At 34.1% G+C, this 72,089-nt stretch overlaps 5 protein-coding genes across 5 annotated transcripts; 1 reads left to right on the forward strand and 4 right to left on the reverse strand.

The window, feature by feature from the left end:
- Positions 1-2,604: 2,604 nt before the first annotated feature.
- LOC114315930 (GDSL esterase/lipase At1g09390) lies at positions 2,605-21,303 on the reverse strand. The gene is made up of 5 exons (XM_028262570.2): positions 20,857-21,303; positions 12,523-12,708; positions 4,525-4,685; positions 3,567-3,837; positions 2,605-3,096 (listed from the first exon to the last, which is right to left on the reverse strand). Exons 1-5 carry the CDS (start codon positions 21,269-21,271, stop codon positions 2,864-2,866), a joined length of 1,266 nt encoding a protein of 421 aa, XP_028118371.2. The 5' UTR covers positions 21,272-21,303; the 3' UTR covers positions 2,605-2,863.
- Positions 21,304-32,316: 11,013 nt separating this feature from the next.
- On the reverse strand, positions 32,317-40,000 carry ABCI20 (non-intrinsic ABC protein 9). The gene is made up of 7 exons (XM_028262571.2): positions 39,516-40,000; positions 39,258-39,391; positions 38,194-38,313; positions 38,005-38,100; positions 37,741-37,893; positions 37,557-37,634; positions 32,317-32,775 (listed from the first exon to the last, which is right to left on the reverse strand). The coding sequence occupies exons 1-7, from the start codon at positions 39,682-39,684 to the stop codon at positions 32,536-32,538; spliced, it is 990 nt and encodes a 329-aa protein (XP_028118372.2). The 5' UTR covers positions 39,685-40,000; the 3' UTR covers positions 32,317-32,535.
- Positions 40,001-58,959: 18,959 nt separating this feature from the next.
- Positions 58,960-62,090, forward strand: LOC114291266 (uncharacterized). Its single transcript, XM_082906188.1, has 3 exons — positions 58,960-59,325; positions 59,446-59,614; positions 61,585-62,090. The coding sequence occupies exons 1-3, from the start codon at positions 59,266-59,268 to the stop codon at positions 61,779-61,781; spliced, it is 426 nt and encodes a 141-aa protein (XP_082762314.1). The 5' UTR covers positions 58,960-59,265; the 3' UTR covers positions 61,782-62,090.
- Positions 62,091-64,664: 2,574 nt separating this feature from the next.
- On the reverse strand, positions 64,665-65,210 carry LOC114315936 (uncharacterized). The gene has a single exon (XM_028262573.2). The coding sequence runs from the start codon at positions 65,208-65,210 to the stop codon at positions 64,665-64,667; it is 546 nt and encodes a 181-aa protein (XP_028118374.2).
- A 1,254-nt stretch (positions 65,211-66,464) lies between these two features.
- Positions 66,465-68,538, reverse strand: LOC114315934 (galactinol synthase 2). Its single transcript, XM_028262572.2, has 4 exons — positions 68,003-68,538; positions 67,557-67,877; positions 67,062-67,196; positions 66,465-66,935 (listed from the first exon to the last, which is right to left on the reverse strand). The coding sequence occupies exons 1-4, from the start codon at positions 68,330-68,332 to the stop codon at positions 66,717-66,719; spliced, it is 1,005 nt and encodes a 334-aa protein (XP_028118373.2). The 5' UTR covers positions 68,333-68,538; the 3' UTR covers positions 66,465-66,716.
- Between the last annotated feature and the right edge of the window lie 3,551 nt (positions 68,539-72,089).

A 72,089-nucleotide genomic window follows, 5' to 3' on the forward strand; every position in this document is an offset into this window, starting at 1 on the left:
AGTATAAAATTAGCCCGCGCCCCGTGGCTGCCCGAAACTAGCACACGTCCCGTGGGCGGCCCGGGGCGGGCCCGATCCGGCCTGTTGACAATGTGAATATTCACATTGACATATTAACATTCACATTGATAAGAGTGTAAAATTGACTGGACCCGTGGTGACCCCGGTCCGACCCGTTGACAATGTGAATATTTACATTGACATATTAACATTCACATTGATAAGAGTGTAAAATTGGCCCGTGGCCCGTGGGCAGCCCGAAGCCCGCACGTTGCCCAAGGCAGGCCTGGTCCGGCTCGTTGACAATGTGAATATTCACATTGACATATTAACATTAACATTGATAAGAGTGTAAAATTAGCCCGTGACCTGTGGGCAGCCCGAAGCCCGGCCCCGGGCCGACGCGGGCCCGGCCCGTTGACAACGTGAATATTCACATTGACATGTTAACATTCATATTGATAAGAGTGTAACATTAGCCCGTGCCCCGTGGCTGCCCGAAACACGCCCACGGCCCGTGGCCGGTCCGAGGAGGGCCCGGCCCGGCCTGTTGACAATGTGAATATTCACATTAACATGTTAACATTCACATTGATAAGAGTGTAAAATTGACTCACGTCCCATTGGCGGCCCGGGGTGGCCCGGGTTTGGGTCCGGGCCTACCCCGGGCCGCGGGCGAGCTTCGGGCAGCGGACAAGTTTTACACTCCTATCAATGTTAATGTTAACATGTCAATGTGAATATTCACATTGTCACGGGTCGGGCCAAGCCCGCCTCGGGCTGCGATTAGGCTTCGGGCCGCCCACGGGCTGCAGGCCAATTTTACACTCCTATCAATGTGAATGTTAACATGTCAATGTGAATATTCACATTGCCAACGGGCCGGGCCCGCCCTAGCCCGAGGTCGGGCTTCGGGCTGCCCACGGGTCACGGGCCAATTGTACACTCTTATCAATGTGAATGTTAACATGTCAATGTGAATATTCACATTGTCAACAGGCCGGCCCGGGCCCGCCCCGGGCCGCTCACGGGCCGTGGACAGGTTTCGGGCAGCCACGGGGCGTGGGCTAATTTTACACTCCTATCAATGTGCATGTTAACATGTCAATGTGAATATTCACATTGTCACGGGTCGGGCCAAGCCCGCCTTGGGCTGCGGTCGAGCTTCGAGCCGCCCACGGGCTGCGGGCCAATTTTACACTCTTATCAATGTGAATGTTAACATGTCAATGTGAATATTCACATTGTCAACGGGCCGAGCCGGGCCCGCCCCGGGCAGCGGGCGGACTTTTGGCCGTCTATGGGCCGCGGGCCAATTTTATACTCTTATCAATGTGAATGTTAACATGTCAATGTGAATATTCACATTGCCAACGGGCCGGACCAGGCCCGTCCCGGCCCGTCTATTGGTCGCGGGCGGGTTTCGCGTCGCCACGGGACAGGGGCCAATTTTACACTCCTATTAATGTGAATGTTAACATGTCAATGTGAATATTCACATTGTCAACGGGCCGGGCCGGGCCGGGTCGGGCCCGCCCTGGGCTGCTGTCTAGTTTTATACTCTTATCAATGTGAATGTTAACATGTCAATGTGAACATTCACATTGTCAACAGGCCGGGCCGGGCCCGCCCACGGGCCGTTGTCGGGTTTCGGGCAGCTACGAGACGCGGGCTAATTTTACACTCCTATCAATGTGAATGTTAACATGTCAATGTGAATATTCACATTGTCAACGGGTCGGGTCGGGTCAGGCCCGCCCCGGGCTGCGGGCGGGCTTTTGGCCGCCCATGGGCCGCGGCCAATTTTATACTCTTATCAATGTGAATTTTAACATGTCAATGTGAATATTCACATTGTCAACGGGCCAGGCCCGCCCTGGCTCGCGGGCGGATTTCAGGCCGCCCACAAGCCAATTTACATTCCTACAAATGTGAATTTTAAAATATGAATGTTCGCATCATTAAATTGTTAATCGTTGAAAAAATATTTATAAGGGTATCAAAATTAAATATAAGGGCATAAATGTCCAAGAAAATAGTGTAAATCAAGAAAATAGATTTTATGGAATAAAACTATACATACATGGGACTAAATGGGTTAAAAAATTTCTTCATGAACTTCTGGGTTAAAACACTTCTAAATTGGACTTATCAATAAAAATCCCTTTTAATTATTAATATTGATAAAATTTACCATTAATATGTAATTAATTTTGTAAAAATATATTGGTCAGTTATTTCCAAAAAAAAAACACACACACAATTCTCAGTGTCCTAAAATAAATCCAACCTTTAAAAAGAACATAAATCTCACACAATCATAGCTCTCCCTCTCCCCTAAAATAATTCTAATTAAAAGGAAACCTCTCTCATCTAACATAAAAACTATGCTATAAAGAGTTATATGGTTTAAAAAAAAAACCTCCAATTTTAATTGATATAATAAGAGTAATTAAGCCAATTCAAAATCCACAACCTAAAATTATGTAACATAAAATGGAAAATCAACCTTGTGTCCAACTGAAGACAAGAAAAAATCCCAAAAAATATAAATATAAATTTCAGCCCCAACAATTTACCAAAAAATAAAAAAAGAAACTTAGATAAGCCAAAATTTTCTAATAATAATTTACTACCACCAAAAAATGGGAAACTGTCCAAAGAACAAGTTCAAACATCACACATTCACACTACTCTTGACAGCCTTTTAACAGACTAAACCTTCTTGGTCTGTTAATAGTACTGAACAGAAGCTCAACATGATCTCAACTAAATGTTTATAATAAGCATGAGACACTACTGGGTTATTAGAGATCTCCTCATAGAAATAAACTTACATGCATATTTTCTCAAGGAGGATCAATCATCCATGGCAAAAGAAATCAAATGGAGTGCGTGGAGTTGAATAAGCCATGGACTGTATTTTCGAGGCTATAATGGTGTTTGCTGCTTCCGTGTGATGAATACCGTCCCAATATATATATTGAGATCCATCACTGCAGACCTGGTAACCGGGCTGACCACATGGCACCTTGATATTATAATTGTATGGAGGTCCTCCAAAGCCACAACAAGCCATCAATGGTTTTGAGAAACCTGAATAATTGCAACAATTATTGATCAAAAAAATGTACTCGTGGAATGCACTCTAGCTATCAATACTGTCAACCTTTTTTCTTTTTTCTTTTTTTTTTCACTGTGTTTTTGAAAACATTCCTCAACAAATTTGGAACTTTAAGTACTCCAAATAAGTTGGATGTTTTCGTAGACGGAGTTTTGCGAACTTGCATTAGAGAAGAGATATTTCAATAAATAAGAAGAAATTCTTTTTTAGGGAAAATAAACTATGAATCCCACATCACTGGCACTATAGGCAGAACAAAAAAATTTCTATAATTAAGACGGTCCACAACAATTAAGTTTTTGCACGTGGAAGGGTATAAAATCTTCAGATCCACATTTTTGCCTGAGACTCAGATTGCAAGGTGTTCAGGTTTACTGCCTATACTCGTGCTCATCATCATGGTACCAGCATAAAAAAGGGGTAAGAATCTTGATAAGCTTACCATGTTTGGTATAGTTGGCAATGAGGTCATACTTGATGGAATATATATCTACATACACAATAGTAGCATCCACCATTTCAGATCTCATTTCCTCGCATAAATGGCGCAATCCTTCATTGAATATTCTTGCAGCAGCATTGTAACTAGAAAGGCATCCGTAGGGATCAACATCGTTGGGACGTCTTTGAACCATCGAAAGTTTTTGGGGAAGACAACCCAAGGGTCCAGTGTTGTGAATCCAAAATTTTCTGCCACCTTGACCATATATAGCCTGTATTTAATATTATAAACAAAAAATGAAAATTAATCAAGAATTCTTAACAGCTTAACTAACGTATTAATAGCAACTCCCTTGTAAAGCGATATTGTTGGAGAGTTTGAACTGCATTGTTGGGGCTCTTTCCTAACAACTTAAGCTTTTGAAATTAGTAGTAATCTAACATAGTATCAGAGCTTAAGTTTTGAGAGGTATTTGGTTCAAGTCTCTTTGTTCGCACATGTTTAGACGTTTACATCTCTATGTGCAAGAAAAGAGGTTGTTGGAGATGATTGATAGGTATTATTGGGACCCTTTCCTACCAACTTAAGCTTTTGGAACTAGTAGTAATCTACAAATATATCATTCATTGAGAAAGCAAATGATACCACAATTAGGGTGTAGAAAACTTTTTCGTTTGAACAAATCCACATTACAAACTAGAAACCTCCTTTTCTAAATTTGACCTAGAGATTCTCTTTTAATTTTAAAACATATTTCAATGAATTTTCACAAATATTGAATTTTAAAAAGAGAAAAAAAAAAAAAATGAGCCCTCAAAATTTTGAACAGAAAGTATTAGTTGGATAGTTTTTATTTGCAGTAGGCCCTTTTAATAAATTATGATGCATATCTTTATATGCTTCCAAATAAACAAATGATATAGCTCTTTAAGAAACTGATCAGTATTTGTATACTCACCTTCACAGCATTCTTGATCTCTATAATTATGGATGGGATCCTTTTGATAACTTGCACATATGAGAGATTCCGAGTGAATGAATCAGCAATGTCATTCTGTCCAATATCAATCATATACAGTGCACTGTTGAACCCTTCATCATTGATCAAATTTTTGAAACCTAAATGCAAGTTTAAATGTCCAATCAATTCATTATTCCAAATTAAAATTAAAAGCACAAAATAATAGTTATAGTTTTCGCAAGGCTAAACATAACACATTATTTAAGGACTAAAAATTTAAATCAACACTAAATTTGCTAAAGTTGACTTGAGTAGTTTAACAATCACTTCAAATGGTTGAAGATGGTGTTTACAACTTTATTCAGGCTATCTGTATAAATTTTATAGTTGGTATCATATGAAATGTGTGAGGTCTCTAATTAATGGAAATCGTTAGAGCAACAACTATAATATATGGTAGACAATGGAACAATAGCTAATATCTAGCAAGATATCCCTTTGGAAGTTGATTTTTTTTCACTTTTTTCGTCTTTATTAACCAAGCCAAGCCTTAAGTCCTATCAAATGGGATTGGCTAAATGAATCATTATTTTCCACTCGACCATATCCAAGGCCATTTCGTTAGTCAAATTAGGGAGGTTCATATCTCTATTTACTACACTAGCCCACGTTAATCTAGGTCTGTCCCTTCACTTAACACTCTCATCTGCCGTCACTGTATCGTATCTCTCCGCTACTACCTCTGTTGGTCTTCGTTGTATATGACCAAATCATCTCAATCTATTCTCTCTCAACTTATCTTCTATCGGTACTACTCCTACCCATTCTCGAATATACTCATTCCTAACTCTATCTTTTCTAGTCTTGCCACACATCCACCTTAGCATCCTCATTTTAGCAACACTTATCTTATCTACATGTTGTTTCTTAGTTGTCCAACATTCCGATCCATACAACATCGCTTGTCTAATAACCGTTTTATAAAACTTTCCTTTTAGTCTACTGGGTATTCATTTATCGCACAGTACCCCAGATGCACTTCATCACTTAAGTAACCCCACCTTAATTCTATGGATTACATTCGCTCCAATCTCCTCAGCCATTGTGATAATTGATAATAAATAACGAAAATGTCCACTCTTAGATAGTTCTTGGCTTTCAATCTTCACTTCTCCTCTGTTTCATAGTTACTGTTACTAAAATTACACTCCATGTACTCTGTCTTATTTCTGCTTATCCTAAATCCTTTAGATTCAAGTGTTTCTCTCCAAGTCTCCAACTTAGTATTAACTCTTTCCCTAGTCTCATCCACTAACACGATATCATCTACAAAAAACATACACCATGGCACATCATCTTGAATATTTCTCGTCAACTCATTCATAACTAAAGCAAAAAAAATGAGGACTTAAGATTGATCATTTGTGTAACCCTACAGTAATTGAAAATTCATTTGTCTCTCCAGCAGGCGATCTAATAGTGATCACCATACTTTCATACATATCCCTAATCACATCAATATAACATTTCATCACCCCTTTCTCCTCTAACACCCACCAAATTATATCCCGAGACACTTTATCATATACTTTTTCAAGATCAATAAAAATCATATAAATGTTTCTTTTCTTTTCTCTATACTTTTGTATTACTCTCCTCAAAAGATAAATCGCTTCCATTGTTGACCTACCAAGCATAAACCCAAATTGATTCTCTGACACCTCTGTTATATCTCGCAATTGATGTCCCATCACTCTCTCCCACACTTTCATTATATGACACATTAATTTGATTCCTCTATAATTGTTACAATGTTGGACATCTCCTTTATTCTTATAGATCGGCATTAAAATACTCTTCTCCACTCCTATGACATTTTCCTAGTCAACAAAATCTTGCTAAATAACCTAGTCAACCAAGCAACCCCCTTCATACCCAAACATTTCCAAACTTCAATAGAGATATAATCGGGTCCTAAAGCCTTATTCGATTTCATCTTCTTAAGTGCAATCTCCACTCTAAAATTCCTAATCCTAGGATAGAACCTGTAGTTCTGGCTTTCGTTATTACTGCCTACTTTCTCCTCTTTTGACCTACCTCCATGTTCTTCATTTAATAACTTTTCAATTCCAGCTCTCCTTAATCTCTTTATCCTTCACCAACATCTTAGAGTCCTCACTCTTGATGTACTTAACCTGATTAAAATCTCTTGTTCTCCTCTCCCTTTTCTTAGCAAATTTGTATATCATCTCTCCCTCTTTACTATCTAGTCAAGTGTATAAGTCATCATAAGTTTTCAACTTAGTCTCCCTCACTATTTTTTTACCTCCTTATTAACCAATCTATAGCTCTAAAGGTTTTCCTCAGTTCCATCATTCTGCCACTTTTTAAAGCACTTTTTGTCCAGAATGATAGAACTAGTAAAGACAACTAGTTTAACCAACATAATTCTTTCCAATAACGTTACTATATTCTTTCCAATAACGTATGCACTAATAACGTTCACTATATTCTTTCCAATAACTAGTTTAACCAACATAATCCTATCACCTTTCCTAATAACCGCCACTACATTTTCTACAAGACCCTTGGAAACTATTATTCTTGCCCCATTCGTATGTCTATCTTTGCCACTATAATACAGTTTAAAACCAGTATCCTCTATTTCCTTGGCTTTCTCAACCATCCACTTAGTTTCTTGTACGCAAGTTATACTGACTCTCTTCCTAATCATGACACCTATCAATTCCATGTGGCCATCCTAAACCTATAATCTTGGACTAGCTTCTTTATCTGAGCTCATCCAGAAAAATGCGAAAAACTTTGCTCATTTTCTGTAAGATTCCTGAAAGTTTTTCTGTATATTCAATTGTGTGTTAATACAAAAATTACAACCAATATATATAGAAATCATAACCCTAATCTGAAATAGGAAATACAATCAATCTAATATTCACAATCAATCTAAAATACACAATTCCATAATTAACATAATATTCTCACACCCCCGCTCAAACTCAAGGTATTTTAACAGAAAACACTGAGAGTTTGTCAAGAAAAAACTGAAAGCAAGCAGTGATGTGAGTCTTCGTAAAGAAATCAGCAAGTTGCAAAGCAAAAGAAACAAAAAGAAGCGAGATGGAGCCAGACTGCAGATGCTGACATATAAAATGACAATCAATCTCAATGTGCTTCGTGTGCTCATGAAAGACAGTGTTATGTGCAATCTGAATAGCACTGCGATTGTCACAGCAAAGGGAGGTCGCAGATGACTGAGAGACACCCAACTCAGTCAAGAGACAACGAAGCCAAACAATCTCAACAGTGGCATGAGCCATAGCACAGTACTCAGCCTCGGTCGTAGAATGTGCAACAACAGTCTGTTTCTTTGCCTTCCAAGAGATCAAGGTATCACTAAGAAATATGCAGAAGCGAGAAGTGAACTTGCGATCAGTGACATCACCATTCTAATCAGAATCAGCATAAGCCACCAAGTCCAAAGAAGAAGTAGAAGACAACAATAAATCCTGAAATATAGTACCCCGGAGATAGCAAAGAATCCGAACCAAAGCAGCCCAATGGGGAGAGGGGGGAGCAGAGACAAACTGGCTAACCACATGAACAACATAAGCAAGATCAAGACGAGTAATCATCAGATAGACTAAGCAACCCACGAGCTCGCGATATAAAGTAGGATCATCTAAAAGAACACCATCAGTAATGATGAGCTTTACATTAAGCTCAATGGAGGTATCAGAAATCTTAGTGTCAGTAAGACCGGCACGATGAATAACCTCATCGGCATGCTTGGCATGAGATAGAAAGTAGCCCTTGGAAGAAGAAGCTACCTTAATACCAAGAAAATACCGCAATTGGCCCAGATCCTTCATTTCAAAGGTGCGGAAAAGATGTTGTTTGACCTCAGATATAGCAGAAGAGTCAGAACCAGTGATGATCATATCATCCACATATAGTAATAATGCAACAAATCCAGCAGAGGTATGAAGAATAAATAAAGCAGAGTCCTGGGCACAAGGATGAAACCCAAGCTTAGTAACAGGAGTCTGAAAGCGATCATACCAACCACGAGGAGACTGCTTCAGACCATACAGAGCACGCCAAAGGCGACAAACCTGTCTAGAGAAATGGTGAAGGCTAGGGAGAGGACGCATGTAAACCTCCTCGGTGAGATGACCATTAAGAAAAGCATTCTTAACATTCATCTGATAAAGAGGCCAAGAACGAACAGCAGCAACGGAGATCAAAGTACGGACAATAGTCATCTTGGCAACAGGAGCAAAGGTCTCCTCATAATCAATACCATACTCTTGTGAGAAACCTTTGGCAACCAGACAAGCTCTGTGGCGCTCAAGAACCATCAAAATGAGTCTTGACTTTGTAGACCCATTTGCAATCAACCAGATTCTTACCAGCAGGCAAAGGAACCAACTCCCAAGAACTAGTTTTCTGTAAAGTAGACAACTCATCCTCTATAGCCTGAACCAAACGAGGATCCTGACAAGCCTCCTTGTAAGACTGAGGTTCCAAAAAAGAGTGAACAGCACACAAAAAAATATGATAGAAAACGAAAAAACATGTATTAGACCAACCCAACCTGTTTGGAGAATGACGCGCTTGAGTAGGATATCGGTGTACAGCAGGATCAAAGTCGTTAGAAGCAGGAGGATCAACAACAGGGGTAGAGACAACCGGTGGAGGAGGAGCCTTGCGACGAGAATAAACTAACGGAAGAGAAGAAGAAATCGAAGGAGAAGCAACCAGAGGATAAGCAGGAGGAGAAGATGAAACAAGCTCAGGAGGAACTGTAGAGATGTACTCATGAGACTGGACCTCAGAAGGAAACAGATCAATATGAACCAAATCCTCTTTGGAAATTGGGGTGGTAAGAGGAAGAAGCTGAAAGCAAGGTAGACGTTCAAGAAAGATAACATGGCGGGAGACATAAAGACGACGGAAAACAAGGTCATAATAGCGATAACCTTTCTGAGTACGACTATAACCCAAAAAGACACATAAGATAGACCGGGCACTAAGTTTGGTCCTATCTTTACAGGGTAAAAGGACAAAACAAGCAGACCTAAACACACGAATGAGAGAGTAATTGGAAAGTTGAGAAAACAGAGCCTCATAAGGAGACCGACCAGAAAGAAATGGGGTAGGCATACGGTTAAGAAGAAAAGCAGCAGTAAGAACTGCCTCATCCCAAAATGGAACCGAAACGAAGGCAGAGAGAATGAGAGACCTAGCTGTCTTAAGGAGATGATGGTGTTTACGCTCAGCTCGACCATTTTGGGCAGGTGTATCAGTACACGAAGTTTAGTGAATGGTACCCAATTTGGCCAAATATTTACAAAATTCAGTTTTAAAGTATTCCACGACCAAGTCAGACCGCAATAATTTAATAGTAGACCCAAATTGTGTAGTGACCATAGACTGGAAAGTACGGTATATCTAGTAGAAGTCAGACTTATGAGTCATAAGATAAACCCATGTGTAACGAGTGCAGTCATCAACAAATGACACATAATAGGCAGAACCACCTTTGGTGAGAACAGGAGAAGGGCTCCAAACATTAGTATGAACTAAAAAAAATGGTGTATCAGATATAGAAGTACTTTTACGAAAAGGTAAGGCTATCATTTTGTTAAGTTTACACTCCTGACATTCAGTAAGTTCACTAGGAGAAACTTTACCCAATATACTTAACTGAGCTAAAGACCGTAAGCGGTCAGCAGACAAATGCCCTAATCTAGAATGCCACGAGTAGAAAGGACTGAACAAAGAATCTAACTGAAAAGAGGAAAAAACAGTGAGAGAGGTCGTCATAAGCAGATACAAGCTTTCTACCACATAGAGGTCTCCAACTCTACGGCCAGTCCCAATTTGTTGCTTGGACATCCGATCCTGTACAGAACAGCTAGAAGAAGAAAAGATAACATCAAAATCGGAGACATCAAGCTAACTGATAGATAATAAACTGACAGATAACTGAAGAGCATAAAGGACAGATGGAATAGAGACAACAGACATAGCAGACTGTAAGATAGACCCAACAGATATAACAGACATACCAGACCCATTAGCAGCATTAACAGTAATAGGAGAGGAAAGGGAGTACAATTTTGAAGTAAGAAGGGATAAGGAGTCATATGATGAGAGGCACCAGAATCAAAAATCTAGACAGACGAAGAGATACCTGAAGAAGTCCCAAAGCAAACTTAAATGAAGAAATGAAAAAATAGAGGCAGACGGGATGGTTGTGAGGTAGACAATGTATGTTGAAACTGACTAATCTAAGCACTCAAGGAAGCCAAGTCAGGATCAGGAGCTGGAACAGATACAGTAGAATCGGTGAGAGCCTGAAAATTACTCGGAGAAGAAGGGCAAAACTGGGTCCGAGACTGCTAAGAAGACGAGCCAGACAGACATCCCTTCTTGGGACAGTGATACTTCCAATGACCCATCTGATAGCAGAAGGCACACTCATCTGATGCCAATGGCTCTTTCTTGGGCTTTGCTTGGGCTTTGCAAAAGGCTGAAACTGATGGATATCCAACATCGTAATGATCCAAAGCTAGAACATTTATGGGTTAATAATATAAAAAGCTAGAAAACTGATTGTAATATCCAGGAACAATACCAGATAGGTCAATAATATAATAAGCTAAGAGACCAAATACACAGATAATCCAAACCCAATTTATAGAGAGAGAACCAGCGTATCAGAACCAGCAAAGGAGATTTGCCAAGCAAAACCGAACCAGAAAACGAGAAAACTTCACGATATGAAGCTGAGCCAGCGAATGGTTGTGCGAAATTTACTCCAGCGAGAGAGAAGAAGACCTTGTGAACCAAATCGAGAGAGAGAAAAACCCTTCACACGACTGAACAAGCCAAATGAAGCCCTGGTATGAACTGCTGAAGCAGAGGAAAATGTCCTCGGTCTTCTCGAGTCAAAAGGGTCACGATTCGAACTTAGACGGATCGCAATGAACCAGATGGGTCAACAACCAGAAGACTAGAAAGAGAGACGAACTGGGTCTTTTCGAATATGATGTTTCGCGATCGAAATATCACAACTCGAACTCAAATGGGTCTCATAACCCTAACAAAGCAAAGGATGGACTTGATGATGACCAGATAACTCCGAACAGATTCGAAACTAGAAATCAGACCAGAGAGGATTTCGGGATAGCTGTTAAGATTTCCGACAAAGCTCTGATACCATGTAAGATTCCTGAAAGCTTTTCTGTATATTCAATTGTGTGTTAATACAAAGATTACAACTAATATATATAGCAATCCTACCCCTAATCTGAAATAAGAAATACAATCAATCTAAAATACACAATTCCATAATTAACATAATATTCTTACAATCACACGCAGGCATCGATGCGGCGCCCCTTGTTCACTTTTCAAAACACTCGGAGGTAAGCGCAACACATCACTTAAGGGGAGCGACCTAACATTTATTTGTTTCAATGTAAGATTCATTTTCATAAGGGATCTGAGCGGCTTTTTACGTGTTGGCTGTCAACTTTTTCATCTTTATTATGCTTTTTAGTTCTGAGTCAATTTTTTTTTACTTTTTATGTCCGTCTAGACTAGATGATTCTAAAAATAAAAAAAGTCCACAAAACACAAAAGGTCAATTTTGTTGATAAAGCCTATAATGGACTTTCTCAACCAAAAAAAAAATTCCATTTTTAAAAATTGTTAGGGTCATCTAGTCTAGATGGCCTAAAAAGTAAAACAATTTGACTCAATTGAAAAAGGTTCACCAAAGACCACCGCCCCCCCCCCCAAAAAAAAAAAAAAAAAAAAATTAAATAAGGCAGCTTAAAAAGTTTTATGGATCCCTTTGCACTTCATGAGCTCTTGCCAACCTCTCTCAGACACGTCTTCAGCAAATTTCATGGCATTTCTAAAAAGTAAAAAGTTCACAATATATTTTGGTGATGAATAATTTACCTGCAGTAACAAGTTGATTGGAGCGAGCTTTGAAATGAAGGAACTGCATGACTTGAATATTCAATGCAAAAGGTGGGTATTTAGGGAGAGTAGAGGACCCCACCACCGCAAAATTGGCACCATTTGTGAACGTGGTTCCCAGCGAGTCTAGGTATGGCCTCAAAAAGCTCGTGTTCACGCTTTGGCCTGCACAATTAAATATTATTTATCTATAACAAAACACAATAACAGTACGACTTATAATACAACTTAAATATATATATTTAAACCTCAGGTGATATCTCTTTAGACAAGAGAGAACACCAAATGTCATGGCCCAACACTTCAGATTCCTCCTCTTTAATTCCCTACTCTTTAATTTTCTAGGGAAAAAATCGGGTAATCGACACATAAGAGTCAAAGCAGACCCAACACAACAGAGCCATGGCAACTCTGGAAGAGAAGCAAACAACGATATTGATGATCACAAGTTGTTTCTTTTCACTGAAAAATAGTAAGGTCTAATTTCTTTTCACCGCGCATTTGTATCTCTGCATTTTTTGCTAAATTTGTAATATTTAATAAATCAAAAACAACTACCAACTTACAACAAATAAAACTATAATTGCAATCTATATATTATATAAGGAAAAGGAGTTTTAGTGAGAAGTCTTGTGAGACTTTCAATATCTCATATTAATTTTCTTAATTTTAAATAATTAAGAAAATCTACATTAGCTAACTTTTATTTGATAATCTCACATTGGAAAAAGATGGAAAAAAATGAGTTATTTTACTCATATAAAGAAAATCTTATACTTCCATCCCATTTAGTGAAGAGCCTTGAGTTTCAATATCTCATACTAATTTTCTTGATTTTGAACAATTAAGAAAATCTACGTTAGCTAGCTTTTATTTGATAATCTCACATCGGAAAAATAAGAAAAAAAAATGAGTTGTTTTACTCATATAAAGTGAATATTATACTCTCATCACATTTAATATTGTAATGTTGTTTATATTTCAATTCAATATAATTTAAATTTTAAAAGTTTTAATTAATTAATTATGACGTAGCCGATTAGGCTAAATCATTTTTTATTTGATTGATTCGTTGATTTAATTGCGATTTTAGCGATTTTGTCAAAATATATTGATTAAATTCAAAATAAACAAATTTATATAAGCAAAAGGAAATTTTTAGTGAGAAACCCTATGATCAATATCTCAAACTCATTTTTTAATTTTTTTAATTTTAAACAATAAAGAAAATTTCCATTGGCTAGCTTTCATTTAACTTTTATTTTATAATCTCACATAGACGTTTTGATTTTAAAAATAATTTTGTATGAGACTTTGAAACTCTCATAATGTTTAACTTAAAAATAATTACAATCCCACATCGAGAAAAGAAAGAAAAAGTGAGTTGTTTCACTTATATAAAGTGAATCTTATAAAGGGGTTTTGAGGGAGAAACTTTCTAGAAGCTCCAAACCTTCATTTTAAAATTATTAAATTTTCTTAATTTTAAACAATTAAGAAAATTTTCATTAGCTAACTTCCATTTACCTTTTATTTTACAATCCCACATCGGGAAAAAAAAGGAAGCAATGAATCGTTTCATTTACATAAAGTGAATCTTATGATCCAATTTATGTAAATTATTGAATTTTCTTAATTTTAAACAATTAAGAAAATCCTCATTAGCGAGCTTTCATTTAAATTTTATTTTATAATCCCACATCGGGAAAAGAAAGAAAAAATGAATTGTTTCACTTATATAAAGTGAATCTTATACTCTCATTTATATAAGCAAAATGAGATTTTTAGTGAGAAACCCTACAATCAATACCATTTTTTTTTTTTGATTTTCTTAATTTTAAATAATTAAGAAAATTTACATTACTTAGCTTCTAATTAACTTTTATTTTACAATCCGACATAGAGGTTTTGATTTTAAAAATAATTTTGTATGAGATTTTGAAACTCTCATAATATTTAACTTAAAAATAATTACAATCCCACATCGAGGGAGGGAAAAAAGCGAGTTGTTTCACTTATATAAAGTGAATCTTATACTGTCATTTAATATTATAATATGATGCACGTTTCAGTTCAAGATGGTTCAAATTTTAAAATAAAATTTAAAAGTTCTAATTAATTAATTTTGTTATGAATTGGTAAACTAAAATTGACCATATTAAAAATTGAACGACTAAGATTATTTAATTCGAAATGAACTTCCCGTCTAAACAACTGTTAACTTTTATTTTACAATCTTACAAACCTCATGCTCCCATTTAATATTGTAGTGTTATGTATGTTTTAGTTCAAGATAGTTTAAATTTTAAAATTAAAATAAAATTTATAAGTTTTAATGAATAATTTTTGTATAAATTGGTTGGTCCTTTGACCTAATTGATAGGGTGAATCGTTTTTGGTTTGACTATAATTGCAATTTTAGCGATTTTATCAAAATATATTGGTTAAATTGTTGATTCGAAATAAATTAAAGATTTACCTAATTAAAGATAAAACGGCTAAGATTGCTTGATTCGAAATAAACTTCTCGCCCAAACAATTGTTAACTTTTAAACAACTAAGAAAATCTTATTAGCTAGCTTTCATTTAACTTTTATTTTATAATCCCACATCGAAAAAAGAAGGAAAAAAAATGAATTGTTTTATTTACATAAAGTCAATCATATTCTCTCATTTATCTAAGCAAAAGGAGATCTTTAGTGAGAAGCTTTATGATCAAATATCTCATACTATTTTTTTTTATTTTCTTAATTTTAAACAATTAAGAAAATCTCCATTGACTAACTTCCATTTAACTTTTATTTTACAATTCCACATAGAGGTTTTGATTTTAAAAATTATTTTGTGTGGGATTTTGAAACTCCCATTAGATCTCTCCCTAAAAGCATTCTTTTATAAAATATATAGATATATCAATAATCTCAATGTCACTCTTACTGTTCCTTAATACAAAAATTATGAGATAATTATGATAATTTTAAATATGTATTTAAAATTTATAAATTATGAGATGGATTATTATAATTTTAAATTCATATAGTGTTGATTTTAAATTTAAATTAATAGATTGTTTTCCATATTTAGTGACAGTTTAAATTTTATTAAAATAAATTTTAAAAATTTTAATTAATTAATTTTTGTGCAAGCTGGTTGATCTTTTGACCTAACTGATTAAGCTAAACCGTTTTTTGTTTGAATAATTTGCTGGTTTAACCGTGATTTTAATGGTTTTACATGTTATGATATTTCTTTCTTGCTCGTTAAGTTTTTAAAATTTATTTAATTATTTTCCTTTCAAAAACCAATATGATAATTTTTTAAAATTTATATATTTTTATTCTAAAATAGTGAAATATTAGAACTATTGTCATGTTTTATAACAAAGCATAATTTTAATTATTAATTGTCAATACAACAATTGTAATCTATCTATACTATATATTATAGTAAATGAACATTTGAACCAAAACCCTTAAATTTATATATAAAATTTTATTTAAGAGAGGCAAAATATAAAAAAATTAAATATAATTATCGTATTTTTAATAAATAATATATTATTTTATCTCATGCATAGAACGGGTGATATGCTAGTATTTACTAAATCAAAAACATCAAACAACAATTAAAACATATAAATCAAGCACCAACAACAAATAACATGAAAATTGCGTAACTTTGTTGCAAAAACTAGTGATCGTTTTATCATTTTTTTCGAACATGGGAGGCTGTAGCTTAGGAGAGGAGTCGAACATTTGAGCTCTTAGTGAGGTGCAAAAATCCCAACCAACTGAATTAGTTCTAGTTAGTCTTTCTTTTTCTTTTTTCTTTTTAAATCTTATTTTTACATCCAGAAGTTCATAGACTTGAAAGATTTTTGCATTCAAAAGTCCGAAGCTTTGTAAACCAGCAACTCCAGTTCATGCCCTGCTATCATTGAATTCCATGTAATTACATCTTAAACTCTGTTTGATCAAACAAATGATGGTGCTGCTGAATAAAAATCCCTGATTTCATATAGCCATTAATCATGACATTTCAAGGTACTAAATTCCTATCAAATACCTTTCTTGCTTCACAACCTCATTACTTTTCAAGAACCCATCAATCAACAGAGTCCATGAAAAATGTCCCTTTCAAGCATTTTCAATGCAAGTTCAATTTCCCCACATCTTGCATGTCCATCCATCAAAGATTTTCAAGAAACTAAATTTCTCTCCTCCATTCCATCAAACACCTTCTGAGTCAAATTAATTTCTTCACATTTACATTACATGCTAACCAAACTACTCTGCAAGTATAAGTCCAATACAAACATAATTTTCAACACCAATCCAACTCATACCATGTGGGGCACAGTTAACACCCCTAGTCAGTAGTTAAGTCATAATTAACAAGAAGTCTACATTACTAAGGGATAAAATTTTATCCTCTTACCATATAAGCGTATGATATTCTAGGCCAATCTAGACACGAAACAGAGATCTAGGCGATTGAAGGCACTAATACTATAAATATACATCAACCTAGGAGACTTAGGTATACAATGATATGATACGCAATTCAATACTCGCAAAGAGTTACATTATTTCTTTCAATGATTATGCTGACTTAAGCATTGGCGCATTTTCCTCCTGACAACCGAGTGACACTCATGGTGTATTATTTTATAAGGACACAAGGATGTGCATTGTGCTTTGGTCATCTCTTTATTGTGATTTCTTCATCTTTTAAGTAAGAAGCAATTTTTTCCTCCTCCATTGAGGTTATTGATTTTGTGATTTTGGGGTAAGAGTTGAGAAGAAATGAAAGGGTGATGGAAGGTGTTGGTTACCTCCTGTAGGGTGGAGAGTTTTTTTTTTTTAACAAGGTGTGGTCCAAGGCATTGTTGTCAAATTGCAAATTTATATGGTTGTCAAACAATGCTAGTACGATATCAACGATCACAAGTTGTTTCCCTCCAGTTTTATGGTTTCCTCACTATGGCCCTTAAAGGTGTGGGTTTTTTTCTTCTTTTTTTTTTTTGGTGCACTTTGACCGTTTAAGTAGCTTTTTCTTCTTCTTTTTTGTGCTTGAAAGTATTTTTCTCTACTTTTGGCCCCTAACATTTGTTATTTTAATCAACTATCAAAACAATTTTTGTCCAATTTTGGATTTTAAAAAAAGCCACATTGGTGGCATTTTTTGTCTAATGTGGCGTAAAAATACATTACATCAAAATTTTATGACCCAAAATTCAAAATTTTAGGTGTAGTGTTACAGTGGTATAGGAGTTTGGGTGTTTCTGAAGGTAGTCATAGTGGAGTGGGACAGTGAAGGGAGGGGGGAAAAGGGGGACAATGGAGGTGGAGGGAGGTGGTAGAGGTTGGGAGCAGTGAAAGGGTAGATGAAGTGGGATGAATTTGAAGAAAAGAGAGATTGAAGGTTGGAATTTGGGTTTACATTTTGAATTTTTATTTTTAGATTTTGGGTTTTGAAGTTTGAGTTTTTGATTTGGAGTAATAAAATTAGACGAAAGTAGTTTTGGAAGTAAATTGAAAAAATTACAAACATTAGGCAGTCAAAGAGAAAAAAAAAATACTTTGAAAAAATTGTGAAACTTTAAAGGTGTGTAATTCACCCATTTATGTCATATGATTGTCAATGTGACATTTTTATTTAAAATTGGATGAAAGTCGATATTGAGAGTAAATTTAAAAAATAAATAAATAATAAAAAAAAAAACTTTAAAAGCTAAAGTGAAAAAAATTATAAAATTTAAAAGGAGAAACCTCTAATTTACCCTAAGATAGTGTTTGGTTCACTAGAATGAAATGGAATGGAATGATTATTCCTTCAAAATGTTTATTCTCATGTTTGGTTAAACAAAAAAAAAAATAATGAAAAATGCATTACAAATGAAATCATCTTTCACCATTTTATAAGAATGGTCATTGCATAAGACCTAAGCAATCACCATTTCATACTATTTCATCTTATTCTAATCAACCAAACAAAATAGGATAAATTACACTTTGCCCATTTTATGTTTGGCTACTTTCTCACTTTGGCCTTTCAAATTATTTTTTTTCTTACTTTGGCCCTTCATGTTTCAAGTTTTTTCCACTTTACTCCTAAAACTAATTTCTATTAAATTATACAAAAAATGACACATTAACAGTTACGTGACGTAAAAATATTTTACGTATTATATATGACTCACATCTTTAATATAAACTTAAACTCTAATATAATAATATATTTTTTATGTTATGTGATAGTTATTATGGTATTTTCTGTCTAATTTTAAACCGAAGTTAACTTTAAAGGTAAAGTGGAAAAAACTTGAAATATGAAGCACAAAGTAGGAAAAAAACAAACTTAGAAAGTCAAAGTGAAAAAATGGCCAAACATAAAAATGGCCAAATGTAATTTATCCAATAAAATATTAACAAGAAAGTTAGATTCCTTTTATGTTTGGGACCCAGTAGAGATGATTATGTGGTCCCTAAAGAAGTTATTTGGTGGTCCGGAGAATAGCCACGTGACGTCTAGATGTAATGTAATTGGTGGAGGAGATAAGCCGAATGCTATCTCTACTAAATTTTGGCTCATCCAAATTGTCTGAATTTGAGCATGCTATGCCAGTCATCCAAGAGGATGCTAGTCATCCGAGCACATGCCGGTTGATACATCAGATGACAAAGGTGCAATCGCGGTTGACAAGGGTGACAACCGTGATTGACAAGAGTTGCGCCGGTCGTCCGACCACGTCATTCGAGAGGAGTCAGGCTATCTCTATTTCGGTGGATCAAGCATTTTTCTAATGAAAAAAGAACCGAACATAGTAATTGGTGAAAGACATTATTAGAACATCTCTAATGTTGATCAAATTTTTCATCAAATTTAAGTAAAAGTTTGATGAAAAGTTTGATCTGATATGATGCACTCCAACGTTAAATTCAAAATTTTTATCAAATGCCTTGTTGTCCTAGTGAACGTCTAGACATGGGAAAAAATTGGGTTCAAGTAAAGAAAGTCTGGTTATCTGAGAGGATGTCCGGCCCAACGGTCACCTATAAATTTGATGAACGACAAACGCTCCTTTCATTTGATGAAATATTTGGTTCTCTTTGATGACAAGAACTGACTTTTCTTCTATTTTTTTATCAAATTTAAATTTAATTAAACATATGAAATAACATTGTAAGGGTAATTATTCAATAATCTCGGAGTATAGACACGTGCTATTCCATAACATTATGATTGGCAGAAAGGATGGACAGGTGGGGTATTGTGTTTCGTGATTGAAAAATATGAGAAGACATATTAAATAATAATTGATTCAGTAGTACAGAAACGTAATACTCCAGAAACATTGAATAATTTCTTTAACATTGGAGACGGTCTAGGTGACGTCTGGATCACCAAATAATTTTTGCCATACCTAACCAAATAATGATATGTGACAGAATAATTACTCGTGACCAGGTCGGCCTCTCTACCGTACACGTGGAAACAATCGTACGACGTGGAATAGATATAACCAAAAGGCCACCGACGTCCTTTCGACAATACCGGGCCCACCCCCGTGCCAATTCTAATCCAGATTTCAGAAAACGACGTCGGTCAGTTCTTTTTCATGACTGAACTGGCCAAACCTTCACTACGACGTCGTTTTCAATGTTTTTCGATGAAAGAGCATTTCAAAGGTAAAAATGGAGTGATGCGAATGAACAAGTGAACTACTAACATATATGCATCATCATCACCATCAACATTGTAGTTTTTCAGGCGCTATGTTTGGTTCATATACTTAAAAAAAATTTGAAAAGACTAAGAAAAGAAAGGTGGATCAAATATGAATTTAATATAGATTAATGAACAGGACTCTGACTGATAAAAGTTTCTAATCAGAGTCTCATTCGGACGAATTGACGCTAAACAAATTTGATCGAGTTAGCGGTACTATTTAATACAACAATGCTACGTATCATTAAAAGTGGTGTTCTAAAATATCACTAACTAATGAGTTGACACAAACTAAAAAAAAATAAAATAAATAATAATAATAATAATAACACAATGGGTGAGACTCACGACCGCATTATTAATGTGAGCCATTTTTGTTAATATAACTACATATTTCACGCACTTTATCCACTTTTCATTCTAAATCATTTCTCAAATTCATGAACCAACTATAATCTGAATGATTATATAAGTTTGTACAGCATTTTGAATATAGTAGTACTACTATCATTGTTGTTTGGTAAATCAATGAAATGAGGTTGATGAATAGTAGTAGTTGTAAATTAAAGAAGTGGAACTTACAGAGGAGATCGAGGACAAGGCGTCCATCGGAGAGGCGACCGGTCGATGTGCCGAAGAAAGTGCGGCCGTTGGGCGGATTGACTGGGAATCCGAGTCCAGCGACGAGGCCCCCGGTGTCGGAGTTGGAATCGCCGAAGTTGAAGATGACTGGGGGGTTCTTGCATTGAGAAAGAACTGGTTGCGATTGTAGAGAGAGAGAGATTATGCATATCAAAACATAATGGGTAGTAGAGAAGCCAAGAGAAGGAGAGAGTGAGAGTTGGGAGGAGGAGCCCATTGTTTGCTTTGCTTTGCTCTGTTTTTTTTTTTTTTTTTTGGTTTTTTTGCTTCGGCTTTTGCATTTTGCTTTTGTACCATTTGTGTCGGACTCTTTGTGGCTGTCATGCACTAGGTGGGGTCCATTCATCAACCTCATCAGAAAAAATTCATTATTTGGATCCTAAATACAAAAGATTATCTTCGTTTTAAAACTTTTACATTTGATTAGTTCATTAAAGTTTGTTTAGGTGGACATGAGATTGGGATTGGACTAATAGTCTAATAAAATTGTTAATTCGATATTTAGTTAAATAATTAAAGTACGGATTAATTATTTTAAACTTGACTATTAATTAAGATAGGATACATAATCCAACAAATTCGTAGTCCTAAGACTATTAATCATATAAATACTAATCCAGTCCACCCAAACAAACATGACCTAATATTACAAAATAGAAAGTTCTAGTATACACAGTATTAGTTATAATTCAAAAAATATTAAATTATATTATTTTTTATTAATTATAAACTATATATGATATACACATTTTGAGGAGTGTCTATTATAATATTTTCTTATAAAATTTTAATTTTTTTATTTAACTTGATAAATTTATATACATATATATATTATAAAATTACATAAAAAATTTTAATTTATAAATTTTCAATTTTAAGTTTTAATAACACACCACTTCACTTATTTATAATTTATTTTTGTGAGGAGATGGTTTCTCTCCAATTTACTGTGGATTGAAGTATATTGTTAAATCTGTAAGGTTTATCACGGATTCCGTTTCGATAATTCAAATTATTCAATGTGTATAGCTGGTCGAATACTTTATGTCTACAAAAAATTACGTTAATCAAATATCGGTGACTCCTTAATTAGAACACATTTTTGTTAATAATTTATTTTGAAAATTATATTTACCTTTTACAAAAATGTGTTCCAATCAAAGGAATATTGATATTTGATTAACGTAATTTTTGCAAGCATAAAGTACTCAACAAGTTTACACATTGAACGGTTCGAATTATCAAAACGAAACTTGTGGTGAACCTCACGAGTCCAACAGCTCGCTCTATACTACTATATAAACTAGAGAGAAGCCTCCCTTTTACAATAAGGCCAAGTTTGGCAACTTTAAAAAAAGTCAAAAATTTAAAAAGTTACTATCCTATTTAAGTCACATCATCTTATTTAAGTTACATTATTTCTCTACCACATCACTTCAAACCCAACCCATATTTTATAAAAAGTCAAAAAATATACTTATTTAGAACATTCCAAACAACTCCTAAGCTTCACAATGAATCAATATAAATTTTTGGATGAGTAATCGGTTCAATTTTTGGACAAGTTATTAGCAATGGCCCTGTTTGGTAGAGCTGTGGGAAAGTACTTATAGCTTATGCCTAAACAGCTTATAGCTTATAACTTTCAGTTTAAGCTGATTTCCAGCTTATTCTTAAAGCATCTCCTGCCCCACTCAAAGAATAAGCTGTTTTCTGACTTCCACAAAGTTATAAGTTATAAGCTATAAGCTAAACTAAACACATCAAAATAGCTTAAATTAAGCTGAAAGCTGAAATAAGCTGAAATTAAGCTGTACCAAACAGGGCCAATATATGAAATCCAATAAAAAAGAGAGGGAAGAAACGCAATTAGTGCAATGCTTGGGACTAGGAAGGATATTTATGGGTATTTGAGATGATTTAAATAAATATATTTTTTAAATTTTTTATAAAAAATATATATATAAATTGAGTTTAAAGTGAAATGATAAAAAATAATGTGAATCAAATAAAATTATTATGATCGAAATAAAATAATATGCCAAACACTCCTAACTAAAGTCGCCAATTTGTATCCGACATCTTTCGAAATTCAAATCTTGAACAAACGAAATATTTTGCTAGAAAATGAAGTGTTCGGTAAAAAAAAGGAAGAAGAAAAAAAAAACTCTAAACTCAAATAATATTTGGTAATTATTTTATTTTCAGTTTTTTAGTTTATATTTTCAAAAAATTTAAAAAGCTATTCTAAAAATTTGTTTGATAATTTTTTTTAGTTTATAAATTGTTGTCTTAATTTATAAATTTGATGAAAAATGAGTTTACGTTGGTTTTAAACAGAAATTTAAAATTTTGACTAACAATTTTTTTTTTTCAAATAATTTTTTTAATTATTTTTTTTCAACTATTTGTTTTCAAATATTTTTTTTCAAATAATTTTTTTTTTCAATTACTTTTTTCTCAATTAATTTGTTTTTCAATTAATTTTTTTAATTAATTTTTTTTCAATTACAATGTGTATGATCCCATTGTCATAAATATAAAAAATAAATATAAATATTTTAGGCCTAAATAAACATATTTTTTAATTTATGTTTTTAAAAAATTTTAAATATTTTGTTCAAACTAAACACGTTTATAATTTATGTTTTTCTAAAAATAAACAAAAATTAGTTTGTAAATTTTTTACAAACATAAATAAAAAACGTAAATGTTATCCAACGCTACCTAAATACCTGTTGGAATTTTTTAATGGTCCAACAAACAAGTTCTGTCAAAATTTCAAGAATTAAAAAAAACTCGAATCAATTTTAATTGAAAAAATAAAGGAAAAATTCATATAAATTGATATTCCAATTGGGTTGATTTTTGGTGTTGCCCCTCCCTTGGCCTTCGGCCTTTGGCCTTTGGAAGCCTAGTAAAATTTAAGTTTAGGATTGGTTTGGGAAGTGGATTCGCTTTTTAATTTTTAGGTTTTTTTTAGCTATTTTAGTTTGGATTAAAAAGCTTAGTTTGTGAAGGATTTTTTAACTTTTTGGCTTTTTTGACTTTTTTTGTGAGAGAAGAGTGTAATGATTATGTGTTGAATGTGATGTTTTGTTTTTTGTGGCTAAAATAACTTATTTTGTCTTTTGTGGCTAAAATAGTCAAAAAAGCCCCTAACCCAACTTGCCAAACGGAGTCTAATAAAGTGGGTCGGCTTTTTAAATTTTTGATTATTTTAGTTTTGCGTTAAAAAATCTTGTTTGAAAAGAATTTTTTAAATTTTTTAAATTTTTATGAGAGAAAGAATATAATGATTATGGGTTGAATGTGATATTTTGTCTTATTTGAATAAAAAACTTATTTTTTCTTTTTAGGACTAAAATAGTCTCAAACCCAACCCAATTTTTCTTCACAAAGGAAGCCTAGATTGGGTTCGTTTGAGAAGTGAGTTGGCTTTTTAGCTTTTTGACTTTTTAACTTTTTGACTATTTTGTTTGGGATGATCTTAATAAGTGTACTTTTTGACTTTTTACGAAAAAACGTAAAATATGGGTTGGGTTTAAAGTGATGTGGTAGAAAGATGATATGATTTAAATGAGATGATGTGACTTAAATAAGATAATGACTTTTTGACTTTTTTGTATTATGCGAAACTAGGTCTGGGGCTAAAAAGTCTCGTTTCGTTTGGAAATGACTTTTTGGCTTTTTTAACTTTTTATAAGAGAAAGAAGTAATGATTATGGATTGGATATGATGTTTTGTCTTATTAAATTAAAAACTTATTTTATCTTAGGGCAAATTACACTAATAGTCCTTATAGTTTAAGACTCGTATCACTTTGGTCCATAACTTTTCAACTGTAATACATTTGACCATGAATTTTGAATATTGTTCCAAATAAAGACAATTGAAGATATCATTGTTTAATTCCAAGGTAAAATCGTCAATTTAATAAAATATAAATTAAATTGACAAAAATAAATGTCAAAAAATATTTTTAATTTTTTAAAAATTTATTTTTATCTACCAATGATAAAATTATGTAAAATTGATAAAAAAAATTAATAAAAATTACATGATTAATTTCTAAAAATTAATTTTACATGATCATTATCCAAACACATAATAAAAATTAATTTGGTAAAATAAATAAATAAATGTCTAAAAGATTTATCAATTTTACATTATTTTATTTTTAGGAGGTAGAAATAATTTTTAAAAATTCAAAAATATTTGTTTGACATTTATTTTTGTCAAATTAATTTATATTCTGTCAAATTGATGATTTTAACCTTAAAAAAATCTAATAATATTTTCAATTATTCTTATTCGGAACAAAATTTAAAATTCAAGATCAAATGTGTCACAATTAAAAAGTCAAAAATCAAAATGATACAAGTCTCAAATTATAGGGACTATTAATGTAATTCACCCTTTATCTTATTATGATTAAAATAATCCCAAACTTAACCCAATCCTTCCTCCCAAACAAAGCCATTGTTGGTTTGTAAGGAACTATATTGGCAATTTGAATGCAACGGTCCAATGAGAAATTTTGATTTGCTGTCAGGATTATAACAATGTTGATTAGTAGGAAATAATACTTATTGATTCTTTTTGTAATTTTTTGTTGAGTGATGCCACTTAAAGATAGTATTACCATCACACTGGGTATGTTTGATTGGGTAGATTAGAGTATGAGATTGAAATTATTAATCTGCGGGTTCAATTATCCTTTGTTTGTTTTAACATTTTGGTTTAAGATTATTAATCCAATATATAATTAATCCAACAAATTTGTAGGATTATTAGTAATGTGATACGGATGAGATTATTAATCCAATGAATATTAATCCAATTGGATTGTGAATACCACTGTAACAACCCTCATACTGTTTACTGATTAGGGACTGATTGATTACCGATAATCACCGATTACTGTTAAACGAAACGGATAATGACTGATAACTGACTGATAATTGAACTGAGTAAAGTACGGAACTGACTGACTGAAATTGGAAACCAAATTGATTGAGTATATGTTAGTTTAATTGCATTTTATCTGTTGACAGTATGATTATCTGTTCATGTTCATATGTTTAAACTGCTAATTGAAGGCCTTATCGGCGGCCGAATTAAAAACCGATTGATGTTCCGTGACCCTCATAATTAATGTGATTTTATGGTATATTTATCTGAAAATTGATTAGGTATGATTAAATTAGATTAAATTAAGCTAATTAAAGAGTTTGCCATATTTACCATTTTGCCACATGAGTGGCCCACTCAATACACATACTTGAGCCTTGTATGTACACACTTGAAGAACATTCCCAACAGCCATATCTCTTGTTCTAGCCGACCTTGAGGAAGAGAGAGTGAGAGTTTGTGTAGTTCTTGGGATTTGGCTTAAACAACTTGGAGAATTGAAGGTTGATTGTTGCTTTGTGGTCCTACACTAGTAATTGAGGCTCTAGGTAAGAGAACTCAACCTTTATTGATGTGTTTGAGCTAGTTCTTGCATGATTCATGCCTCATTTGTAGAGCTAAGCCATGATTTGGTTCATTAATGGTGGATTGAAGCCCAATCTTTGCATGCATGGTAGTATTGTTGGATTTTGAGGTTGATTACATAGACATTAGTGCATGCATGCTCATATTGTTGTTATAGACCATGTTTCCATCTGATTTGAAAAGAAATGAGCTCATTTGATCAAGCTTTGGAGCTTTAATTTGGTTTAAAACTCATGCATGACATGTTTGAATGTTGTTCTTGAAAATGGGTTTGAATGTGGTTTTAATTGACTCACCTTTGGGGCTTGAATTCATAAATTGAGCTTTGAAACTTGTTATACATTGATTTTAATGATGTTTTCCAGAATTTGGGCCCAAGAGGTCGAGTTTGGAGTGGTAGAATGCTTGGTTTGAGCTTGGGAGGCAGATCTGGAAATTCCAGATTTGGCTTCCTCGCTCGAGCGAAGGATTCCCCGCTCGAGCGAGCACCTTTGTCCAGGGCTCTGCTCGAGCGACCATCGAGCGACCATCGCGCGTAAAATTTCAGCATCCAGTACTTTTACAGTTTTGCAGACCGCTCGAGCGAAGGATTCCTCGCTCGAGCGAAGCCTTTGATTTTGGACTTACGCTCGAGCGTAGAAAGTCTCGCTCGAGCGAGGCTCCTATTTTCAGCAAACTTTGCGAAATATTTTCTAAGTGTATTTTTGCATCCTCATCCCATCCTAGGCATTCTTAGGCCTAGTTTAAGACATTTAGATGAGGATATCGTTGTAGAACACACCTAGGCAAATTAGGGATTAAGTTATGAGATATTCCCCAACTGTGTAGCTTAATGTGTGTTCAACCTGTGAACTGTGTAGGGTTGGCAACTGGGGAGACACGCTCTAGCATACTGTAGCCCAGAACTCTGTGAGTAACAATTGTGTAAAGATATGTTCAACTGATTATCTTCTGAATACTGAACTGAACTGTTTACTGAACTGGTATTATTTACTGAATGAATGTATGTCCTTTATTTCTGAACTGTACTGTGGCATCCTTAGTATCTACGGTTTACTGTTACTGTTACTGTCACAGAGATCTCTGTCGGTTCCCTCGTGGAACCACTACTGTTTACTGACTGATGGCCATCATTACTGTTCGGTCTTTTAAGACCTACTGTTACTGTTATGCTAATGGATGTACCACATATGACTGTTTACTGTACTGAACAACTGAATGACTGATTGAAATGAACTGTTTTCATACTGTAAGGACATTCATTCTTAACCCCTTTACGCTTTATGTTATTCACTGGGCTTTAGCTCACTGCTCATATATATATGTAGGTGTACAGGCACCAGACCGCAGCTAGAGGCGTCAGGGTTACTCCAGTTTTGTCAAGCCAGCCTTTGTGCCTCACTGTGAGGTTCCGAGTTGCCATGCTATGGCTTGGGGGTGTTTTGTCTGTTTTTCCCCCTTCTGTACTGTTTTACTGTTTTGTATAGACCGTACTGTTTTGTACAGACGGAACGTTTTCTGTACTGTTCTGTAGGGTTGAGTCCCTAGTTGAATGGATGTGAATATTGTACATACTGTTCTGTACTGTTTATGTGTGAATGTATGAAAAGCCTTACTGTTTATGTGTGAATGTATGAAAAGCCTTTTTGCATACAGACTGTCACAGCTCAATGGACACTATTTATTTACTGTATTGGCTTCCGCCAGGCCCTGTACTCTGTTTTACTGTATTACTGTTCTGCAGGCCTTCGGTAATCTCGGATTACTGGCCGGTTACGGTGCTAAACCCATAGGGCCGGGTTTGGGTCGTGACAACCACACTAATTTAATAAGATTATTAATACTTTATTATTAATTTTGTAAATCAAACATGACCTAAATATATTTTTTATTGACGGGATTAAATGTTTCAGACGGATTAGAAAAATGACTTTTTGGGAACTTGGCAAGAAGCTGCGTTTTGCAGCCAAAAACGCAGCGTCAGTTGAGCAAAAAACGCAGTCAAAAAGCTGGATGGGGGTATTTGGGAGGTTTGCAAAACGCCAAGGGTGGAATTACATGACTATCCTCCTTGTTCCAACAAGGAGCTAAAGTGAGCCAAAAAAGGTTAAATAGTAAATTTTCTAAGTTGGGTGGAATATTTTAGTCATTTTATTATGATGTGACATCATAAATTAATATTAACTCAAAAAGTAAAAAAGTAGTTTTTTATTGACTTCCTAAATCACTTTTTATAAAAGCCAAAAAACTTGGTAAAAAATTAAAAGTCAACTTTTTATTAACTTTCCAAAACACCATAAAATATATATGAGAGGCATTTGTTTATGATTATAGTGGTGTTAATTTTAACTCATTATGATTATTATTTTAATTATAACAAAATTTTTTTTTAATTATACCTTATCACAAATGTTCCAATTTGTGTATGATACCTACCCCAACACATGTATTTTTTTGAGAACATAAGAAACATTTATATTAATAAACAATAACATACATAAACAAGATTCTAAAAGACCATTCTAACTAAAAAACAAAACGAAAAAAATAAATAAACAATAAAAAATAAATTTGTCAAAAAATCAGTTACCAAGATCTGCATCAAACTAAGTAAAATCTGCTTGCAAGTCCGCCATCCTCGTTGACGTCGTTTCCGTCGCTATTACCCAACTGCACTACTACCTCCACCAGACTTTGAACACTGTCAGAAGTTAGAGTTGAGAAGGAAATACATCCACAATAATATAAGAGAAGACTTGAGAGAGAAGGAAACTATTGTGGGTATCAAACCTCTAAAAATGTATGTTGAAATTGGAGGAGAAAACTTTCGAAACGCCTATTTTAGATATAAAAAGTTTAGATCTATACTCTATAAGTATAGATCCATTCTTGTATTTGTTTGGACGGACTGGATAAGGGAGGATTGTAATCTATCGGACTATTAGTCCTGTGATACATTGTCCCCAAACTATTTTGTTGGACTGGATTTGTATCCTATGTTTGTTTAGTCATGGAATTAGATGTCTAAATTGGACTATTTTTAGTTATCCAATATTTGTTTGGGATATTATGGAGAAGGATAAATGCTCAAATGACTATTTTATCATTTTCAATTAGTTACTAGTAATAACAATATTAAACATAGCTTTAATATTTTAATTATTTTTAGCCAGATTAAATAAAAATTTATTTTATTTTATTTTTTGCACGATTAAATAAATTTATTTTTTAAAAATTAAATAAATTAAATATCAATAAAAATATATGTTATTTTTTTTATTAAAATTTTCAATAAATTTATTTTAAATGATAATAATAATTAAATAATGAGATAAAATAAAACATCTATTAAAATTTAAATAATAAAATTAAAATAAAATATCTACAAAAAATTATTTTAAAAAATTAAATAAATAAAACAAAAATAAAAATAAAAATTAAATAAAATTATTTTATTTTTAAATTGAAACATTTAAATTTTATTGAATTTTACTAAATATAACACATAATTAAATACCATAGGGAAAAAATGTAATTTTAGTAGCTAATCCCATGGGATGAGTTATCCCATAGTTTCTATCCCACCCCTCCATGGGATAGTATAGTCCGACATATATGGGACTAATAGTCCGGGGGATTATTAGTTCGAACCAAAAAATTCATACCAAACAACGGACTATTAGTCCATTTGAACTAATAGTCCAATCCCATAGTGTTATCCTTCAAAACAAACATGCTCTGAAAGTGTAGAGGGAGTCACCAAAATATAAGAATGACGTCAAAAATTGCCTAGAGAGACACTCTCTCATATTTTAACACGTGTACGTATAGTGGCATGACGTATAAAATGATATGCTTTTCATATATATCTATTCTATCTGTCTTCTATACTCTTATAAAGTGAACACCTCTTATGGTGTCCTGAAACTTTGTTTCTTATGTTATCACGTGTGCACTTTTTTTATTTAAAATTAAAAAAAAAAATTAGATAAATGAGTGAAAGGAGATTTAAACCTTAGACGTATATCAAATGAATAACACTCTTACCACTTGACTAGCACACAATATATAATAACCTTTTTATTTTATTTTTATTTATTTGAATAGCACACGTATCACGTGTGCCAACCACTAGTATATATATAAAAGTAAATTACACTTACATCACTCGTGGGTTGACCTAAAAAAAAAAGATGTTAGTCCCATATTTTTTTTATATAATTATAGTGATATTCTTTAAGATTTTAATTTATATAATATTTAAATTATTTTTTATCAGTAATTGGTTAGTTGTATAAAAAAATAATAATGTTATCATCTTTTTCTTACATAAATACATATATATTTATCTTTATTTATTTCAATATTTACACACCATTGAAAGTAATTTCAATCTCTTTAACTATACTAAAAAAGAAATTAATATAATTATATCAAAATATAAAACTAGTCATATATATATATATATATATATATATATTTTTTTAAATCTCTAGGAAGTAGGTGTAATTTTTATTTGAATAAACTACCAATAGATCTAATAGTTGAATTTAATTCCCATCAAGTTTTATTGAAAAAAAAAATCCTAATACAATCATCGGTAAAAATAAATTTTTATGACGATTTTTTACATATGTCGCTAAAGATTGATAATTAGTGACTTTTTTTACGATTTTTATTAAAACTTACAATTAGTGACATTTTTCTGTGATGAATTTTTCAAACTGTCATTAAAAATTGAAAATTAGTGACTTTTTTTAAACTGTCGCTAAAACTTATAATTAATAACATTTTTTGTGACAATTTTTAAACTATCTATGCAAATTAACAATTAGTGACATTGTTTAATAGTATATGATAAAAAAATCATTAATTATCATAAGACTTATTTGACAATAAATTCACTTAGTAGGATCTACAGACGAGTCCCCATTTTTTTTTCCCACCTTAATACAAAATCCTTCACATAAAAATCCTCTCAAGCAAAATAAGTTTTGTTAAGGATTTCCGTTGGAACATTTATTAACTCGCTTAAAATGATAGATAGTTTATTCTACCTTTTGTTGTGGAAGGCTAGAAGATCGCATGATGGTTTAATGGCTTAAATCTGATAGGATAAATTATACTCACATACCTTAAGGTCTTAAAAAAATACAATTAATCTCATATTTTTAATATAATTACACTGACATTTTTTTAAATTTTAATTCATATGATAATTAAATCATTTTTTTATCAATAATTTATTAATTGTGCGAATGCAAAAAAATGATATTTGCTTGAAGAAAATAAAAACAAGTGAAAGATTGTGATTGCATCTTCTCTCTAATTGTCCCATGCCCTTTTTCATAAACCAGCAACGTGACATTGATCTACATTGTTACTTTTGCATGCAATTCCCACATTTCGCAAAGATGAATAAACAAGTTTATATAAAGGAGCACTATAAGTATTTGCTGCAAAACAAACCAAATTCCTAGAGCTCAACTCATTAAAAGTTTATTCGAAATCGGCTCATTATGTAAAAGAAAGCTAAACTTGAACACTTAAGTTCATAAGCTAAGAAAAAAACTAAGTTACTTAATCTTGAGTCATGTTTGGCTCGTTACAAACTCGTTCAAGACTGCCTTGTTATGTAAACAAGCTAAACTTGAATACTTTTTGAAACTCTTAAGTTTTTAAGCCAACCATAAACAACATACCAAAGAGGCTCTTTTGGAGATCTATTAACTTATCCATCAATCAACCTTAGTACCAGCGTCTAATACCTTTATCCATGGCTAGGCATGTCAAGAGTTCTGTGTCCGCCAGGGCTAATTAAATCATAGTAAATGTTTCATGTATAAAATTCACCAAGCAAAGATTGCGAGCAACAAAGTTCATCACAACACAAGCAACATATTTTCGGTATACATGCCATGCTATTTCCCTTAAAATGGATGATAATTATTGGTCTGTAATGATGGAATTTCCTTTGAAAAGATTATACAACTTCTAACTATTTGCACAAATAAAAAGAACTATATATCCAAGTGATGCATCAATGGCAGAGGATATCTTAAACCAACTCTTACCAATGAAGCATTCCAAGTTGGAGGATTATTTTCGGCGGGATTCAATTTATTGTCTTAGTACTCTGTTTGAGCTGAACACAAAATTCTCTTCACCAGCAATGGTGGAATTGAGCCTTCCCGCAGCCCAACCATTGTTCAATGCACGTGCAGCAGCAAGGGCTGGATCCCCAGTCACACGACTGCCATCAACATGTTTCTCAAATTCTGGAAGACCATTTGCCTTCCTTTCTTTCCTTCTCTTCCTTGCCTCATCTCTTTCTTTCCTCAGCCACTGTTCTACAGTTCTCTGCAAATGCAATAACCACAAAACCAAACGGACAAAGTAGTATATCAATGTAACACGATAGAATTTTGATAAACCCAACTCCAATCAATATTTACGGCACATCACTTATGTAAATAAAGTTGACAATAATTTAAAGTTTTAAAACTAAATTTATAGTTGTATTCCTAAAAACCAGTCTTTTTTTAATATGAAGGGATGTGTCCCTAATGGAAAGACACTAGAAGAGAATGTCTATGCAAGGCATTTTAACCCTTTAATTTTCTACACCTCAAATAATATATCTGTTCTTCCTCTTTTTCCCACAATTTTTTATGTTCTCTATTATTTTTATATTTATATTATGTATTTTGAGCAACTTTGATCACAGATGACGGTTCAATAACCATTCCAATGTACGCAAACATTAGAAAGACTGATAGTGATTTGGGTATTTTTAAACACCCCATTTTTGACCGACCTTAAGACTCAGATGTCACTGATTGAGCGCTCGGTGATATTGTATATTGTGCTCGTTCAGAAGTTTCAGAGTCCCGGCTGCAAGCCTTACCTCTGGACTTCCGGACTCTTTCGTGCCTTGCCTCAGTTTGCAAACCAGGCTCTGTTTTCTTTGTTTTCTCTTCCCGAAGGAAGGAAGAGGTCTCGTAGATCATCTCTTAGTGGCCGTAGGCTACGTTTCGTGGTCATAGGCCATTTTTCCCGTTTGGAGCCCGGTTTCCGATTTTTTCGGAACTGTTGGCCGTGTGCCTCGGTTCGGGACCGCTTAACCACCTCTGTTTGCTCCAATTTTTGGCATGCATCTTATTTGCTCCCTTTTCAGGGACATTGTGGCTCGAGGGACCAACTTCGTGGTCGAACACCACTTCTGGTGTCTAACAGTCAGTTTTCGGGGCCTCGGGCTGCACGTTTCGGCCCCCGAACCTTCATTTTGCATCGGTTTGAGTTCATTTTTGGCAGGGACTTCTGTTTCATTGTGAGGAAGGTCGTAGAAGGGTGGGAGGCCAACAATTGTTCTGACAACCAGTTTTATTCTCCATCGCCCTCCGTCGCCCGTTTTTCTCGCCTGAAAGCCAATGTTGACCACCCTAAGGCCACTTTTTCCAGCCCTAAACCACATATTTGTGTTGTACACACCTGGGAGGCCACCAATATCACATGGCCGGCCAGTAATTGTGTTTGCCCTTTTTGAACCCCTCCAAAAAGTGACATTTTCTCTCTCCTGGTTCACTTTCTCCAGTTTTTGACCACATAGTTGTGTTGTGCACACATGGGAGGCTACCAATCTGGGGTGGCCGGCCACTAATACTGCTTGACCCTTTTGACCCTTGGCCGACCAGCCATGGGGAAGGCCGACCGGCCACCTAAACCCTAGCAAACCAGCCGGCCTTGATCCTCTCTCCAGGGACATTACAAATATGCATTTTATTTCTCCCCAGATTGTGTATCCGGGGGGCCAACTTTTGGGGGGAAACTTGAATTCATTTCCCCCCCCTTTTTCCCCCCTTTTTTTTCCCACACTTTTGCCTATATATCAGGCCTTCCAGCAGCTTCAAAGGGGTTACAAAATTGGCTTGAAGGTTCTTGCATTATATCTCTCCCTCTCTCCCTATTCCAAGCTCCAAAACCCTAAATCCCACACCCCATTCTACTCCATCTCCAAGCCAACCAATCCACCATCCTTTCCAACACTTGGAGCTGGTTTTTCAAAGGCAAGGAGCACCTTTTCTCAAGCCAAGAGGCTGTTGAAGTTTGGTCTACAAGGGTGAGCCATACTTTCCCTCTTTTGGAGCTTCTTTTGCATGTTTTCTAAGCCATACTTGCTTGCATATTTGGGCTCCGACCCTAACTAAAAATAGCATTTTTTTGAGCTCCTTTTCATGTTTGTTTAAGGGTCTCTCCCTGTTTGAGGCTTCCTTTTTACACTTGCTTCTTTACCTCTCTTGTATGCCTCTTTCTTGCATAGTATTTTAGGCCTATTTGTAAACTGTTTTGAGCTTGGTTATAAACTGTAAAGTGGCTTATTTTGAGCCCTTCTTCAACTTTGTTGAAGGGCCCTCCTCTGTTTGAGGCCAGCAACCATCACTTGCTTCTTTGTCTCCCTTTGGCCCATTTCTTGCACAATGTTTTAGGTCTGTTTGTGTTTAGATCCGTGGCTTGTTGCAAACTGTAAAGTGCTTCATTTTGAGCCCTTCTTCAACTTTGTTGAAGGGCTCTTGGCCATTCAGGGCCAGCAGCTGCTGCTTGCTTCATTATCTCTCTTTTGGGGCCATTTTTGCATGTTAACTTAGCCCTATTTGTGTCCACTTTTTGGCCTTGCTTAAAACTGTAAACATTCTTGTTTTGAGACTGTCTTGATTCTGTCTTCACACTTCATGTTCAAATAATGCATGCTTTGCATAGCCATAGGTCATTCCACGTACCTAATTTCATGTTTCGGGTCTCATTCCATGCATCGAGTACCATATTGCCATGTTTCGGGGCTGTTTTGCATCATATTCCGGTACTGAAATTTGCATGCTTGTATGCCATATTCCATGCCCTACCATGTTTTGTTAGAGTGGCATTTGTGCCTTAGGTTCAGTTCTCGGTTTGCATGCACGTGTGCACGCATCTCGAGTGTCTCATTTTCATCGAATGGCCTCCTATGTGAGTGTGGCTGAGGTCCACTTGTGTTGGTGTAAGTCCATTATGCATTGTGTATGCCATTTCATTTCATAGCATTGTGTATGCTAGGTTGTATGTTAGCGCATTGTGTATGCCATGCTACCTCGTGCATCGTGTATGCCATTTCATAGCATTGTGCATGCTAGGTTGTATATTAGTTGCATTCATGCATATTGCATTGTGTTTGGGATAGGAGTTAGCCCGAGCACGGGAAACGAGGTACGTTTCGTACTCCGAGTGACGGAACGTGTCTCAATTCTCAGTCACCGACACTCCGGATTATCCACGATGGAGTTTAGGTTTTTTTGTGTTCATATGTGCATTCATTTCATATTGAGTCGTGCAATTCGACTCCTCGGCCATCATGCATCGATATGCGTGATTGGTGGCACGAGGACCGAGGACTACACTCCCTGAAAAGTAGTCATGCATACATATGTGAAAATACTTTGCCATGCCCCTTTCTTGCTCTCTGTTACAGCAAATCAAGAGTCAGCAGCCTTCCGGAGCTTGGCATGCATCCCAAGAACAAATTGCAAACAGAGGCTAATTGGAGCATCGCAATGGATTTCCGCACAAAGCAACCCAGACATGCATCATTCATCATCCGAAGCAGGGTCAAGACAGTCCCTAGCTTGCATGCTAGTTTACAGCTTACCTAGTTTAATTTGTTAATTAATTAGGATTTTGTAATTATTTGGACTGTAATATTTATTCGGGACTGTATATTATTTATTCAGACCCTCTGCGCGAGGGAAATGTTGTAATAAGTGTGCGTGTGTGTGATGTATGTCTTCCAACCCCACGTCTTTCTCCCTTTTATTTACCCGCTTATGATAGTTAGATTAGGGCATGTTTCAATTAGCATACAGTATGATAGCATGTTTGCATTCATTCAGCTGTTTTGCATGCACCGGGCTCGGCTCATCATACTAACTGCATCGTATTTTCAATTCCAAGTTGAATACATGCTAGCTGTAGCATTTCATATGCCATGTTTAGAATAGCCGAGCTTGCTATAGTTGCATTTTTGCATGTGTTGCATTAGGCATTTCTGTATAGTTAGGATCATGCATGGATTTCTAACCTAGCTTCTGTTTTGGCTTGGAGTACTCGGTAAGTTTTATGCTTTAGCATCCTTGCATGCGTGTGAGTGACTGCCATGAATAGCATGCTTACCATGAGGCTATATGCTTATGTGATATAACTGTCTGAATGCCTGTGGGTGAAGGTTGGGTTATTTGAATTGGAACAATTCATCAAATGTGTGTTTCAAGCCCACTAGATAGTGGCAAAATCATGTTTTTCTAAGCCCACCCGAGGGTGGCAAATCCACGTCTTAGCCTACTTGCGGGTAGCACCATCAAACCATTTTCAAACAAACAAACATGAAATGTTTTGTTCCAATTCAGGCGATCCAGTCTATACTTGTATGCTGTGCGCATCACATAGTAAATCTAGGCTAATAACCGGAATAAGAACACACAATGTTTTCAAAACTTGATATCATGGTTAGTAGAGGCCGATCTTTGATTGGGCGAGCGGGGGTGCTCACGAAGTGACCTTCCCCAATCGTACCCAAGTTTTCAAGCCGAGGCAACTTTGGTGATGACGGACACGTGGCCTTAGGCAAACGAGTCAGGGTTTTCTAAATTTCCCCAAAATAAAATATTTAGGTGGCTACTCTGTATCTGGCAAAGCAGTCCATGTTTGGCACTTCTTTCAAAATCTGTTTTCTCAAAACGATTTGCCGGATTTGGACTCTTTGGTTCAGATTAAGAACCGTGACAAATTTTAGAGTCCTAAACTGTAGTGAGCCCAATATCAAACGAAACGCGGGGGACTCGTCCCTCCCGGGGCGTTCGGGGACGTCTACAGTATTATTTTGAAATTGTTCATTGTCTACTAATATCTTCACATGGGGAGGCAACAACAACGTGGTGCTTATAATCACAGGCCATATTGTTCTACTTTATTTTGTATTTGCATTACTTTATGTTTATTGATTTTGTGCGATAATAATATTTATGGTATATTGTATTAAATTTTCCCAACAAATAATAGAAAATATTTAATCTGTTTAGAACTCTGCTAATTTCTGAAAGAGTGGAAAAACTGACCATCAGTGACAAATTGCTGGTCTCCTTAACTTTATCCATTGGCATTGCTAATTGCAACTTCCCATGAGCCACATAAACCTAAAAACAAACAAATAATTTTGATATTAAATACGATATAAACACCCATCTGATATTTCAGATTTTTAGATACAAATCATGTCCGGAGTAAGGAGAGAAGACATACAATATGTGATGGCCAATCCTCCAGACCATCAAATATATGTGTGGCATAAATAATTGTAGCACCACGCTCTTCACATTCCTTTCGAAGAAACTTCAACAGGTCAGCCCTCGCAAGAACATCAAGGTCAACGGTGATTTCATCAAGAAGAAGTACCTACATAAACAGGGTCCTCGCTTAAATGAGAAAGAAAATCTAAAGATTATGCCAAGAAGGATCAAGTGGTCAAAAAGCAGAAAACTTAGACGTCTTGCAAGAATGATATACCTTGAATGGCTTTAACAGACCCATACAAATCTGCACGCGTCTTCTCTGACCATCTGATACTTTGTGCAATCTCCATGATAGATCAACATCTAAAACCTAAACCAACAAGTAAGCACACAATAACTTGTTAACAAACAACTTCCATTTGAAGGAAGGACCGTCTCAAGAGAAGACTACATTGCACCATACCTTGATCAGTTCAGCTCTTCTTTGAGGATCAATTCCCGACACACCACAAATCATCTTCTCAGCAGAAACATCCATTTGTATTGGAACCTCAAAACCAGCGAAAGCAACATCTCGCCTCCACTGCAAAATTGAAGCTTTTATTTAGATATGAGGTTAGTTAGCTCTAAAATTAATGAAGCCATATATTTCCTCAATGGATTCCAATATTTCCTCCTCTAACATGCTCAATTGACTTTCAAATGGAAATTCTTGCTGATTGGATCCTTGAACCAACACATGTAATGAGAATTGGGAGGGACATAGGATGACCAACATAGTGTAGAGCTTCGGCCATATTTAAAATAAATAAATAAATAAAAACATTACAGGGTTGTTTGGCAATAATCTGAAATAACCAAAAAGCTAAAAAGTCAAAAAACCAAAAAGTCGTACAAAAAAGTCGATTCCTTCCCATTCTTTCTACTTTTTACATGTTTTTTTTTTTTCCGTAAAAAGTCAAGTCATTCCTGAATAGTTTATTTTTTTCACCACTAATTTTAACCAAAAAGTTAAAAAAAAAAGTCACTAAAAAAGCTACTTTCCAAATAAGCCCTAAAGAAAAAAGCTTGAAATGCAAACCATTTCAACCCTTCTTAATAAATATAGCAAGAACATGAACAAATCAATTGGACATTCAGCTGGAAAATACCAGCACATTTGAAAAACAAGAAAATAATTGGATCAACCAGCAGAACTCAAAATCAATAACAAACTCATTCAAGTGTGACAATAACCCAGCAGAAAATTTTAACAAAAATTTCAATTATTGTTTCTTATTAAATAATCAGACAATTATTATTTTTAGCCAACTCCACTTATTGGGACACAAGGCCTTAGTTTGATTTGGGTATCAAACAATTGCAAATGCGTAACTGAAAGATGAATTAGAACTCAATCAACCATGCAAATTTTACAAAAATTGCACACAAAACAAACCAATCATCATACATACAGCTACAAATCAGTGGCTCAGTAATCAAAATCTAACTAGAAATCCAAAAAGAAAAAAATAAAATAAAACAAACCTCTCCTCCAAGATAGCAGAGATCACCAGAAGAGGTCAAAGCGGTATCATGAAAAGCCGATCTCCCCAAAACGCGAACCATGTGAGGCTCCACCATGTGCTTCCCTCCCAATATCTTCAGAATTGTCGTCTTCCCTAATCACACCCAACAAAAAAAAAATCAACTGAATAACAAACACGCCACGCGATGATTCAGATTTTCATTTTCATTCTTTCCCTGTTAAAATTGCAGAGAAATTAAAAAAAAATGAAATTGAACCTGCGCCGTTGGATCCGACGAGAAGGCAGCGATTGCCGGGGTGGAGAGTGAGAGAGAAGTCGTGGATGAGGGGGGTGGAGCCAGGCGGAGGGTGGCCGTCGATTCCGGGGTAGGTGAAGCTGAGATTGTTGATCTCGACCGTTGGATTCGAATTCTCCTTCACCGCCATTGTGTGTGTGTGTGTGTGTGTGTGTGTGTGAGAGAGAGAGAGAGAGAGAGAGAGAGAGGTTTGGTGTGATGAACATGAGCTGAAGAAGCCGATGGCTTTTACAGGGGAATTTTTTAGGCATCGAATTGAAGGGAGGGAGTTGATGGAGGCGTGGCGAACTGCTGGTCACTACTAGAGAGTTTGTGATTTGCTGCGGAAAGGTGTACTATATCTTAGATAGAGCTAACCAATGATTTTGTAACACGTCCGAATGTATGAATTTTTATGGTTGGTGGGTGAGAGAGAAGCTCTCTGCGATGTTGTGTTTTTGTGATGTGGGATGGGACTATTAGTTATTTAGTTTTTGGGTGCGTGCGTACGAAACACCCAATCGGGACTCTTTTGAGGTCTCTCAACAACCAACCGTTTTGGCCACACGGAAGGGTGTTTCGGTCATTTGACTGACTCTTTTAGAAAAATAAATTTTTCTTGCCAACTTTTATTAGAGTTTATGACTTTTTGAAAAGAAAAATCTTGCCATTTAAAATACAATCTATCAAAATTAAATTAATTTGAGCATTTTTAACCATTTATCAATTATTTTTAGGACATTCAAGCCATAAATCCAAATTTAAATTTTTAGTTCTCAAAAGTCCACGCACAAAAATAGTATATCCATAAGGTCATGCTTTTATAAAAGGACCAAACTATTCACGAACCCAGACGTGTCTCTGGAACTCTCTATTAATCAAACCGCTCTCTTTCTCATTCTTTATCTGTTTAAATTGATTCATTCTCTTTTTTCTCCCTCTCCAACTACTTCAATCTCTTATTTGTCTTCATCTTCTCTCTGCTCTTCATCTTTACCTCTCTCTCTCTGAAGACCAGACCTTTACACATTCCAACTCACTTCCAAGATGCTAGTTCCAATTCAAGCTTCTTCTCCGCTGTCAAATCATAGAGTTCTAACACCAATCATCATCATTTTTATCTCTCTGAGGCGCCTTCGAATTCAACGATAGAAGCAACGAAACCACACTACATAGCTGTGGACGATCCAAATAACCCAAACGACATCATCGACCTCATCGCCGTTGGGCTCGGCCACTTATTTCATATGGATTTGATGTTTTAGATATCTATTGGAAGAACAAGCACCGATTGATGTGCCGTGGCGAGAGCTGCACCATTGCTGAAAGAGATTGCTATGAGAAATCGGTACGCTATTCTTTCTAGTTTCTTTGATTGATTTTGATTAATTAATTAACTAGAACAGAATCGTTACAATATTATTAATTTTGAATAGATATTTGTACAGATATGAGAGAAAACATGTAAGATTAGTAGTACTGTTGATTATATGATGATGAAAATGAGATAGAAAATTTGTAAATTTAGACATATAGAAAATTTGAATTGATAGACAAAAAAAAATTTGAACAGATGGATATAAATTTGACAGATAGTCAACGAAAAGTCAAACAAATAAAAAAAGTCAATGAGTGAAATTGGAAATAAAATGTTTTCCAAGACTTCTCACCAAACTATTTCAAAAAGTGTGGACCTTTCACCAACAAAAAAATAAAAAATCACTAGACCTAATGCCTTAGATAATTGCTAGAGTGGATTTTTCACAAATTTTCTCTCTTTTTTTTTATATTTAATTTGATTTAAGTTTGAGTAAAAATTTTGATTATAATTTTTCAATAATACTAAGAACACAAACACTAAACACAGAACGGAACACAACTTTCTCATAAGGGATAGGTCTCATATGTAGATTTCATACATGTGGGCCCTACCCCTTGTGAGTGGGTTGTGTCCCATTTTGTGTTTGATTTCTGTGCACATAAACTTACTCATAATTTTCTCATCAAATTTTGATTAATTTATTATGTTTCTAATTTTACTTCTTAATCTATCTGCTGGATTTTTTTTTATAATTTGTTCAATTTTTTTTTTGTCTTTTTTTTTTTGGACTATTTATTCAAATGACATCTTTTCTTATCTGTTGAATTTTTTTAACCTATTTTTTTCTAATATGTTGAACTTTGTTGAACCTACTCTGTTTGCTTATCTCTCTATCTGTCAAAAATTGAATTTGTTTGTTTTATCTGTTCAACAACAACAACAACAAAAGAAAAAAATTATCTATAATAGATAGAGAGGATGAATGATCTATTGGACAACAACAACAACAACAACAACAAAGAAAAAAAAAAAAAAAAACTAGATCTGGACAACAACAACAATAATAACTAAGGTTTTTCGCTGCCGGAGTTCAACTCCAACTTTGACTCTATCATGTTTCGCTGTCGGAATTAAACAAGATGTGAATCTTTTCTGCTTCTGGAACTTTCCGGCGAGATCTCACCAAATGAATTGTTCATATCTTGAATTTTCATGTCAAAATCGAATCAGTCAGATCTGTGTGGTGGTGGTCTTTCCCATTGATCTTGTTATCATTCATGTCCAGAATCATCGGTGCCTACCTTGTCAGTAAAAATGAAGGAAGAGAGAAAGGTAAAGTTGATGTTGGATGTTCTGCGAAAGCCTTATATGAAAACGAGGTCTTCGAGGGTTGCATAGGTTTTACTAGATTTGGTAGGAGGAGGTGGCGAAGAAAGTGATGGATTCTACTGTGGCTAGGAGACACCTAGCAACGACGTCGATGAGGAGGAAAATGAAGGAGAGAAAGACAATAGAAAGAAAAAGTGAGAGAAATGGGTAAATATATATAGAGAGAGATGTAGAGAGAGAGGGGGGTTTGATTATAAGAGGAAGACACACATGGATCATATATAAGAGTAGTTTGGGCATTTCACAGAAGTATGTCTTTATAGATAGAGTGATTCTACTTACATCACTACTTTACCTCTCTACACTCTCTATCTCATTACACTACCTAAAAAAAAAAAAACTCTCATTACACCCAATTATATTACCAATACTAATCCTAAATTAAACCTTTCATCTCTTTACACCACTAACTTTTGGAGGGAAAAGAGAGAAGCATTAGCAAAGGAAAAGAGAGAGCAAGGAAGATGAGGGGTTCAGACGTAGAGAAGACGAGTGGTTCGGACAACGTTGTGGTCTGTGTTACTGGCGTGGACGATTGAACTCATTTTTCTCATTCACCAAAGGCAAGTGAAAAACTCTTCTCTATCATCTATATCATATATATATTTTTTTGAATAAACAAAGAATAACACATTCCTAACACAGTTTTGGTAGTTTTGATCTTCTAACTTAATTGGGTTTGTAATTTTTTGTGCTAATTTTGAATGTTGAAGTTTAGATTTTGGTCCTTTGTTTTGTCAAATTTTTTTTCTCTGTTTTGTATGTGTTCAAAAGTAGACTATGAATTCCAATTAGAATTTTTTTGGTCAAGCCTCCTTTTTTAAGACCTATCACAGTTTTCCTTAACAAAATCTAACCAACTATAAAGAGTTGGATGCCAAATGTTGATGAAATGGATGAGATAGACAAACATGTGTCACTGATGTAGGTGTAACTCATTGTCTTGTTACAACTGATGATGCTGAAGCTGTAGCTAATGAAAGAAGAGAGTGAGAATGAATGTTCAAAGTGACAAATAGTAGCATTTACGAAAGCTTCAATGTGTTTTGAAAAAAAAAAAGTGCCTCTATTCAAAATCATAAATACCCATATGGAGCATCAAGTGGCAACAAGTACCTAATTTTCCAAGATCCTTTGCAACATTTACTACACAAAGGCCATCAACACATGGTACTCAGCATGATGTTGGTTTGGTCTGTTTGGTTGTGTTTTTGTTTTCTCTGTTAATTGCATGAAATTTTTTTCAACTATTAGTGTATATCACTTAAACTGATATATTTTGATCCCTTCAATTATAAAAATGTATCACTTTTACTCATATTTCAAACCATCTTTAAAAGGGGTGTCATCTACACATTGTACTCAGGGGTCATAAGATGTTGGTATCTTTTTTTTTTTTTCCTGAGTTAATTGCATCAAGACTTTCTCAAATATTAGAGTGGTCAGTGTAATTTACCCTTTTGATTTTGTTAGCTTATTAAGTTTTTGTTTAAGTTGGTTGGAACAATGTATATGGCTTTTGACTAATGTTTGTGTTAAACTGGTTAGAGCAATGTTTACCTTGGTTGGAATAATATTGTGGTTTTGAATTTTGTACATGTTAAGTTAGTATGTAATTGATAATAATATTTTCAAATGAAGTAAATCTTGAAAACTTAATTGCTAATTACAATTTTATTTTATTTTATTTTTTTTAAAAAAAACCTAAAATGTAAGACATTAAAGTGTATGCACAACCAATAAATGGGTTTTTTTATAAAATTTTTTAATTTTTTTTTTGTGTAAAAGATATCTAAGTGGAGTTGACATTTAACAATAATAGGTAATCTACCCCCTATTTACATGAAAATTCAATAAATCAATAATCATTGGATGAAAGTTTATTTATTTAAGGGAGATAATTGTGCTTCTTGAGTCTTAAAAGTGAGGTACATGGATCAATGAAGGAGATATTGGGATGACTATATAAATACTTATGGTAAATATTTCGAAGAGCAAACAAAAAGAGTGGTTCAATCATCTCTAAGCTAAATTTGATGTTCTTGTTTATTTTATAGGTAATAGAAATAAAATTAAGGGGGGGGGGGAGGGGGGAGGGGGCAAATAATAATGACCTACCATTAGGTTTGAAGAAAATACAACAACAATATTGTAATTAATTGTCATGTAATTCATTATATGAACAACCTCATGTCTGTCGTTGGAGTCCGGGGAGAGATGGGGGTTTTACAAATGACCACTTGCAAACATTACGAAAGCAGCTCGACATGTTACGTGCTAATGAGGTTGGACATTTTATAATAGTGTCATATTGTAAAAAAATAAGATTTTACAACTAACATTATGCATTGCCTATTTGTAGGTCGAGTGGGATCCATACCGTTTATCTAGGACACACCATCCACTTCATGACATTGCATATTATCCTGAATGCTTGAAATGCTTTGATATTGTTGAACCCTATCATCCTAATAGGGTTTTGCGACAGTTTGGTAGGGTTCAAATCATTCTGCCAGCTCTATTATCTCCTGTTTAAGCTATACGAGACAGTAAACCAGGGTAGTGCAGAATCATGTATCAATACCATGACACGATATGGGCGCAACGGGAGAATCATGTGTTGTCCATTAACGCTTGTAGTGTGCCTGTACAACAAAGCCCATTTGAATGTGTACAGGGATACCGCTAGTGGTATGCTCGTGTTTTGCACCGAGTTGTTTAGAATCTTACGCATCACTCGCAGTTTGATGAACGTGTTCAACATCCCGAGAATGATGTCAATATGGATCCCTGAGTGGGTAAGCGAATTGTGAATTAACTTATTTCACTTTTAAGTGGTTCACCATAAATCAAACACTGCGCATGATTTTTATCAATATTTTTTTTCCAGTGTAATGATGCTGCTTTCAGTATTGATGCTACAGTCCATAAGCCCGGTCGTGATGAGTGTGTCTTGCACCCTAACATGTTGTATGAAACCATTGGTAGGATGCTGCAAGTTCTTGATGGACAAAGTATGGGATCTACATTGACAAGTATAAAGCATCAAGTCTACTATTGTAAACGTCGTAGGATGGACCGTACATGAGGATTAGGTGTTGATCGTACATAAAAGTTAGGATGTTTGATGGCATAGTTTTTGTGAATGTCTAACCCGTATAGAGTTTGTGATATATTTTTGTGTTGACCGTACATGAGAGTTAGGGTCTATTTTGTTTTTGATGGCATAGTTTTTGTGAACGTCTAGCTTGTACATAGTTTGGCATATATTTTCTCCTAATGGCATAGTTTTTGTGGATGTCTTGGATCAATGGTAAATTGGATGTTTGGTTAGACAAGTAATGAAGTGTTATATTTTTGTATGAATTTTAAATAATTTCATATCTATTTTGTATTCAATATTTATATTATGATTTTAATGAAAAATCATTTTGGTGAACATATGGATTTGTTATTGTTTGTAATGCATTGTAATGATATTAAAATGTTTTGGAGTGATGTGGTGTCATATTGGTAATAACATGTTTTTTTTAGCGCTACAGGCCAGTTCAGTGGTACATTGCTAAACAATTTTCATTATTCTGGTGTTATGTTGCCGGAAAAAATAGATCTCTTCAACATTTTGTTTCTATACATTTACAGAGCCACTTTCTTCAAAACAATGATTTTTTAATTTGTGCTGGGCCTATTCGGTAATATAATACTAATGAATTTTTATTACTTCAGTGCTATGTTACCAGACAAACTATTTTTCTCTAGCATTTTTGTAACGCCCCAAAAAATATACAAATACTTTAACTCATAGGAGAAGTGAGCATAATAGAATTCATATACTTTCATTCATCAAAGTTTGTATTACAAAAGATAATCTATGCAATATACATTCATAAATGTACATTATGAATCTATAGCATGTAACACCAGTTAATGATAACAAAATAAATGCCCTACGGGTTTACATCTTTCCAAGATATTACTTGGGTATAACAAAAGAGAGTCATAAGCTCTGTACATATATAAAGCCCTTGGCTTGAATAAACATTTAACACAATGTACAAAATAGAGCCTCGAACTCATAAGCCCTCGTAAGTTACGTCATTGAAGGAAGCATGTCACCGGTACCTGAAAATGGTTTCCCAAGTAAGGTGAGCCAAAGTCCAGTAGAAACAGTCTTGCACAATATATGAGGTTTAACTAAGATATAAGTGTCAGAGATATATTCAATAGTTATGACAAAATGCTCATTCTTCTTATGACCACACGATCCCGATGTTCACATCTTAATTCATTCTCATTTATTCATTTCAAGTTAATTCATTTCATTCAATTTCATAAGCCAAGTCTACAACTTTCCAAATCACCTAACTGAGACTGCAACTTAGTGGTTCTCAATCAACACAATTATCATATAAGCACTTTAATCTTGCCATTTTATGAAAATTTCGTTTGCGGGATCGGCATCCATGTATACAAATAATTTTAGGACTTTCACCTTGGACACTCCGGCCAACTTACTTCCAATGGAGTCTATCCTTTATCTCCTCCTAAACCATGGAGTACATCCCATTTCTTCTCCTAAAACATCATACACATACAATGTATTTAAAGGCACCGTTATATTCAATGACCATTAATTATACATATTCAATGTTTCATCATACCGTCATATTCAATGACACAATTAAATGATTAGTTTAAATTCACATAATCCTCATACAATTTCTACAACAATCATAGTTATCCTCCACCGCTAGCCCAATACAATTATTTCTAAACATAGACAATCTTTATAACAGATAATTCATCAAATTCCATAGGTGAGTGATTTAACAAATCCAACTACACCATTCATTCACACATTCTCTCAATTTCACATTTCTTACACCAATTCCATTATTTATACAAAATAATTATTTAACACATACTAGGGCAAATTTTCCCATTTTTCCAAATGTCAATCCAAAGGCTAAAATCCACCTTTCTAGCCCAAGATAACCTCATATTCAAAACCCCATATCCATTTATGTAGCCCAACATGGAAACCCCTCTTCTTCTTTTTTAATTTGAATCCAAACCCTAGGTTTTCTCCAAACCTCCCAAAACTCACCATTTATACATAATAACAAATAACTAGGTTAAAAATCATAACAAAGTGAAGAATGTCCCTACCTCAAAGAGAGAAAACAAGCCAAGAAATGGTGGAACTTCAAAAATGACGGAACCAATTTCTACCCGGATCAAAGTGAAGAGCTTGAGGAGTTCTACCTTTTTAATGAAGGCACAAGGGTTGAGAAACCACTAGAACTAGGTGGAAATCTAGAGAGAGAGTATTTTAGAGAGAGAGGATCTCACTTTAGGGTTTTGAGATGAATAGATCTGGAAAAGTGATGTAAAAGGTGTTTATTGCGATCTGATATACGTGCAGTCCGCTTAAGCGTCAGACACAAAGTTTTGTTCCGCTTGTGCGCAAAATTGGCCCGCTCGAGCGTAGAATACACACATCCAGTATTTATACAGACAACCCACTCGAGCACAAGAAATTCCGCTTGAGCATCCACCCGTTCGAGCATAGGAAACGCCGCTCGAGCGTGGAAAACGCCCCTTTAGTACTTTGCAATCGTGCAAAGTACTGAGTGTTTGCGAACCCCGCTTGAGCGAATGACCAAAATTTTGGGCAACAACAATCAAGACCAACTAGTAACCAACCTATTCTAAACACGCCCAAGACATTCCAAAACTCAAATTCAAAGAGGGAAAAGGAGGGAAAGACATCAATAACAATATTAAACCATAAGACCCGAGTCCAGAATATAACGGCTGACGGGTCCAAACCAGAATCGCTATAATTTTGTTGCTATTTAATTGGATAATTTCAATTTGCTTCACAACAAAGTTGGTGGAGTCATAGTGAAGTGTTTGTTCGGTTATACAGTACTAGACAATTTGCATTTTTCTAGTGTTATGTTGCCGAGAAAAATAGGTTTGTCCAGCATTTTGTTGCTACTTTCTTCCAAACAATAATTTGGACCTGTTTGATAATACAATACTAACGAATTTGAATTCATCTAGTGCCATGTTACCAGACAAAAAAAAAAAAATTCCCAGCAATATGGTGCCATTCGATTGGATGATAACAAGAAAAAAAAAAAAAAATTTCCCAGCAATATGGTGCCATTCGATTGGATGATAACAATAAATTAATTCCAGTTAGTTATGAAGTATCTGTTCAGTGATACATTACTATACAAATTGGATTACTTTAGTGTCATGTTACCAAACTATAACAAATTTGTCTAGGCACTTGTCGCTGTACGTTGAAAGATTTACTTTTTCCTTTAAACATCCATAAATCAAACAAGCATCCATAAAATCATACATAAAAAGTAGCCATAAAATTATTCATTAAAAATCAGTGTACAAATATCTATAAAAGCATCAATAAAATCTGTCATTGCTTGCATCTTTTAATCAAACTTGTCATCACAATTTGTCTATATCGATAGTTTCGGTAGTTACTACATTAAGGTTGACAAGAGTATGGAATTGATAAATACGGATAGTATATGTTTTCTTCCATTCACTAGCACACGAGTGATGAAAACGAATCCAATTATTTGCTATCGAAGGTACTGGATGACCAGGTTGCAAATAATCCTATAATAAAGAAATCAATAAGTAGAATTACAAAATAAGACATGGTAATAATCTAAGTAGGCTCGGTAGTTACATTTATACGTCAAATTATTAATAAAACTCAATACAAATTAAAAATAAGAAAAAATTGTATTCATAAAAACACTTAACAAATCTCGTCTGTAATGAATTCATGACTAGAGTCCACTAATAATGTAGTACTTGCGTTGTTGCAATAAGTATAACTATAATCGTTCCAAGCAAAAAAATGAAAAAAAAATGAAACTAAAAATACATAGTAATGAGTAGCTGAACAAATTAAAAAATTTTGGCCTTAGGTTACCAGAAATGTATATTTTATTCGGCAGTTGGTCACCATACTTATATTTTTTTTTCGACGATGTGATGTCAAAATATTTTATTTTGTTCAATTTCAAAACACCAAACAAAAGTAGAAGAACAGTCTATAAAATAAAGCAAAAACCTACCAAACAAATAAAAAAATTCACCATTTCACTTTTTTGATGGCTCTTCACTACTGTTTCTTCATCCATTGCTTTCTTTGATGATCAAAATACTATGATTCTCACTCTTTGAAAAGAGATGTGTAAGAGAAAAGAAAAATTGAGAAAGGAAAATTCATATGGAGGGTGTAAAAAAATAAAGTAATGGTGTAAGCAGAATCACTCTCATAGATATAGTAATTTAGTACGTGGACTTTTAGACTGAAGAAATCCAAAATTCAATTTATGAACCGAGTGCCCTTTACTAAAACGTGTTGAGTTCCAAACAAGATCTGAAATCAGAAAGATCATGTAAACCATGAGAATGAAACATAAACACAAAACCCAAATCCTACGGTGTCGTTTGGTAACACTTACGTTTTCAGTTTTCTGTTTATATTTACAAAAATTTTAAAAACTCAAATAAAAACTTGTTTGGTAAATTTTTGATTTATAAATCAGTGGTCCCAGTTTATAAATTTGGCCAAAAAATGTGTTTCCATTTTGAGTTTTGAGTTTTTTTTTTTTATCACCCAATACTAGCCACCACCCGTCACCATGTTCCACCACCGTCTACCACCACCACTCACCACCCACTCGCCACCACCACCCACCTCTCGCCGCCACCACCACCACCACCACAATCCACCACCCACTTGCCATCCATCTGCCACCACCACCGCTCGCCACTACCACCACAACCCACCACCCACTTGCCATCCACCCGCCACCACCACCGCCCACCACCACCACCCACCACCTACTCGCCACCACCTACTCGCCACCACCACTCACCAGCCACCTGCCACCACCCGCCACCACCAGCCACCCACCACCACCAGCCACTTGCCACCTACCCACTACCACCACCTACCACCCACCTGTCACCACCACCCGCCACCGTCACCAACCCACCCACCATCAACACCACCCGCCACCACCATCCACTCGCTACCACCCACCACCCGCCACCTACCTGCCACCACCACCCGCCACCCGCCATCACCACCCATTACCCACCACCACCACCACCCACTCGCTACCACCCGCCACCGTCACCCATCCACCCACCTACCCACCACCACCTATCCGCCACCACCACCCACCTGCCACCACCCGCCATCCGCCACCCACCTGCCACCACCACCCACCACTCGCCGCCGCCACCACCACCAACCACCCACTCGCTACCACCCACGACCCGTCACCGTCACCGTCACCGTCACCCACCTACCCACCACCACCACCCACCACCACTCGCTACCCACCACCCACCGTCACCACTTTCCACCACCGTCTTCCACTACCACTTGCCACTACTTGCTATTTCTCACTCTTTTTATATTTTTAAAATTTTTTAAACATTTTGTCAATTACCAAACGCGTTTGTAGTTTATGTTTTTCTAAAAATAAACAAAAAATAAACAAAAATCAGTTTATAAAATTTTTGTAAATATAAACTGAAAACGTAAACGTTACCAAACAGACCTAAGTGGTAAATTATATCTTAGGGGTTGTTTGGAAAATGCTAAATAAGTATTTTTTTTTAATTTTTTACGAAAAGATGCTCAAAAAAAGTAGATAAGTGATATGATCAAAAAAAAGATAAAAAGATTAAAAAAAAAAGTATAATACGATAGGTCTTCCCAAACAAGCTCTTGATCATAAATAAATAAATAAATAAAAAAATTGCTTTTCATTCCCATCTTTTAGATAATTAATTTTTAAAATTTATTTAAATTATTTTTACCTAATTAAATGTAAATAAAAACTGCATAAATAGTCTAATACATACTTCTAAAATAAGAAAAATCTATAAGCTACTTGCATGAACTGCACCAAATAATCTTAGTGTGTTTAATTTGAGTTTTTTGAATTAAGTTTTTTAAAAATTGAGTTTTTTGATTTTCATGTTTTTTACTTTTAGTGAATATTTTTAAAATTTTAAACATTTTTTTTTTACTTTTTTAGATGCACCTTACTTTGATGTATCTAAAAGTAAAAAATATTTTAAAAAATATTTTAAAAAATTAATAAATACATAAAAATACAAAAAAATGTTCTGAATTCTCGTGTTTTTTTTTTTAGTGTTTAGTGAATTTTTAAAAGGTTTTTTTAACAATTTTTTTTCTTTTTAGATACATCTAAGTTAGGTATGTCTAAAAATAAAAAAAATTGCTTAAAATATTAAAAAAATTCAGTAAAAACAAAAAAACATGAAAAATAAGAAAGAAGAAATTTCTAAAAGGTGTTTTTGAAAAAGTGAAACCAAGCAAAGTGTTGCTGTTCAAAATTTAAGTTTGGAGTAAACATTTTGACACCAATTTTAGTCAATAATTTTTCTTCAAATTTAAATTATATATTATCTATATATTTTGATGGTGTGAATTGTCACACTTTTTCCCATTATACAACTACCTCTAATATAACTACCACAAACAACTTTCACAAACAACTTTAAGGGATTGGTCTAGTTGGTGTATCTTCAAGCCTGGTGATGTGTTTTTTTTAGGTTTCAAGTTAAACTCTCACATTGTAACAACTCAAAAATTTAAATTGTCTTTTAAATTTTATATTAGTATTCTTTAATTATAAATGAGAAAACAAAATATAATATATAGACATAAATTTATAGTAACATAATTAGCAAAACAATGAAGGGTTATTGTGTATTATCCAAGAGGTAATAAGGTACTTTTTGGGCCAAATGGTGATTAAGGAAATGGTGAATTACACTAATAGTTCTTATAGTTTGGGATTTGTATCACTTTGATCCCTGACTTTTCAATTGTGACACATTTGACCCTAAATTTTGAATCTTGTTCCAAATAAGGACAATTGAAGATATCATTAGATTTTTCAAGGGCAAAATCGTTAATTTATAAAAAAAATAAACTAATTTGACAAAAATAAATGTCAAACAAATATTTTTGAATTTTTAAAAATTATTTCTACCCACTAAAAATAAAATTATGTAAAATTGATAAATCTTTTAGACATTTATTTATTTTTTTTACCAAATTAATTTTTATTATGTGTTTGGATGATCATCATGTAAAATTAATTTTTAAAAATTAATCATGTAATTTTTATTAATTTTACATAATTTTGATCATTGGTGGATAAAAATAATTTTTAAAATATTAAAAATATTTTTTTGACATTTATTTTTGTCAAATTAGTTTATATTTTATTAAATTGACGATTTTGCTGTTGAAATTAAACAATGGTATCTTCAATTGTTCTTATTTAGAACAAGATTTAAAATTCAAAATTAAATATGTCATAATTAAAAAATTAAAAATCAAAATAATATGAGTCCCAAATTATAGAAACTGTTAATGTAATTTGCTCTTAAAGAAAAAGTGGCAAATCTAATTGATAAGGTTGGAGGATTGGCAGCTGCGCGTTCCTAAACTTCGGCCTCATGAATATGCAATTAATGAGTAGACTCGTTAGTGAGTCGCCTGCATAGGGGGCTTAAGGAATTGCAAGTGATGGAGCAGAAACAAAAATAAAGAAAAGAGGGTGAATTACATTAATAGTCCTTATAGTAACAAAAACAAAGAAAAGAGGGTGAATTACATTAATAGTTCTTATAGTTTGAGACTTGTGTTATTTTGATTCTTAACTTTTTGATTATGACACATTTGATTCTAAATTTTGAATCTTGTTCTAAATAAGGACAATTGAAGATATTATTGCTTAATTTCAAGACCAAAATCGTCAATTTGTTAAATATAAACTAATTTGACAAAAAATAAATTTAAAAAAAATATTTTTGAATTTTTTAAAATTATTTCTACTCACTAAAGATAAAATTATATAAAATTGATAAATCTCTTAGACATTTATTTATTTATTTATTTTACTAAATTAATTTTTATTATGTATTTATATGATGATAATGTATTGTGTGGTTATTTTGATTTTCATTAAATTAGTTTATATTTTTTCAAAAGTCAAATATGACAATTTTGATCTCATTATTAAACCAATCCATTAAATCAAAAAATTCAAAACTAAAAATATTTCATATATTAAATATGTCGATTACACATTAAAATCCTAACAACCACCCATTATATGATCATTATCCAAATACATAATAAAAATTAATTTGGTAAAAAAAAAAAAATAAATGTCTAAAATATTTATCAATGTTACATAATTTTATCTTGGTTGGTAGAAATAATTTTTAAAAATTAAAAAATATTTTTTTGACATTTATTTTTGTCAAATTAGTTTATATTTTATCAAATTGACAATTTTACCCTCAAAATTAAGCAATGGTATCTTCAATTGTCCTTATTTGGAACAAGATTCAAAATTCAGGGTCAAACGTGTCACAATTGAAAAGTCAGGGATCAAAGTGATATGGGTCCCAATCTATAGGGACTAGTAGTATAATTCGCCCAAAAAAGAAATAGAAAATAAATAAAAGAAAGGAAGGAAGTTGTTGGGAGAAGGTTTCAGAAAAATAGAAAGTGAAATTAAATGTGAGTTATATTATATTTTGAGTAACCATAAATTGTTTTATTATTTTTATGAATTATCTTACGCAAATTATGTTCTATTTTATTTATAATCAAGTTATTAATTTTATGAGCCCTGTTTGTTTAAAATTAAACCTATGGATATGTTTATTTAAAGTTTGGAATTTATTTAACAAAGAATATATAAATGTGCATTTTTATAACTATCATCACGGAAGTCCCATACCCTAGAGGACTTAAATAACCATCGGCCCTCTAATTAGTCACGTTGTGACTCTCTGTCTGTCATGAATCCATTGACCTTCTGATTTTTGGTGTGGAGCAAAGTTCTTATGGAGCTAAGTGTTACACTATTGTGGGGAACACCTCTAGAGTTCGTATGAGCCACCTTTTGAATCTATACATCTATTTTGTTCGGTTCTGTACCATGGTTATGCTTATTTTGTTTATATGATTTCCGTATTATATACTTTGTATTTCAATATCAAGCTTTATTTAGCCAATAATTATCCATGGTGAATTTTATGCTCTTATGCTCTTAGTATAATATTTCTCACTTGCCATGTGCTTATAGCTATTTGCCAATTATTAGGAAACAATGCAATTTAGAAATAGCTTTTGGAGAGCCTTAGAAGCGGGGATGTAGAATAGACACACACAACACTTTATAGTACTTATAATCCTATGCTTCCTATGTAAATATCGACTTTTTGATCAATAAATTTTGTTATAAAAGTAGAAGCTCCAATGATTATTTTGGTACCCTCACTTAAATATTTTTTTCCACTTGCATTTTGTAATTTGTTCAAGAATTGCCCAGAGGTAACTTCAGTTACTGGCCATCACGATACTTAATCCTTGAGTACGGGGAGCGGGTCGTGACACACATTGATTTCTAAGGGGCAAATTACAAACACCCTCCTCGAAGTTTGGTGAAAATACAGATTCCTCCTGAGGTTTGAGAAATTACAAATTGCCCCCTGAAGGTCAAATTTGCATAACAAATTAGGGGGAATCTATATGAAAATAAAAACCTCAGAGGGTGGGATGTAATTTCTCAAACCTCAGGGGGGAATCTGTATTTTCACCAAATCTCGAGGGGTGTTTGTAATTTGCCCATTTCTAAGGAATTGATCCAGACACCAAGTATTAAAAAAATATATATATATATATATATATATATATAACTACATTAGACTTTGATCTTTAAATTTTGATAACTTTTTAATTTTTAATTTTTATTTTTATGTTCAATTGGTTGATTTTGATTACACATTCATCAAAAGTGCATACCAACATTTTTTTTCAAAGACCACCAAATGTGCATACTGTTATATAAAAATGTTCTGGTGACTTAGAATAAACATTTTTTGCCATAATTTATTTTCATCCGTATATTACCTTTATGTTGTTGCCCAAGTTTTAAATTTAAAAATTTGTTAGTATTTTTTCCCTCCATCTCTTTATATATATATATATATATATAAGGGGCGCTTACCTGCTTGAGATTCGTTTTTTCTTTTTGATTTTATCCTTTTATTTGAATAATTTACTAATGGTGGCTTATATGTTGAGTGAATGTTTTTTTCGTAATTACGCAAGCATTCTTGGTCAATTATTCAACAAGTTTTTTCGTAATTATGCAAACATTCTTGGCCAATTATGAAACAGATTTTTTCGTAATTATTCAAACATTCTTAGTCAATTATGAAACATAAATATTTTACTTTTAGACAAATTACAAATACACTCATAAAGTTTGTTTAAAATATGAATTGGTCCTATAATACTAGAAATTACAACTAGCGTTTGTTATAAATTTTAATTAAGCACAATACTCAAGGGGAAAAAAAAAAATTCTCCTATGCCATAATAAATTATCAAAATGGTTTATTGAAAAATATTTTTCATATCATTAAAAATTGTTAATTGACTTAATGATTTATTCATTAACAAAAGGGTTAATTGAAAAATATTTAAAAATTGTTAATTTACTTAATGATTTATTTATTAATAAAACTGATCATTTGTTATGTGAGTATGATTTATTTATTAATAAAATTAGTCATTTATATATATATATATATATATATTTTTCTGCTTTTTTATTAGTTTAGTGACTTATCTTAATATATTTTTTTTTAGATAGGAGAATTATAATATTTGTTTTATATTTATCTGTTGAGAAAAGTTACACACCATAATTTTTTTTTATAAATTCAAAAAAAATGTTAAAAACTCGTAAATTCACCCAAAATGATATAATAATATAGTTGGAGTCGACATCATTAGGTGTATAACAAATCAAAAAATATACATATCATACCACATAATTCTATTATATATGTAATGATTTATTCTATTCAATTTTACATAATAATATTTTAATTTTTAAAAAATTATTAAAATACAAAATTTCAACATACTATAATAATAGTCCGTGTCATGCAAAAGTCTGCGTAAACTAGTCTATATATAAGAAGCGCTCTCGTACTTTCTTTCTTTTTTCCAATTTTGCCCTTTGGTTTGAAATTATTTACTATTAGAGGCTTGCATTTTAGTTTTTCCATTTTACCTTTGTATTCTGTATTATTTGCCAATATTGGTTGTACTAATTTAGATGAAGATTTTTTCATAATTATGTAAAGATTCTTGGTCAGTTGTGAAATATAAATATTTTAATTTTGGATAAATTACAAATACACCCCTGAGATTTTTTTTCCTATTTTGCCCTTTGATTTTGTATAATTTACTAATGGGGAGCTTCTATTTGCATACACCACTTTCTCTCTTTCCACACACTTAATGATTTTTTTAATTACATTTTTATCCTAAAATTAAATTACCAAAATATCTCTTTTCCCAAACCCTAACTCTAACTCTCTCAAACCATCAGTTTCCACCATCATCTTCCATGGTCGCCGCCTCTCCCTTCCTGTACTCTTTCTGTTGCCTCTTCCCCACTACTACGAACCCACTTTGCCTGAGAAGAAGATCGGCGCACCACTGCGATCTCCCTCCGCCTTCATTGCCCACTACCACGATCTTCCTTCGCCTTCGTCTCTCCTCACTGCCTCCACTTTCCACCTCCTTTGCGACTGTAAGGTTTGGAAGTATAGTTTCGAACCAAACACATTGATTCGGAAGTACAATGTCGAACTGATGTGTTCAAATGTTGAAGGCAAAACCAATGTGTTTTGTTTGGATGTTACTGGTAGAATCGATGTGTTATTTTCGACACCGGTTTAACAAACGACGGAGGGACCGTCGATCATCTTCTCAGGTGGAAGGGGTAGCGGTGCTGAGGGAAGAGACGACGGGAATCATCGTCTCTTGCTGGACCAAAAAGAGAGAGAGAGAGAGAGGGAGAGAGAATTCATGGAAAGTAGCTCTAGATTATGAAGATCGAATCCAAAAACGACTGATTCGTATATATATATATATATATGAATTCAATGATAGATGTAAAAGCAACGAAGAGAGAGAGAGAGAGAGAGAGAAGGCAAAGCTTAATATTAATGAGTAGAGACCAGAGGAGGGAGGGGAATAGGTGCTGCCACCGCCGGTGGCAACAACGGTGGTGGCTTGTTAGGGTTAAAGTTTGAAGGATGAGATGGTAAGGGTATTTTTGGTATGGTAGGATGTGTATTGAGTGTAAGTTGATAATTTAAATTTATGTAGTGTGTGTATTGAGAAAGATGTAGAAAGAGGGAAAGGGATGTATGCAAATAGAAGCTCCCTTCACTAATAGTAACCTATAATTTGACTTTCCCATTTTACCCTTTTCTTAGGTAATATTTACCAATATTAACGGTACTAATTTGAGTAAAGGTTTTTCGTAATAATGCAAAGATTCTTGGTCAATTATGACACATAAATATTTTGATTTTGGATAAATTATAAATACACCCCTAAGGTTTGTTTAAAATATGAAATGCCTCTATAATACTAGAAATTACAACCATTCCTTATTATAATTTTTAATTTAACAAAATAAACGGAAAAAAAAATTGTAAAAAAAATGATTTGAATAAAATATGAAAAAATTTATTAAAACAAATGAAAATTCGTCTAAAAATAATTTTTGAAAAATCAAACCAAAAAAAATAATTTGTTATAAGATTTGTATTTTGAAAATATAAATTTATCATAAGAATAGCCTTTGCCTTGCACGGGTCTAAAAATAATTGTTTACAAATGAAATCAAATCAAAGTGTAACGATGATACCATATGATCATTGACATATAATATCACAATTCGATTAATTCATCCTAATAAATTAAAAAAAAAAGATCTACTCATTTAAACTAAAATTTCATTTCATCTATTTATTCCATAATTGTACTTTATAATAAAAATTAAAACTTCTATCATATATATAATTATAGATTCTATTTTATTTTGTAAAAAACTAATCTTATTTTTGGAAAAAAAAAGTTCCAGTAGTGGAATGAAATGATTATTTTTTTATTCTCTTATGAAATAATTTTACAATGTATTTTTTATTATTTTTTGAATGAATCAAATATAAAATAAATATTTTCAAAAAAATGTTATGTTATTCCATTTTATCTAGTAAACTCAACAAAACATTAGAATTAAATGTCATACTAACATGTACCTTGCGTGGGTTTTTTTCACTAGTATATACATATATATATATTGTTGATGGATAAAACTCCTCTATTATTTACATTTAAGTGAAAGTGGTTAATTTTTCATAACTTACCTATCCAATATGCACACTATTTAACTATTATTATTATATAAAATGTACAACACATTGTTATGTACACTTTGGCCTATTTTGATAATCAAGTTAAAAGTAGCTTTTAATTTATTAACTTTTTTTAATCACATCAGTTCTATATTTTTGTACATATTTTTTAAAAAAATAAAAAAAATTAGCTTTTAATCTACTTCCTAAAATATTAATTTCTCATATTTTTTTGTTATTCTTAAATTACTTTTATATAATTATCTATATCATATTTTATATTATATTTGGTTTAATTTTCTTAATTTATTTTTTAATATTTAGTGAATTTCACATAATATATTTTTTAGTTTTTTACAGCGGCACATATTCTTTTCTTTTGCCGTCCTTCTCCAGCCATAGCCTTAAACATTTGGTATAAGAACAATGTTATAAAACACTAACTTATTATATTAATACTATCATTAATGAAGTGATAATTAAAAAAAAAATAAAAATAAAAAATAAGATACAAAATACATGTGATAATGGGTCACTGTCACATTATTAAAGTCTCGTTAGAGCGACCACTAATTAGTGATTTAATTAGTGATTTAAAGCATTTTTGTTCGGTATAATCACCATCCCCAATTCAACCCTGTCTGTGTCTAGGGCTTGAGCTCCTTTCAAAAAATGGCAGCTGTTTACAGCTTCTACATCATCAACAAATCAGGAGGCCTCATCTTCTATAAGGTCAAACTCAAATCTCTCTCTGTCTCTCATTTGTATTTTCTTGTCATAATTTTCTATATAAACAAACAGGAACACCAATTTCAGTTTCGTTAGTTTTTATGAATTCGTGAAAAATGATAGGATTACGGCTCTGCGGGACGAATGGATACGAATGATAGCTTGAGATTGGCGAGTTTATGGCATTCAATGCACGCTATCTCTCAACAGCTATCGCCTATCATGGGATGTTCAGGGATCGAGCTTCTCGAAGCTGACAATTTCGATTTCCATTGCTTCCAATCTCTTACTGGTAAATCTCATGGCATTTTCTTTGATTTCGTTTTAACTATGAAATTTGAAGTTTTATTTAGAAATCATGTCTTTTCGATGTACCTTAGTCTTCTGTTTGTTTTCCAAGAAATTCCAAGAATAGAGAAAAAAATTAAAAAAAATAATGAATTGTTGAAGCCGTGGTTTGCTTTGTTGGTTGCAAGTCCAACATTGTGATTTCTTAGTGCAGTTTGAAGCTTGTTAATGCTGTAATAGAATTTGAGAATCCTCAGTTTTAAAATCCCTTTTGAGGTTAAAGATTTGAGGATTCTTAGAATTATTAGGGGGACTTTAAAGTTCTGAATCACACATTTGAAGTTCTTTGAAAGTAGGTGCTATTTCAAAGCCATAGTCCTAAAATCAAATGACTGTGAAGAAAAAGATTGTTAACTATAGTAGAAACACAACTATTGGAGCCATTGATATGACCACCAAAGTTTCCATTGCTATCTTCGTTTGGCCATGATCATACCTGTCACACTTCTACCGGGACAATACCATTACTTATGCCACGTGTCATCATCATTGTTGTTGTTAAGAGCATTGGTACCGACACCACCATTGAAAGTTCCACATCACTACACTACTGCCCAATCCATTACCATGCTACCTTCGTGTTACTTTGAATGCTGCTACCATTGTTGGTGTGGTATTATGGGTATTATCATCACCAAAAAAAGAAAAAGAAAATCCAATTGATGTAGTGAAAAAACGTAGATATAGAATTGTGATTCTCATAGATGATTAAATATCCATCTTTGGTATGCTCATCTTTGTGTTCGTAGACAACACTATTATCCTAGTAAATTACATATTGGTACGTACGTTCAGAAACATGGTACATTTCTGTTCTAAAACGGTAAAATTAGTGATATGAAGTGATTCCAAAAGTTTTTTTTTGCAATATATTTTCTTAAGTGTTACCTTAAGAGGAAAAAAAAAAATCAAATATAATGAATTAAAATCTAAAAGAAGTTAAGTTTTGATAAGACAAAACAAAAATGGAAAAAAAATAAAAATAAAATTATCGGATGCTTAATTGCTATAAGAAAATTACTCTAGAAGTACTTTACTTTTTTAAGTGTAATATATACAAGTCTATTCTTATCGTACCATATTTTAGAACATGTGGCGTACCACATTCCTGTTCCCGTTCCACGTACCAAAATGATTCACGTTTCAGGTAACATAGACTTATCTATATTGGAGATGCTTTCCACTCTACTTGGGGGCACAGAAGAAATGAATTCAAGAGCGTGAATACCTCTTGTTAAGAACTTGATTCACATGATCTTAAAAGTTCTTTGACCAATGATTTTTCCTCAGTCTTTCACTCATTTGCAACATTTTATTTTTAAGTGCCACAGAATGAATCCTGCTTTAATACCAACTGATGTTGTGAAAAAAAAAAAAAAAAACTGCAAAAAGAACTTCTGGGATTGAATCATCCATCACTGTAATCAGAAACTGAGGCTGAAAAGACTGTAAAGGAGAGATCTCCAAGCAATAGTGTATTTTTTCAATATTATAGCCAAAACAGGTCTCCTTTTCCAGATTTCATTCATGTTTATAAGACATTACAACCATAGCTGTCATCTAATGCACTCTTATATATTCACTAGACATATCCAACATCAAATGTAGCAAGTTACTAGGCACATAGTTAATGTCTACTGAGACTTGTTGATCATATTAATTCCAATACAAGTTCCAAATAGGTGTCACAATATACCTCCTAAGTTCCTAATTTACTGATTTCTCATGTATACCCAATCTGTCCCATGAGTAAAAATCTATACTTCATAGCCAATTAATTTTCTCATATCCAATTGGCTGTGTTAGAAGAATTTATTCGATTCCATCATAACCCCTCCATTTTGAAATTCCTCAGTAGTTATAAATTCTTCATCCAAACACACTCTAGCTAAATTTTTTATTGTTCTCTTGCAGGGACAAAATTTTTTGTCGTCTGTGAGCCGGGAACACAACATATGGATGGCCTCTTGAAACATATCTATGAACTGTACACAGATTATGTTTTAAAGAACCCCTTTTATGAAATGGAGATGCCAATCCGATGTGAGCTCTTTGATATAAACCTGGGACAGGCAGTTCAGAAGGATCGTGTCGCCTTGTTGGGGCGATGACACTTACCTTGAAGCCTTTATTGGACTAAAGTTTCATATGTCTGTTTTTGTTCATCCTAAGGAAACTATCTCAACTTCTAGTTTGTTCTAACCGGTTCAGTTTGATGTATTCTACTTTGTTTGGATTGGGTCCATATGTTATGATATATAGCTGAAGTATGTAGACGGAGATTTTTATGATTTTGTCACTGAGGGGGAAAGAAATTAAATAGAAAGAAGTAACTTCTGTTATATGTTATCAACTCTTATCATTGAAGAATCTGACAATGATTCAAAAAATAACAGTATTTATTGTTCTCCTTGATCTTATTTCTTTTGTTCTCTTTTTACTCTTCATCTTTCTACCCAAAAATTCATACTTCATACATTTAACTCAATTCTTTTCTCCTTACTTAGGCCATGTTTGGCAATTGGCTAAAATAGCCAAAAGCCAATACAAAAAGTCAACCCATTCTATCTATTTTTTACACGTTGTTTCGTAAGAAGCCAAAAAAAAATACTAAAAAAGTCAATTCTCAAATGAGCCCTTAGTCACTATCTTTCTATATATCAGTATATTTGCGACAAATTCGTCCAATTTTGCTAATTTTTTGTGATTTGGGGATCAGAAAGGGAAATCTTATCATTGGTTGAGTTGGAGGAATCTTTGTTTGCCCAAATCCAATGGAGGTTGGGTTTTCAGGACATTTCCTGTTTTAATCCATCTCTTTTGGCCAAACAGGTTGCCTTCTATTCATTTGTCCCGATTCTTTATTTTCACTATTCTTTTATAACCAAATATGCTTGAGTTCTCCATTTCTTCCCTTTCTTTCTGTCAATCTCTTCTTTCTAGCTCTTGGTGTAGTTCTCTTTTTAGGGAGTTTTGAAATTGAGTTTAATGATTCAGGCAAGTTCTAGTTCCCATATTTCAATTTTGGAAGACTATTGGATTTCTAACCTGTCTCCATGAATTACTTTCTCCTTAGTCCCTTCTGAGTCCACCCTTTGCTTTATCACCCCCAACCATTGTTATGGATCTGTTTCTTTCCCAGAAAGACAATGGAATCGCTCCCTGGTTTGTTCTCTTTTTCGTTTTCGTTTTCCTGTAGCTAATTGTATCTGCTCTCTACCTTGCAGTTTGGATTTTCTGATTGTCTCATTGTGCCTCGGGAGAATTCACTCTGCTTACACTCTTCTTCTTGATCACCATTACTCTCTCAGCTTTAGGGGTGAAATAAAAACCGCATACACTGACGGGTTTTTGGTCTGTTTTCTGCACAGTTAAATAGTTGGTTTGTGTTGGAATTTTTTTCCGTAGAAATCGGTTCGGTATTTGGTTTTGAAGATTTCACGCCTGCTCAGCTTAGAGCCTGGATTTCTGGTCTTATTTATTGTGATCTTACCTCTTCTTCACCCACACTTTTCCCTATCAATTCCCAGTCATCCAGGTTGTTGAATCTTCCTGTGCCTTTTATAGTTTTGGTGTTTCTATAGCAGGCTTGTCAGGATAAGCTTTTCTATGGCTCCAAGCTTGTCAAATGGTGGTGTAGATACTCTTTGCCCTTTTTGTTCTCAGACTTGATAGACTGGATCACGTTTTTCTTCTTTCTGACTTTGTTGAACCTGTGGTGTGTTCAAAATGTCCTTCTCAGAGCAATTTTCTTTCAAAAGCTGGTTGGGGGATTGGTTTACTAGGGGATCTTTGGGGAAGATTGATATTCAACCATCATGCTTAATATCTCATGTATTTGGACCATTTGGAAGGCTCACAATAAGGTGACTTTTGACCACACTCTCCAGTTCCCTACAGGTGCATCATTAAACATTTTAGTTTTATCGAACCATTAGGGTTATCCTAGTGTTCAGACCCCGTGTAGCTCCCCGCCCCCCTCTAATGTACAAAAGAAAAACTTTTTAGTTTTATCAACCTAATCAATTGTATATTTCTTGTTCCCAGCTTGCTTCCCATTCCCATACTGTTCCTTGCTTGAACTCTCAAAACTTCTAGATCTTCTCTGTTTTTTTTATGACAAATCTTTTATTGCTCGAAACATTTCTTGCTCAACCGAACAAGTCAACAAATACTGTACTAGCAGTAACTCACAAGATTTCTTCCAAAACCAAGAAACCATTTCCCTGGCTCCACAGTCCCTGAATATCCCTTTTGCAATGGCCATGCCCGGGCTGCCCATTTTGCTGCCATCAATATCAAGTTTGACGTGCCTTGGTTGTGGCTGGCACCACTTAACCGGGATTGAGTAATGCACACACTGTTATCTTAACGAATTCCATCAGTTTTGCACTTTAATCTGAACCACATGGGATTAAGTAACATGCATTTTTCAATCTCATAGGATTATGTGTTTTGGTGCAGAGAAAAAACATAATTAATCTTCGAAAAGTACGATTTTAGTTCAGGTCTTGGGTGCAATTAGCAGCAGATTTCATCAGTTGAGCTAATTACTACCTTTTATTTGTTGTTTTTTGGGAAAGTAAATTACTACCTTTTAGTAAACGCTACTAGTTTGCATTTCAGTTATACAACCTAACAACAGCAGGCAGTCAAAGCATTTGCACTTGCAGTCTTGCTTTACACAAAATTAAGTGCTGTTCTTTTTTCTTTTTTAATTTTTCTTTTTTATATTTGCATTGTAGAATCCTCACAAGGAAAGAAGAACAAATGTTGTGTCATTTTGTTGATAGTATATGTGGATCATACACAAAGATGAATGTATATAACAGTGACAACAAAATACTTGAAACCTTGACAGATTTAGGGAAATCGGGACAACAATAAGTGCAAGAAATTTATCTTACGCCAAGGAGTCTAATAATCATAGTTTAACTAATTGAGAGAGAGCGAGAGAGAGAGAGAGAGAGTACGAAATGATTGAACAATACTCATCAACTAACAAGCATAAAACCAGTTACAAGAGCCATTGTAATGAGCTGCCTCATCTGCTTGTTCTGGTCATCCAACGGGTTCACCCATAAAAACTCCGTAACAAAAATACCATCACATATGGCCACTTCTCTTGACGTTTTCCATTCATAAAACATCATACCCCTGTAATCTTTCTGATCGAACGACCGGAACGCCTCCCTGAACAATTCCATCACTGCATAGTAACTGTTGTCACAAACAGTAAGATAGTCCCTCATCCGTACATCGGTTGTGTCTGTGTCTGCTAGGAGTCTCTTCACAAATATGTATGTGTTGGTTGCGTTATACAGGGATTGCTCAATTGTGATCTGTGCTAGGCCCTCGACATTTGTTGTTGGGGCCTTTAGGTTTTCGTTGAAAGTTGTGTTGCAAAATCCGAAATCCTCACATTGGCGACAAATCTGATCAATCAGTTGTTGGGTTCGGGGGTCACTGGAAGCGGGCTGGATGAAGAGAGTGATGACTAGCAATGGAGATAGTAGGGAACAAGAAAAGAAAGAAGCCATTTTTGTTCTCTCTTCCAATAAGGGTTGGAAGTGAGGAGGGAGTGAAGGAGAGAGAGAAGTACATATATGGGGGGATGTATCATTGTTATTGAGTTGTAGAATTTATGTGATTACCCAACTGTGTCATTTTAGTTACAGCTAGATTCATCAAGAGAATATTATAAACGTTGAAGAATCACATTAATGATTATACACATATTGGCATATTAATTAACTCAATAGTAGATGACATTTAGTACATTTTGGCACATTGATGATAGTACACTTTGCATATATAGCGCGACTTAGTATTTATCAAAATATATATATATACATAGTGCAACTTAATATACAATTTTATTTTCGCCAAAATAGGGTTTGGAAAGAGCAAGATATATGGAATTTCTCCTTTATTTTTGGACAAGTTGTTTCTGTGATAGTTCAATTTGCTCGTTAGTCTTTTTCTTTTTTCTTTTGGTAATAGTGAGAATTGAATATCCTAGGTAACAAAATGTTATAATTCACCCGATATTATGTATTTGTGTGCAGTACCATAGTCTGAGAAATTATATACTATATAGATTAAGGAAATCACTCACTTATAATTAAATTAACAAAGTATATTATAGCATGCATATATGGAAAAAGAAATAGATCGACATGTATATAAAATCTCAATCACTGGGCGATTCCTTGCGCTCAGATCAGGTCTATTAAAGGATCTGACTTTATCTTAATATAATCCAAATTTAATCTAAAAAATCTGAATTCATTAAGAGAAATTTGATATGATAGTCCAAATCTGATTGATCCAATCACTAATGTTGTGTTTGGGTTATAAATTTAGGTAGAGATTTGGAAGGAGAAAAGAAAAAATGAGAGAAATGTGAATGAAATATAAGTTAAATATAAGTTAGGTGAGAGAGAACATCCTGATGTTTTCTTTCCTCCTGTCTCAAGGCTCTTCTCTTGCATCTCCTCTCCCAATCTTTTATCCTCCTATCTCAATGTTCTTTCTATTAAACGATTAAAGAGGCTCATGTCCGGAAAGATCGATAGAGGATCTGATGTTTGATTGATTGTGTTCTAGGACTTATATGGCAATTACTGGCTCAATCCGTAAACAAACATCCAAATTAACCAGGACAATCTGATATGAATATGGTTAAATTTGTCATTAACGTAGGTGTAGGCAAAATCTGAAGAGGATGAGAAGCAGAGCACCAGTGTTTTCACTAGATATAGTATAAAAGTAATAGAAAGTGGATTCAACACTTGTAAACTATGAAATATATTAGTACAATCATAAATTTTCAAATATTGACATACCCAACGAATACAAGTTAATCAGAAATCAAAAGCAATCTCTATCTTTCCTAATTGCAACAATCTTCCACTAAAAGGTAGGCCAACTTCAAAAATAAAAGGCCACCTTCTTAACTTTGAAAAGCCTATACATAACCAAAAACCAAAAAAATATGTTTAGGCATTAATATTATTACTGTCCTTAGCTTGCCAAAAAAAAAGCTAGGCAGCAGATGGGGCGGTAATGTAATGACCAGCGTTAGCCTCTGACACCGTTGCCGCCATGAATTTGTCAGCTTCACCTTCAATGGGCGATGTGTTAGTCTTCTTATAATCTAATGACTCATCACTGTATATATCCCACCAGCTCTTCACTAGCATCTTAATGTCTTTCCTTTTCATGTTCTCTTCAATTCCAGTATACCTCCATGGCTTTGATCCCTGCAAAGAAAGAAATAAAGAAAGAAGCCAAATGACAAATTAATTAATTTAGAATATTGATTTCATTTATTTAAAATAATTTGAGAAAAAGAAGAAAAGATTTGATCATTGATCATGAACACTCACCGCGGCACAGTAGTGAACAACTTTCACTTTGTTAAGTTCAATGTTTTCTGAGTGACGCCAAAGCATGGCCAAAACAAGGTTGTAAATTGGTGGGATAGGCTTGTAGACATCCTTAAAGAACATATTCAAAAAGTCCTGCAAGCACAATTGTTTAAGTTTATATCAAATTATTGCCAAAATAATATCTACATTTATAGGATACAGATTCTCTATACCAAAATTCATGCCCCTATCTCAAATATAATTTTGACTGCATACCATTTTCTTGAAATTTTCTTATTTTGATATTCTTGCCACATCATGTGAATGAAAATTCATTGAAAATAAAATAACAACATGAATTTTAAAGACTAAAGATTTTGTCTATTTCGATAGATCGACTAATGCATGTTAGGATTTTTAACTTTCAATATCAATATTAACTGATATATCGAATATTGTTGATATTGATACTGTTATTTAAAAGGTGTTGGAGTGACAAATTTTGATTATTACCTGCTCAGCAAAAGGTGTAGGCGGAGTGATTTTGAGGGTCTCTAAGAGGTCATCATAAATTGGGAGACTAGGCTCGAACACAAACATGCCAGCATTGAAGTAGAGGGGAGGCTTAGGACCCAACTCTCTAGGCCACTGGACGTTATCAGGGCACTGTTGGCAGTACCCAATCTGGTACTGTGGGGTATGAGACCATGTCTTCTCGCAGAAACAATCCTTCACAGCATAGAAGTAGCCATTTGGGTTGTCAAAGAGGTGGTCTATATTTTCAAACACCTGGATGTCTCCGTCCAAATATATCATCTTATGGTACTCCACAAACTGCAATTGATTACAAATCAATATGCCTTATTTCAGCTAGAAAGATAATTAATATGAATACCAAGGAAATTAAGAACTTATCATGAAATTTTTTTTGCTAAATTTTGTTATCATTAGACACATACCTCCCAGATACGAAGCTTGGAGTAGTTGATGACATAGTAGGCCATAGCAAACTGGGTCTGGTTCGCTGGCGGGTACACCGGCTCGATCTCACGGACTATGCAGCCCTGAGCTAACAGCATACGGCGGTGCTCCTCAGGCACGTCAGGCAGGACCGCCACCACTAGCGGGTACGCAGTCTTGACCTTCCTCAGGCCCTTGGCCAGCCCAACCACGCCCTTCACGTAGTCACCATTCCCTGCCAAGAATGTCACATAAGCCCGGCTCGTCAGGCTGGCTGCCTTGACCAGGCTGGTAGCCTTGGTGGTTGCACTCACAAGTTCAGGAGCCATTTGAGTTTTCACAACAAGTTTTAGAGAAAGAAAGAGAGGTCTGTAGAGAGAGAAAGGAAGTTGGGAAGTGTTTTTGAGAAAATGAAGAAGAAATGTGGGGATGCTTTGGTGAGTTTGTGGGTTGCTTATTTATAGGCGTTGGTGGATGAATCTTCCAGGAAGCTCTTGTTGTGAAAGATTCATGATCTGGACAGGGGTTATTTGTACTAAACGACGTTGTTGAATCAACTGTTTTTTTTATGTTTGATGAGAGACGACGGCGTCGTTTTGGTAGTGTGTGGAATGTTCTCCCAACGGAATGGGGACAGTGGGTCCTACGGAAAAATGTTAGGTTTGTTATCTGATATCCGAATCAAATCGGACTGTACGCGTGTGAGAGTGGGTGTGGCGGTGATCAGATCTGACGGCTGTGAGTTTCCTCCTCGAATAGATAAAGTCTGGAAGTGGATAATGGGTCGGTGCAATTAAAAGGATAGACTAATGTAAAACAATGATTTTTTTTTTTTTTTGGTTGGTTGAACGGATAAAACAATGAATTTGAAAATGAATACCAACTCATTATCTATAAATATTTTACTACTCTCACAATCAATCACGGATCCAGTGTCACTGGCTTGTTTACTTTTTCATTTGATTTTCTGGGGTAATGTATGATCATTAAAAAAAAAAAAAATTAATTTGTTTATTGTCTTATAAGTTAACGTTATCGTAGAGATATAGTAACTTTCTTTACTCATAATTTATTATTAATTTATTAAATGATAAATAAAATATGATATAAAATTTATGTGATTTTTGAAACAAAAAGACACATTAGATAAGAAATATAGCAATGCTATAGACTCCCAGTGACCTCCCCCTAGTGCCACGTGTCGGCCTGGGATTGGCTGAAAAAAAAAAAAAAAACTATTTTTTGGACCAATGGGAAGGGACTCCCAGCACCCCCACTAGGGTCGAAGCTTTATTCTAAGAAATAATACATAAAAAAATTCTACATATAATGTTATTTCTTATCTCATTTTTTTATTTAAGACACATGTGAGTAGATTTCATATGTATTAATGAATGTAGGTCCCAATGCTTTATGTTCAAACATGAGTGAGACAATGTGGTAAGAAATAAAATTATATAATATGTATGATTAATTATTCTAAACTACACAGTATTCAGAAACAATTCAACATTAATTTGGCAAAGTACTTACCTATGTAGTAATTGGGTCTTAAGGGAGTGTTGTGTGTTATTAAAAAGTTTTAGAGCTAAGAGCATTCATAATTGACGTGTTAGTGAGTGTGTTAGTTTTAGTGGCTAAAATTTAGGGAGACATAGTAACTTTTGGGTTCACAGTGCAAGCAAGGGAGAGAGGAGGGACGTGGGAAAGAGAGAGAGTTGTGTGCCTGCGGAAGTCCTGCTGAACGTCCGGCTCGAAGTCTTCCCGGACGTTTGATTTTTTTTTTTTTTTAACTTGTTGAGATTTTTTTTTTAGACTTGAAATTTAATTTTGGATTTGAAATTTTTGATTAAATTAAATTATTTATTTATTTTATTTATTATATATACACATATATTCTTAACACACACCTTAACACATCCATTGCACCACCTCTTACTCTTTAAAATTAATAAGCTCTTAACACATCTTAACACACATTTGTGGGCCTCACTTTTATTATTTTTTATCATATAACACACCTCTCAACACATTTTTTTAACCATCCCACTGTGGATGCTCTAATAGGAGTATTAGGCTATGAGCACAATTAACATTCAATATCAGGTATTTAATTTAAGTACTTCGACCATCAACCTTTGGCTTTTAACACATAATTCAAAATTTAATTTCAAAATGCTCAAGGCACTCAACAATCCAGTTAATTCAAATTTTGATCCTATGGGTCAATTAGATTTTAAAAGTTTATTGAAGTTTCGGTTAAATGGGGCATTACTCCTATAGACAAAATCTAAAGGTTCCATGTGATTTTGACATTAAACCAAAGATCCCAAGTGATTTCATATTCAAACCCAAAGATCCCACATGACTATGGTGTTAAACCGAGGAATCAAGTGACTTGACACCCCAGGCTCAAAGGTTCTAGGTGACGTTCACATTAAACCTAAGATTTCAAGTGACTTATTGACCCTTAAAGCCCAGTATCCCAAGTGACTTGGCACCCAATTCTAAAGGTCTCATGTGGCTTTGACATGATGTCCAAAATCTCAAGTGACTATACATATTCGGCCGAAGACACCCATTGTCCTAAGTAACTTGACACACTCAGAATATGGTCCAAATATCCAATTATTCAAACTTACAAGAAAAGTGGGCTTAAAAGACAGAATTTTTTGCGACGGTACAACTTGCCGTCGCAAAAAATATGACCTTTTGAGACGGCATAGCTTGCCGTCGCAAAAAATGTGACTTTTTGTGACGGCATAAAATGCTGTCGCGAAAAAAAAGAGTATTTGCGACGGCAGAAATTGCTGTCGCAAAAAAATAAAATTTTTGCGACGGTACCAGCTGCAGTCGCAAAAAAAGAAGAAGAGTTTTTTGCGACCGTAATAGGTACCGTTGCACACAAAAAAAAAAGTAAAAACAAAATATATATATATATATATATATTGTGGCTTTGAGACGACTTCATAAATATATAGTCACAAAATGGCTTAAATAAATACAACGGTATTTTTTTGTCACAAAAAAAAAAACGACGTCGTCTTACTCTTTTGAACATTTCTCTTTTCACTCATTTTTTCATCTTTCTATCTCTCTATCTCTGCCTCTTTTCTCTCTCTCTCTTTCTCACTCATCACTCTTTTTTGTCTGTCTGTCTCTTTTTTTCTCTCTGTGTCTCTGTCTCTCTTCTTTTTCTCTCTCTCACTATCACTCTTCTCTGTCTGTCTGTCTGTCTCTCTTTCTCTCTGTGTCTCTCGTTCATCTCTCTTCTGTCTATCTCTCTCTTCTCTCTCTGTCTCTCTTCTCTTTATCTCTCTCTTGTTTATCTCTTTTTGCTCTTTTTTTTTCTCTCTCTCTTTGTCAATATCTTTTCACCTATTTTTTCATTTTTCTCTCTCTCTTTCTCACTCATCACTCTTCTCTCTCTATCTATCTGTCTCTCTCTCTCTGTCTCTCACTCATCTATCTCTTATCTCATCTCTTTTCTCTCTTTGTCTCTTTTGCTTATCTCTTTTCTCTCTATCTCTCTCCCTGTCTCTCTCGTTCGTCTCTCTTCTCTCTATCTCTCTTTCACTCATCTCTCTTCTCTCTATCTCTCTCTCTCTGTCTCTCTCGTTCATCTCTCATCTCTCTCTGTCTCTTTTTTTGTCTCTCACTCTCTATCTCTTTATTTTTTTGTCTCTCTTTCTCTCTCTCTCTCTCCCACTGTGTTCACGTTACTTACTCTCTCCCTTCTGTCTTCTCTATTTACCGAGCTCCTTCTTGATTTATCTATCCACTACAAGAAAATGCACTTTTAGCGACCACTTTGTCTCTCTCTCTCGCTCATCACTTTGTCTCTCTCTCGTCTATCTGTCTCTCACTCATCTCTCTCTCTCTCACCATCCATCTCCTTTACCACCTTCACCACTACTGCAACTGCCATTCCACTACCACCATTACTACCACTGTCATCATTTCACCTCTACGACCACCATTATTACCACCATTGCCACCACTCCACTACCATCACTACCATTACTGCCACTATTACTACCATTACCTCTCCTTCACCCCTGCCACTCTATCTACTCTACCACTACC

The sequence above is a fragment of the Camellia sinensis genome, chromosome 2 (assembly GCF_055761805.1).
Source record: "Camellia sinensis isolate YWXY chromosome 2, ASM5576180v1, whole genome shotgun sequence".
NCBI classification, from domain to species: domain Eukaryota; kingdom Viridiplantae; phylum Streptophyta; class Magnoliopsida; order Ericales; family Theaceae; genus Camellia; species Camellia sinensis.

Coding starts and splice junctions, on each gene's coding strand:
- LOC114315930 (XM_028262570.2), bottom strand. CDS start 21,271: ATGAGGTTGATGAATGGACCCCACCTAGTGCATGACAGCCACAAAGAG. Junction 3,838..4,524: donor AGATCAAGAATGCTGTGAAG/GTGAGTATACAA, acceptor TATTAAATACAG/GCTATATATGGTCAAGGTGG. Junction 3,097..3,566: donor TGCCAACTATACCAAACATG/GTAAGCTTATCA, acceptor GCAATTATTCAG/GTTTCTCAAAACCATTGATG.
- ABCI20 (XM_028262571.2), bottom strand. CDS start 39,684: ATGGCGGTGAAGGAGAATTCGAATCCAACGGTCGAGATCAACAATCTC. Junction 38,101..38,193: donor GAAGAGCTGAACTGATCAAG/GTATGGTGCAAT, acceptor TTGTTGGTTTAG/GTTTTAGATGTTGATCTATC. Junction 37,635..37,740: donor AGGATTGGCCATCACATATT/GTATGTCTTCTC, acceptor GTTTGTTTTTAG/GTTTATGTGGCTCATGGGAA.
- LOC114291266 (XM_082906188.1), top strand. CDS start 59,266: ATGGCAGCTGTTTACAGCTTCTACATCATCAACAAATCAGGAGGCCTC. Junction 59,326..59,445: donor GAGGCCTCATCTTCTATAAG/GTCAAACTCAAA, acceptor GAAAAATGATAG/GATTACGGCTCTGCGGGACG. Junction 59,615..61,584: donor TTGCTTCCAATCTCTTACTG/GTAAATCTCATG, acceptor GTTCTCTTGCAG/GGACAAAATTTTTTGTCGTC.
- LOC114315936 (XM_028262573.2), bottom strand. CDS start 65,210: ATGGCTTCTTTCTTTTCTTGTTCCCTACTATCTCCATTGCTAGTCATC.
- LOC114315934 (XM_028262572.2), bottom strand. CDS start 68,332: ATGGCTCCTGAACTTGTGAGTGCAACCACCAAGGCTACCAGCCTGGTC. Junction 67,197..67,556: donor CTACACCTTTTGCTGAGCAG/GTAATAATCAAA, acceptor TTGTGCTTGCAG/GACTTTTTGAATATGTTCTT. Junction 66,936..67,061: donor TTGTTCACTACTGTGCCGCG/GTGAGTGTTCAT, acceptor CTTTCTTTGCAG/GGATCAAAGCCATGGAGGTA.